This window comes from Pseudoliparis swirei, chromosome 21 (genome assembly GCF_029220125.1).
Source record: "Pseudoliparis swirei isolate HS2019 ecotype Mariana Trench chromosome 21, NWPU_hadal_v1, whole genome shotgun sequence".
Taxonomy (NCBI): domain Eukaryota; kingdom Metazoa; phylum Chordata; class Actinopteri; order Perciformes; family Liparidae; genus Pseudoliparis; species Pseudoliparis swirei.
The window spans coordinates 7,066,928-7,135,956 of NC_079408.1; the positions used below are offsets into that span (position 1 = coordinate 7,066,928).

General features: G+C 44.2%; 8 protein-coding genes across 12 annotated transcripts in view; 5 read left to right on the plus strand and 3 right to left on the minus strand.

Moving 5' to 3' along the window:
- Positions 1-984: 984 nt before the first annotated feature.
- On the plus strand, positions 985-13,778 carry per1b (period circadian clock 1b). Of its 2 annotated transcripts, XM_056442721.1 has the most exons (21): positions 985-1,086; positions 4,269-4,306; positions 4,678-5,101; positions 5,201-5,454; positions 5,680-5,801; positions 6,073-6,274; positions 6,411-6,605; positions 6,884-6,962; positions 7,084-7,190; positions 7,352-7,505; positions 7,663-7,939; positions 8,049-8,157; positions 8,303-8,462; positions 8,553-8,662; positions 8,971-9,117; positions 9,660-9,980; positions 10,094-10,794; positions 10,905-11,079; positions 11,337-11,538; positions 11,667-11,817; positions 12,530-13,778. In XM_056442721.1, exons 3-21 carry the CDS (start codon positions 4,704-4,706, stop codon positions 12,725-12,727), a joined length of 4,062 nt encoding a protein of 1,353 aa, XP_056298696.1. In that variant the 5' UTR covers positions 985-1,086; positions 4,269-4,306; positions 4,678-4,703; the 3' UTR covers positions 12,728-13,778. The 2 variants fall into 2 exon arrangements, with proteins under 2 accessions (XP_056298696.1, XP_056298697.1); XM_056442722.1 differs by lacking the exon at positions 8,971-9,117 and having other exon boundaries at positions 4,269-5,101.
- Positions 13,779-16,001: 2,223 nt separating this feature from the next.
- Positions 16,002-22,290, plus strand: pcolceb (procollagen C-endopeptidase enhancer b). The gene is made up of 9 exons (XM_056442802.1): positions 16,002-16,087; positions 17,133-17,241; positions 18,358-18,616; positions 19,005-19,129; positions 19,884-20,020; positions 20,164-20,807; positions 20,927-21,007; positions 21,121-21,291; positions 21,925-22,290. The coding sequence occupies exons 1-9, from the start codon at positions 16,002-16,004 to the stop codon at positions 22,053-22,055; spliced, it is 1,743 nt and encodes a 580-aa protein (XP_056298777.1). The 3' UTR covers positions 22,056-22,290.
- A 1,013-nt stretch (positions 22,291-23,303) lies between these two features.
- LOC130212007 (transmembrane protein 272-like) lies at positions 23,304-28,685 on the minus strand. The gene is made up of 5 exons (XM_056443090.1): positions 28,175-28,685; positions 26,035-26,122; positions 25,891-25,941; positions 25,564-25,770; positions 23,304-24,302 (listed from the first exon to the last, which is right to left on the minus strand). The coding sequence occupies exons 2-5, from the start codon at positions 26,096-26,098 to the stop codon at positions 24,094-24,096; spliced, it is 531 nt and encodes a 176-aa protein (XP_056299065.1). The 5' UTR covers positions 26,099-26,122; positions 28,175-28,685; the 3' UTR covers positions 23,304-24,093.
- Positions 28,686-28,737: 52 nt separating this feature from the next.
- LOC130212006 (calpain-5-like) lies at positions 28,738-37,773 on the minus strand. Of its 2 annotated transcripts, XM_056443089.1 has the most exons (14): positions 37,587-37,760; positions 36,828-37,131; positions 35,503-35,687; positions 33,174-33,305; positions 32,875-33,086; positions 32,447-32,639; positions 32,171-32,358; positions 31,727-31,804; positions 31,172-31,604; positions 30,980-31,102; positions 30,319-30,515; positions 29,640-29,758; positions 29,385-29,521; positions 28,738-29,310 (listed from the first exon to the last, which is right to left on the minus strand). In XM_056443089.1, exons 3-14 carry the CDS (start codon positions 35,665-35,667, stop codon positions 29,146-29,148), a joined length of 2,142 nt encoding a protein of 713 aa, XP_056299064.1. In that variant the 5' UTR covers positions 35,668-35,687; positions 36,828-37,131; positions 37,587-37,760; the 3' UTR covers positions 28,738-29,145. The 2 variants fall into 2 exon arrangements, 1 of the variants encoding a protein (XP_056299064.1); XR_008835219.1 differs by lacking the exon at positions 28,738-29,310 and having other exon boundaries at positions 29,435-29,521; positions 29,640-29,718; positions 37,587-37,773.
- Positions 37,774-38,743: 970 nt separating this feature from the next.
- On the plus strand, positions 38,744-41,294 carry cnpy4 (canopy FGF signaling regulator 4). The gene is made up of 6 exons (XM_056442717.1): positions 38,744-38,903; positions 39,011-39,137; positions 39,771-39,867; positions 40,128-40,250; positions 40,472-40,589; positions 40,739-41,294. The coding sequence occupies exons 1-6, from the start codon at positions 38,819-38,821 to the stop codon at positions 40,849-40,851; spliced, it is 663 nt and encodes a 220-aa protein (XP_056298692.1). The 5' UTR covers positions 38,744-38,818; the 3' UTR covers positions 40,852-41,294.
- An 80-nt stretch (positions 41,295-41,374) lies between these two features.
- LOC130211743 (zona pellucida sperm-binding protein 3-like) lies at positions 41,375-44,453 on the plus strand. Its single transcript, XM_056442716.1, has 8 exons — positions 41,375-41,900; positions 42,079-42,194; positions 42,654-42,757; positions 43,051-43,231; positions 43,427-43,544; positions 43,621-43,703; positions 43,803-43,930; positions 44,033-44,453. Exons 1-8 carry the CDS (start codon positions 41,457-41,459, stop codon positions 44,077-44,079), a joined length of 1,221 nt encoding a protein of 406 aa, XP_056298691.1. The 5' UTR covers positions 41,375-41,456; the 3' UTR covers positions 44,080-44,453.
- A 10,282-nt stretch (positions 44,454-54,735) lies between these two features.
- On the plus strand, positions 54,736-64,037 carry ntn5 (netrin 5; the record flags this gene model as incomplete). Its single annotated transcript, XM_056443279.1, has 6 exons — positions 54,736-56,146; positions 56,755-56,943; positions 59,289-59,438; positions 62,320-62,370; positions 62,766-62,846; positions 63,003-64,037. Coding segments are annotated over 6 exons (2,451 nt in total), but the record flags the coding sequence as incomplete, so codon positions are not given.
- A 4,395-nt stretch (positions 64,038-68,432) lies between these two features.
- Positions 68,433-69,029, minus strand: part of si:dkey-33c9.6 (active breakpoint cluster region-related protein) — a 16,226-nt gene continuing 15,629 nt past the window's right edge. For all 3 annotated transcript variants that reach the window (XM_056443098.1, XM_056443100.1, XM_056443099.1), the window contains one exon: positions 68,433-68,635. In XM_056443098.1, coding sequence (XP_056299073.1) covers positions 68,534-68,635 — 102 coding nt within the window. In that variant the 3' untranslated portion in view covers positions 68,433-68,533. The remainder of the gene's footprint in view (positions 68,636-69,029) is intronic.

Below are 69,029 nucleotides of genomic sequence, written 5' to 3' on the forward strand. Positions count from 1 at the left end.
AAAGAGTCCCCGTGTAGATTGCACGGGTAAAGACGAGATGAGTCAGCTGTATTTTCTACGAGGCTTTATCTCAGAATAATTTTACACCATGACATTTGACATCAAATACAGTCGGTTTGCCCATTTAAAAAAATAAACATCTCAACTCCAACTAGCTTTTTTTCTGAAGCTTTTTAAAACGGCATCTCACAGTTCAGATCAGAGTTAGAACTAGAGATCAATATCAAGGACAACGTATTGAATATAAATACTATTTTGAAAAAAACAACTTCCGGTCAACTCTGTGTAAGCTTCTTCTCCTTATCTTTGCATAGTTCACAAAGAAAAAAACTACTAATAGGACCTTGAGTTAAATTTATTTTATATTTTCATCAAATGCATGGTCAATAATGAACTTCCATGATAACAGTAAACAAAAACACTGCTATTATTATTTACAATGATTAGTATTAGTATCATTGTCAGCCGAAACAGCAGCACTCATGGTGTTCGTGTTGCTAATAATATTTTTTTTTAACATTATTAACACTAACACCATTAGTCATCAGGGCTGATTTGTTATCATAATACCTCAATATATGAGTAGTTATAGACAAAATAACACCACTGAAACTGTAGCATCTGCTTATGAGGACAACTTTGTTACCTCCCAACACAAAATCTAGTTGCGATGCCACTACCCTTATTACGGCTCATCAAGTAGGCCACATCAAGTGGGAGCGTGTGATACGCCCTCTCATGTGTGTTGAGAGGGAAACTGGACCAGACACACTGCAACGTGATTGCAAAGCCCCGTGCAGCCAGACCTGCCCCCTCAGCCAATCAGAACGCGCGGGGTGGGCTGGAGGCGAGGGCAAATCCTCCTGCTATCCAATCACGAAGGCGGATTCAACTTTACTTGCTAGACCAGGCACGAGCACGTGTGGTTCTGGGTGTAAACTAGGATTGGGGGGCGAGCAAAAAAAATCCTTGATCAAATACAGATCGCCTAGCAAAGGAAGGCGTCGCCACTCGGATTTGTACTTTCGAGAAGCTGACCGTGGAATATCAAAGCTGTTGCTGTTCGTGTTTTTCAGCGCAACGAAGGTAAAGCTGGCGGTGTCTTGACTTGTAACGTAACATGCTCGCTGTCACTTGGGGCTATTAGTGAACACAAACAACAGGCATCTCTGTATTTGAGTGCTTATTAATATGTCATTTTGCTACAATTAATCTATTAAGAATGATTACAATGCACAGTGAAACCAGTATATTTGTGTTCGTGTCTTCTCGTCTAAAGCCCTATAATGCTATCTTTTAACCCCTCGGGTGCCGCTTCATGTGAACAGCACCGTCACGATAAAAAGTCAACTTGTCAACACCTATGTTTCCTAATCTATCGTTAAGTGAATTTGTCGGTTTTAGTTTCTGCGGATAGTACATGCATGTCGACATCGCACAGTGCTGTGAAAAGGTTCGTGCTCATCATGACACGAGACAAATAACCTTAACACGTGTGCTTATAGACGGGGCACGAGAAATAGACCACCTGCACAGATTCCATCCTGCATGCTTTTTGCAGATATCGCACCATATGCGCACGAACACCCGAAACAGTTTACAAAAACATGGGTCGTAGAAAACAACAACAACCTTCCTAAACTTAATATTTAACTCTTCACATAGAGTTGTGGAAAATAGAGTTGTGGGTGGGCACCATGAAAACGACCCGTTGTGTACATATGCAATCCGCGTCTAGATGATCACACAGACACACACGTGTGTGCGCGTGGGGGCGGGGAGACTGACTTGTCACAAGTAAACTGCTTATATTTTCCCATGAGGATGGATCAGCAGCAGTACCTCGTGAAGCAGACGAGTAGCAACATGATTGTTTGTACCTTCACTGGACACAATGTGCCCTAAAATGGGGGAGAGAAAATATTTTAAGGCTGAAAAAGGACAGCGAGGGAAGGTGTACTTCTTGTTAATGAGCGTTGTCTTTTTATTAATCCCAGATCTGGTGGTGGCTGTTAAACTGTCTCATTTAAATTGCAAAGACTCATCTTCTGTCTGAGGCATACACCACTCCTCTCCTTCAACCAGAGTGTTGAGTAATTGCATTTAATGACAAAGTGAGGATTCATTTGAATTATTCTTGGTTAAAAGTTTCAGTTCTCGTGATAATGTAAACATCATGGTACAATGTATTGTAAATTAAACTAGAGCAAATAAAATTCAACATAAAACTATTTTTGCAATGTACGTATACAAGAAAGAGGCTTTTGCAATGTGGTTTTCAGTAAACATGTGGTCAATTACTTGTATTCGCCCAGCTAATGCAAAGCGCGTGTCTCAGTCTCATAAATGTGCATTGCCCAGTTCACTGATCGTGAATCAGCTCTCCCAATCCGCCCCGCCTCCTTGCATATGCAGGAGACAACTCGAGGCCGACCCGGTGTCAGCTGGCACAGCCGGTGCCGGGTGCGCTCTCTCATTGGTCGAGCGAGCCAACCAATCGGCAGCCGGCAGGGCGTGAGGAAAGCACGGCCGCGGACACGTGCCATGTGTTTACACGGAAAAGAAAAAGCAAAGCGGACTGAGCGCCTGCAGGATTGCAATTATGACACTGGCCATGATAAAAGTGAATTACACTTTAGTTTGTGTCTCTTGACGTGATCGAGTGGTAGCGGTATGTCACCACGTGGCACCGGCACTGGGCGGGTCCTCTGAAGGCAAGCACACATGTTCAAGCACGGATGCTACGCCACACCTCCTTTAAGCCTCTGTCTGTACATTGCAGCATGAAGCCAGTTCCCTTGGATTAATAATGAGAATACATTTGAGAACTTCTCTGTAGATATCACATATAAAAGGGGATACACGCAATTACAGTACAATATACAAGGCATGATATGTGAGTCAGTAACGTTGACTGCAATTAATCTGGTAATTAACGATTGCTTGGTTAATTTTGAAACATGCCATCATTTTCCACCGACATAGGTGACATCTTCATATTGTTCTATTTTGCAGAAGTCAAGAACCCCCGAATATTTTAATTCCTATCACTGAAGACCAAGACACTAACGAAACGTATCCCATAATATTTTCTCGTCTACTAAGTGATGAATTGACCAATCATTAACAGTGTCAGATTATAAAACTATCCTCCATATATTCTCCATTTATTGTATCATAACTGACTAAGACCATGTGGTAATTGTTAGTCATGTTATTATACACTTTTATCCTGAAGCAGTGGCGTTTCTTATTTCGATTAATGACTGAACTGGCATTTGTTTTCTAGATTAATCTGTTAATGGTTTAGTCTATAAAATGGCAGAAGTCTCATATCTTTTCATAAAACCAAAGATATTCAACTTCTGAATGTAAAAAATCCTCACCGTAGAGTAACTAAAAGTAGGGAATATTTTTACTTTATTGTAAATAAATGCCCAATGCAGCCACAGCACACAGTTTGTCATCTGCATCGCCCATCTGACTGAACGGCATGCTATTTACCATGTCATGGCTGAAGGCAGCTCTGTTGCATTGAGGTGGCATCACATGAGTTGGTTGAGCGTAATACCTGCGTCGGTTCACCACTTAGTATTCCAAGTAGTTAAGCCTATTTGTAATGAGTTCCGCTCATCATTAGCTGTGCTTACATGTGATCCTCTTGTCAGATCTGATAAACAATCTCCAGCTGTCACTCAGCCGTACTGGGCCGGTGTGTCAGGACAGGAAGCTGAAGTATGTCAGAGCTGTCGGTAGTGGCCCGATGTATACTTTTTAGGGAATGACGAGCAATCCCTAATTTGTAACAACCACCTTTGTTGAATCCTGTTGGTGGTCAATTTGTTTTGATTGTCCTCTGGGTAAAAGTGGACTAAACTGACGACTAACCAATGCGCCATGTCATTTCGGCTTTAGTGCATGTCCACCTGTTCTATATTAAGATGCATGCCTACGCACTTGCTGCGTGCAACGAGGAGAAGGAGATTATTGTCATTCCTTGCTCAAGATGGTGTGATTATTTAATCTGGGTACAACGACCGCAAACATTACTGACAAACATTCGGTCTGCACCACAAGGCCGGCAAGGCATTTCACGGCCATGTTTTGAGCTTACTTGGAGGCCGATGCGATTAACTGATAAATAAGCGTTCCTTATTTGTCTTTCCATAGCAAGTCAATAGGAGATGCTCACAAAACCATGACGCATGTTTTGTAATCCTGCAGCTAATATGTTTCCTTCTCTCCCCCCCCCCCCTCTCTCTTCTCAGGTGGCCTTCAGCACCTAGATCATCACATCTCTGAAGAGGCGAGAAGACCAGAAACACAGTGTTATAGATACAGAGAGAAACAGTGATTTATTTAAAAAAATTTGCTCTCGCCAAGAGCTGTTTTTCTCCCTCTCCCTCACAATCGCTCATCCCATCTGTTGTAGCACTTGTGCCAAGGCGCTTACATAAGCAGAAATTCATCTCGTCTGTGAGGCGCATTTTTTTGCACTTGAATTGCCGTCTCTTTCAAGAAATCTGCACCTTTTTGAAAACTCTCGAAGATCTTTTCGGTCTGACCGCTTGAGTCAAATGACTTTCTCTCCTTAGTTTTTTTTAACTACCAGCCAATATGTGTCTACATAGTAGTCCCACTTAAATACAAGCTTTTCCTCCTCACACCTTAATAAAGCGGTTCCAGCCTCATCCGACTCCAGTATGAGTTTTGAGGACTCTAAATCAATGCCCAGCACCAGCACTCGGGGGCGAGTGGCAAGGGCCGATGAGAAGAAATACAGTGACCAGGAAGCAGAGTCGGAAGAGTTAAACTCTCTGAAAACCAGCAGCGGTCCGCCCAGTGACAATGTTACTCAGGAGCAGGAAAGTGGAAACGGAGGCAGCTCCATCGGCGGCTCATCTCCCAGCGTGAGGTCGGGGTCCGGAGGCCGACGCGGGCACAACTCTGACGATATGGACGGGCTCTCCAGCGGGAACGACTCTGGGGAGAGGGAAAGAGACAACCGGTCACATGGGCGCCAGTCCATCCGCAGCTCCCACAACTCGTCAAATGGCAAGGACTCTGGCTTGATGCTGGAAACTACAGAGAGCAACAAGAGGTAAGAGAAAAGCATTCGCAGTAAAACGAGCGTAGCAACGGTCTTCATCCTCGGAGTGTAAAATGGTCGTTCACCGTTCGACTGTCCCTTCCTTCCTAGCTCCAACTCCCAGAGTCTCTCGCCGCCCAGCAGCTCCCTGGCCTACAGCCTGCTGTCGACCAGATCGGAGCGCGACCCCCCCTCCACCTCTGGCTGCAGCAGCAACCAGTCGGCAAGGGTCCAGACCCAGAAAGATCTGATGAAGGCCATCAAAGAGCTGAAGCTCCGCCTACCGACGGAGCGCAAGGCCAAGGGCCACACCAGCACCTTGAACGCGCTCAAATACGCACTGCAGTGCGTCAAACAAGTCCGAGGTGAGCCCGTGTTTCTGTTTGTATCTTCCGAAGCGTGGCAGTGACCGCCCAATCTGACTGTTTAGTCTTTTCTGTTTAGGCACTAATTTTAAGCCCCTGCATATAACCTAAATATCTCTCCAGGCTTTAGGGCTTAGATTTGTCTCAATACCGTAAGCTCACTGCAATGTAATTGACTCTTTAGCGATATCTACTCCTTGACTGATTAATGTTTACCGTTTCCAGCCAACAAGGAGTACTACCATCAGTGGAGCGTGGAGGACTGTCATGGCTGCAGCCTGGACTTGTCTGCCTTCACAATTGAGGAGCTTGATAACATCACTTCAGAATACACGCTCAAAAACACCGTAGGTTTATACAGTTATTATTGTTTCATTAAAACAATAAATGTTTTCGTTTTTGAGGAAACTGTTCAGTATTTTGCGATATACTAAACCCCTCGGGTAATATGTTTATCCGAAATGAACTGTGCTGTATTATTTTTGCTGCAAGCCATTTCGTAAACTGTGATTAACTATTAAATGCTGATCCATCAGAGCATTGGTGAAGTTTTTCAAATAAAACCCACTCTAGACTTGATCTTGGTGAATTAAAAAACATTTCCTTTTCTATTTTCAGGACACCTTCTCCATGGGTGTGTCGTTCTTGTCAGGAAAGGTCGTGTACGTGTCGCCCCAAGGCTCGGCCCAGCTCCGCTGCAAGCCGGAGCGTCTCCAAGGGACCATGTTCTCCGAGCTCCTGGCCCCGCAGGACGTCAGCACTTTCTACAGCGGCACGGCGCCCTGCCGCCTGCCAAACTGGGCCTCCTGCATCGGGTCTGGTGAGTCGAGGCCGAGTGACATCGGGAAAGGGTTAGAACGAGGGAGATGGTATCGAAGAAATATCTGGAGCATGCGATTTCTGACATAAAATCGTGTTCTACGTCTGACTCTTTGTCCAACTCTCCTTCCTCTCAGCTTCTCCTCCAGTCGACTTCACGCAGGAGAAATCCATGTTCTGTCGAATCGGTGCCGACCAGGCGCACGGCGGCGAGACGCGCTACTCCCCCTTTCGCCTCACGCCCTACCAGCTCACCATCCGAGACTCCGATGACGCCGAGCCACAGCCCTGCTGCTTGCTCATCGCAGAGAGGGTCCGCTCTGGATACGAAGGTACTGGTCATTTTACTACATCTCTTTTGACGCAAGTGAAGGGACACGTGACACAAAGCTTTCTGGGCCAAAACCCAACTGCCAGTTATGTTTATTATTAAAAAAATATCAGATTTGACACATTTGAGTTTCAAGATAAAAACACAAGATGGATATGCATTCAATCAAAGACGTCCAAATGATCAGACGGATTACAAGATTGCCCATTTGAAGTCGTCAGTCAGTCGGTCCTCAGAACGGGCTTTTCATCGGTTGTGTCTGTGCCCTCTGCCCCTCAGCTCCTCGTATCCCTGCAGACAAGAGGATCTTCACCACCAGTCACACCCCCAGCTGCCTCTTCCAGGAAGTTGACGAGAGGTCAGTTTGTGTTCAACTCTCTCTGGTTGACCAGTTTGCTGCTCTGCGCCAGTAAAAGAAGAAACACAAATAGCTATTCCTGTCTAACACATATGTGTAACTCTATATCTGTTGTTTGCAGGGCAGTGCCGTTGTTGGGCTACCTGCCTCAGGACTTGGTGGGAACGCCTACCCTCCTCTACATCCACCCTGAAGACCGGCCCCTCATGGTGGCTATACATGAGAAGAGTGAGTAGATCTAACACTGACATGTTAACTAACTGCTGCTCACATGTCATGTCCTGACAAATGGGCTTTTACTGTGTTGATTGCTACAGGAATCGTTCCTTTTTCCTCCCTTACTTGTTGTCTATTTCCATGTTCTCATATTTGTCTGCACTGTTCTTCAGTCTTTCAGTCTGCTGGGCAGCCGTTGGAATACACACCTTTGAGGATGTGTGCCCGCAATGGGGAATATCTGACCATCGACACCAGCTGGTCTTCCTTCGTCAATCCCTGGAGTCGGAAGGTGGCATTCATCGTCGGGCGCCACAAAGTCAGAACGTAAGATTACTTGTTTTATTTTCTCACAAAAAACAGAAACTGAGAGGGAAAATATAGTGACTGCGACATTTCCAGAGTTTTGGGATATTGTGATTGAAATGGAGAGTTTGTCGGAAGTTCTTCTAAGTGGTGCTCTAACGCTATTCCCCGTCTCCAGGAGCCCTCTAAATGAAGACGTGTTCACGACGCCGCTGGGCTGCGAGACCCGGACCACCACGCCCGACGTCGTCCAGCTGAGCGAGAGGATCCACCGGCTCCTGGTGCGGCCGGTGCACAGCGGCAGCTCTCAGGGCCGCAGCTCACTCGGGTCCAGGGGCTCGCGGGGCTCTCGCCGATCGCACCGACAGCGCCTCGGTGCCTCGGGCGCCTCGTCCAGCGACAGCAACGGCCTCGCCGTGGACAAAGTGGCTGCCGCCGTCACGTTACACAAACCTGTGAGTCCGAGCAACCAGTGCTTCAAGTCTACCGTATGTCATGTATTAACATATTGTTATTCACGGCCATGTCATCCCTTTAACCAGTTTGATGCTTTTATTCTTCCAGATGACCTTCCAGCAGATCTGTAAAGATGTCCACATGGTCAAGACTAATGGACAGCAGGTTTTCATCGAGTCCCGTAACCGCCCTACACCCAGAAAAATCACACGCACAGGTAAAATACACTATAGTTATAGTAATATTCATCTCTGGTAAGAAAGAGTTGTTTTCTTAACTGGTAATGTTAAAAGGACTTCACCGAGTGGGAGGAGAACTGGGCATCTAAATAATTTCCCGTTCCTTTTTTCTTCTTCATTCAGCCGCAACGAGCATCAGAGCCATCACCAGCGACCCAATCAGAAGTCTAATAGCCGTCATTGCAAAACCACCCAAAGCTTTCGTCCCTGCCCCGCTCCTACCGAAGGAGCCCCCTACTGGCTACTCCTACCAGCAGATCAACTGCCTGGACAGCATCATACGGTGTGTGTGTGTGTAACCCTGAAGCTATTCTATCGCCACATTTCGCGTGCTATTACTTCACTCATCCATCATTTGTCTGACTCTATGCAGGTACTTGGACAGCTGTAACATTCCTAACACTGTAAAAAGGAAGTGTGGCTCCTACAGTGCCTCCTCTACATCTGATGAGGACAAACAGCGAGAGGCCGGCAACCACACAGGTACTTATCTGATGATTAACCAGAGCTGGTTTGGTTCTTTTTGTACGTAATTAGTTTGGTGTTTCTCGGAAGTTTGCATTACCAATATCTCTGATCCAATTATTGAAGTTTAATTTTTTTGGCGTCGGTGTGCATTTACCAACCAAAATCGTATTCTTGAATATGAACACATATACAGTATATATATATATTTCTAATATCATGACCACTTAACTTGATTACCAATATGCATGCTTGTTCATTGTGTCTGTTTGTCTGGACGGTACGCAATCATTGACAGAAACTTTTTGGGCTTGTTTTCTCTGCAGGTGGTTCAGGTAACCTTGTAAGTGAACCACCTCCTCTGCCTCCCCTGACCACGGCCGCAAAGGCAGAGAGTGTAGCCTCAGTCACGTCGCAGTGTAGCTTCAGCAGCACCATCGTGCATGTGGGAGACAAGAAGCCTCCCGAGTCAGGTGGGAATCCTCAACACTCACACTCTCTGAACGCTCAGGTTGTTTCTTTGAAATGACGAGACACGAGGTCGTTGCATGTCTTCAAAGTGTTAAGAGTTATCTTGCAGAACCCTGTAGCCGCATGGTAAAACTGCAAATTGAAGGTAATCTGATTTGCGTCTTTTTGCTTCTCATCCTGGAAATCTTCTCTTCTGAATTTCTGCGTGTCGCCTCTTTTGCGTACTTCTTTTGTTGCTTTATCCTTACGTGTTCTCCTGTGTCCGGTGTCTTTTTATGTGTCCTTTTTTTAAAAGAGACAATGTAACTTCTGTGTTTTTTTTTAATGCAAAGATATAATGTGACAGTAGCAAAAGTAAAGCAAACTAGCGCAGCACTGTCTATTACCCACCATACGCGAATGGTCATAATAGACCAAGAAAAATCCATTGTTGTAAAGAGTGCATTTTTTGTAATTGACTTTTCATTTGTCAGAAGAAGAACGTGCCATTACTGCTTTCAACAGTCACTCTTTAACAGACCTCTGTGCTTGTTCCTCATCACAGACATTATCATGGAGGAGGCTCCTTCAACTTCAACTCCTGCGCCTCCTACAACGACACCAGCTCGTCCCGCCGCTTACCCAGCAATCACCTTCCCCCCTCCTCAGGCCGCTCTACCAATAAGGGACAGCCGGAGAAGGGGAAGTGTTGCAGGAGGAGGGGGCCGCATGGGTCTCACAAAGGAGGTGCTCTCCACCCACACCCATCAGGAGGAGCAGACATTCCTGGACCGCTTCAAGGACCTCAGCAAGCTGCGTGTTTTTGATCAGGCGGCACCTTCGACGCTGCACAGCCAGAACCCGGCTGCCAACCCCCTGTCACGAGGTAGAGGCACATGTCATGTGTATATTTACACGTTGCATATCGATACCTGTTATCAGTCGAGTGTCAACACGGCAGACGTTTTGCTTAATTCGGCGTCGCCTTCTCTTTTCCAGGAGTGCGTTGTTCTCGGGATTACCCCGCCGCAGGTAGCAGCACCGGTCACAGACGTGGCGGTAAGAGGCTCAAGCACCAGGAGTCATCTGACCGGCACAGCTCTCTGGAGCTGAGCGGGAGTCCGCTTGACCGCAGGACCAGCATAGCTCCCATGCCCCTCAACATCGCCATCGGAGCCCCGACAAACTCGGCCTCGTGGCCGTCTGTCACCTCTCAGGCCATCATTCTCGCCCAACCCATTGCCGTCCCAGATCCATCGCATTTCCCCCCGACCCAGCTGGTACCTCCCATGGTGGCCCTCGTTCTTCCCAACTACATGTTCCCCCAGATGGGTGCGCCGATGGCTCAGCCAGGCCCCGCCCCCTTCTTCAATCCTAACTTCACATACCCCGTCGCCACCCAAGCATCTCTCCCCGCTGTGGTTTCACGCCCCTTATCGATCCCGGCCTCCTGCTCCCCGTCTCGGAGCTGCACCCCACAGTCCTGCAGTCAGAGACACGCTGACCGCGAGGGCAAAGAGTCCCCCCTCTTCCAGTCCAGATGCTCCTCGCCGCTCAACCTTTTGCAGCTGGAGGAAACGCCAAGCAACCGTCTCGAGGTCGCCACGGCCTTTGTGCCAACGCAGCAGGCCGGGCCTTCTGTGCAGGGCGGTGCAGCCTGGGGGCCGAACTCTGACGATGCCTCCAAGGAGAACAAGAACGTACGTACACAGATGTTCAGGATAGGATGTTAACGTTTGAAAATCATTAGAACATAAAACCATTATCCATTTAAAATGTATCTAAACCCAAAACTTTTTCCCCCAATTAGGGTGATGCTAATGAGTCCAACAACGACGCCATGTCCACTTCCAGCGACCTGCTCGATGTATTGCTTCAGGAAGACGCCCGCTCGGGCACCGGCTCAGCTGCCTCCGGTTCAGGGTCGTCAGGCACCAGGTCTTTTGGCTCAAATGGCTGCAACTCCTCTGGCACCAGCGGCATGAGTAAGTCGTCACTTTTTACCGTCTGAGATTATAGATCGCATCCATATTTCAGTACAGACTCCTTTTGAGATAATTGATGTCAGAATTCAATTTTCCGGGAGAGATATCCTGTATACATTAAACATTGTATTTTTCAAAACATTTACTTTCCATAACATGGAAAATGAAACGTAATGCTGTAATTCTTCTTAGTTTTCTTTCCCCTGTTGCTGTAGCCCAAAATTAATTCTCAACTTTCCCCTCCGTGTCCGACTCAGGCAGCCACACCAGCAAGTACTTCGGTAGCATCGACTCATCGGAGAACGACCACTCGCGCAAACAGGCAGCAGGGGTCAGCAGCAGTGCCGGAGGAGACGGTGGCGAGGAGCAGTTCATCAAGTGTGTCCTGCAGGACCCCATCTGGCTGCTGATGGCCAACACCGACGACAAGGTCATGATGACCTATCAGCTGCCCGTCAGGTACGACACTGGGCAGAAACGTGACCACACGGCAGCCTTTTTAGTTTACTTTAGTTTCAGACTTGCTGGAACTTTACAGACTCAATGTCAGACTTCCAGTGACCCTCTTTCTCTCCCTCGCACAACAGAGACATGGAGAGTGTTCTCCGAGCGGACCGCGAGGCCTTGAGGAGCATGCAGAAACACCAGCCCCGCTTCACCGAGGACCAGAAGAGGGAGCTGAGCCAAGTGCACCCCTGGATCCGCACAGGATGCCTGCCCCGAGCCATCAACATCTCCGTAAGTACACTCTCCCCCGAGCCTTGAATGATGAAGAGTATGAATTATTATTTCGATACATCAAGTAAGGCTGAAAATGGAATGAGACAAAATTATAAAATAATGCAGACAATGTACAGAGCTAAAGCAAAGTCACTGCCAGACTGTGTATGATTTGAGAGATGTTTGTAAGTTCACGGTACAAAAGGCTAAAAAAGGGATTAAAAAAAGATGTATTTCTGTTGTAGGGGTCCAATTATAGAATAATGTTGAAATGGATGTAAGAATGGTGAACTCCTTTTTGGTTTTCAAGGGAATTATTTATAAAACAATTCTTGAGAGTTAAAAATGTATTAATATGGAAGATGTATGTGGTAGTATATATAAATATATTTTGTTTTTTATTTTGTTTATTGTTATTTTTTCTTCTTTATTTTATATTAATTTTCTGATTTATTTTGATTTCAATTTAGGATAGGAATTTATTAGCATTTTTTGCTTCTACCTATACCTTTTCAGTCTTTCTCTTTTGTATATTATATAGGATAATATTGTATTTGATTGACTGAATAAAATACACAAACAAACAAACAATCATGTAGTATTTAGTTTTATTTGTATCTTTTATTACTGCTCTAATGTGCACCCGCTGCTGTGATCCTGCAATATGTCCCCACTGTGGGTCTAATCAAGGAATATCTCCTCTAACGTGTTTGTTTCTGGTTTCTTTCAGGGCTGTACAGGCTGCAAGTCTCCGCCTCTTGCCGCTCCCGCAGCCGCGCTGTTAGATGTGGAGAACAACGAGATGGAGCAGTGCAGTGTGCAGAAAGCTCAGGAGGAGGGCGCCAGAGAGAGCAAGACAAATCAGTCCGAGACAGCCATAGATGAAGCACATGCAGAGGATGAAGACGAAGAAGAGAAAGGAACATAAGACGGCAACCAAGACGTGAAAGAAAACTCTGGCATGACTCACTAAGTAGATGGTCGAAGATAAAGCACACTATCAGGACGATTCTACGCCGATACGCAGGAAATGTGCACGTTCCAGCACTTCCTGTCCCCAAAACATTTTTACATGAGGTGTAAAGTGGTCGAAACGGGACTCGCTGTGAGCAAACGATGCATATCGGTCCAGACAACTTCACTTTGTTGTTTGACGGGTCAGGCCGGACACTTGGCCCGGTTCATTCTCCATGGAGTCTGACTTTGATGACCGCACACCGGGCACGTTGTATGACCGCATATTAAATGCCTTCGAAGCTCTTCACTCTCCGTGTTCTTGCAGTTCTTGGCATGTGTTGAAGTTGTACGATAATCTGCGAGGTCTAAAGGGAATGTGGTGGATAAAGGCGCATTTACGAGATGCTGCACCACAGCGCCGTCGTCTCGTTTGGCTCACGAGGGAAAGAAGAGAAGAGAGTTCATCTGTGACTTCTCGTTGTTGAATGTTTCCCAGGTCGTCTGCGATCTTTCTCCCAGTTGCATCCTGTTTCTATCAAAGACGACCTTTCCCCCCTTCTTCTTTTAATGGAGAAATGTTTCCCTCGTTCTAGTGGAAACCAGGTTATTTTGTAAACGATGTGTATATTTTTCTACTTTCCTCCCCTTCAAAGAGAGAAAGGAGATATGCCTGAAAAAAGTGTCGACTGTAGAAAATGTGAAAATCCAGGATCGAAATCATGTCTGCAATGAAAGGACAAACGACAAGAAGCCTTTGAAGCGGACATGTTGTTTCTCTCTCACACGTCACAGTGTTCCCCAAGCGGCCAGCACCCTAAGGAGCTCTTGTGTGGCCAGAAAGAGGAGGAAGTCTGGAGAGTGTTTGTTTACTGCTTTTCTTTCCCTCTGTCGCTCTCTCTTCCCCTCTGTGGCACTGTTCTGGTCATGTGATATCCTCTGCTTTATGGCGTCAGTGTTGTCTGCAACAATTTCTAACTATTTTTTGTGAAGTTCTTTGTCCAATAAAAATGATATGAAAATAATTTAAATGTGAATTCAGATTTATTTTTTCCCCTTTCTGCAGTTCTCTTTATGATTGCATCTCGTCGCAGTCTATTTGTGTCGTTGGGTGTTTTGTTGGCCTGGAGACTGAACTGTGTCCTGAATGAACTGGAAGCAGAGAGCCACCCACAGCCTCCTTCTATTCGCCTGTGGTTTCCTCCCAGTGGTCACCGCAGCCTGAAAAAGGCCAGAGGCAGGCCCTGGTTCAAACCCCAGGCTGCCCTCATTGTCCTGATAACAATGACGACAAAGGTCGTGATGTACGTGGGTCGTTTTGTGAGAGCTGATTTTATTTGAGGTTTTATTTAAAGCCACATGAGCGTTAAACGCAACTCTTTTCTACAAATCCTTTAGCTGTAGAGTTGCACATATTTCAAGTCTTGCATTTCTATTCGCAAATAGATGTTGCACTCTGTATTTAAGTATTACTTACTTTTAACCTACCAGCTAACATGCTCACAATGACAAATGGATGGCGTTTAGCAGCTTATTAGCACAAAACACGAAGCACAACATAAGGCCAAGTGGAGTATTTGGTCTCATTGCAGAATAAAAGTTAGATTTCTTGAATTACAGCTCAATGTATCCAATGTTCAGACGAAGAGAAAAACAAAAGCTGTTTTAAAGCGGAAGAAAAAGTAGACAAGTGCAGTATTCAAGCTGTAATACATGAGCATGATATTGCAAACCTTTCAAAATAAGTCATTTACACTCATGTCATCAACATCATCTTTTTTTTTATTTGCTCCGATAAAATAATCAATAATCAACACATTACATCGATAATTAGAGATGCTCATTCGTTCTAATTATGCTGAAGCATTCCAACTAATTAGAAAAAGATATACACATTTAAAAAAGATTTGTATATCATCACTACGGCCACAATTCTTACTCTTTAGGCATTCTTTTCTGGTAAACGGAAAACAGGCTCCTCCCCCGTCACGGAAAACAGACTCCTCCTCCATTACAAAAAACAGGCTCCTCCCCCGTCACGGAAAACAGGCTCCTCCCCGTCACAAAAACAGGCTCCTCCCCCGTCACGGAAAACAAGCCCCTCCCCCGTCACAAAAACAGGCTCCTCCCCGCAACGCATTTTCAGCAGGAAATGCTCTTTCTATTTTGTTCTCAATATCAATCTTTACATTTTGATAAAGTAGCAGGAGAATGCCAAAGTTATAATGTGGGTGTTCAATATCTAAAATTCCATGACACTATCCAATATTAATCAAAACATTTCACACAAAATAACAAGTGTCCCCTCCAGGTGGGTTCAGCTCACGTCTCTCACATAAATGTAACTGCTGGATCATTTGGACATTATTTCCCAGCTGTCCCTCTAATTTTTCATCTCATCCGTGTACCTTTATGAAGCAGAAATCATACAGCCCAGGGGATCACGTAACTATATTTTTTGCATATCAGTATTCATTATCTGGGGACCATGAATGTCGGCATATAATCCATCGAAAAAATGTTGAGATATGAGTGAAAATGTTGACCTGCTGCGGTTGCTCAAGAGGAAAAGTCGGGGGATTCCTAAAATCCTTAGAAATCATCCTCTGAGGGCCGCGAATGTTTGTGCACATTTTTTTGCGACAACAGATCCAGCGGTTGTTGAGATATTTCGGTCTGGATCAAAGTGGCTGACCAACCAAACAACTGCAGACCGACGTTGCCAAACACAGATCCCTGGCTGCTTTAGTGCATTCAATAGGTTATTACTAAAGTTCATTCTTTTAAAGACCAAACTTCACACAGAGCTGTGGATATTTAATATCGTGGATGATAAATTGTTTCTTCAGTTTCTTCATCAGATTAGTTGTTATACATCAAACATTCCAGAACAATCTCAGCTCTCTATTCAATGAGGCTCAGTTGCCTGGTGCCATGTTCTCCATCACGTGAGGTGGGAGGTCCTTTGTGATTTACTGAGTGTTCATTCTAAATGTTGACAGACAAACGGATTGACCAATCACGTTGAAGGTTTCGTGTGACGAGTTCTTTCCGAGTTATTACACACACACACACACATATACAGTGGTACTCTGTCCATAAGCACGTCCACTTCCCTCCTCGCCCCTCCCCATTTTGATACTTGCCTCCCTCCACGCCTCCACTCCAAATTCTCCCTCCCTCCCTCCCTCCCTCCCTCCTCTTCTTCTTCTCCTCTCCCGTCTTTTCCTAACAACAAGGACAGCAGGATGGGGGACCGGGTGTGGACTGTGTGCCTTCTTGTCATTCTGACGCTGGGATGGACCGAAGCTCAGAGTCAGAGCAACTTCTCCAGGTCAGTGAGACATTGTCGATATACCCAGGGTGTGTGTGTGTGTGTGTGTGTGTCAACTATATGGCTATCAATGTCCCTCTTGTGCATTTGTTTTCTTGCTTGTGCACATGTGGCATGCCGTTTTCAGGCATCTGTCGAGATTAAATACTGTGTGTGAGATGTTTTTCTTCTTCTCCCGGTTGCTGTACTGTGGTTAAAGAAAGTGCAGTTGAAATAGAAGGTTGCAGTGATGTGGTCGGCGTCCCGTAAACACGTCAAACGACAGATGTGGTGATTTAACTGGTTAAAATGTATACAATCTGACTTTTATCTTCTAAATCCAGCTTTTGGGCTCAGGAAATGCTCGTCGAACCTGTTATTTGCACCGCCGTCGCTACGCTTCCACACACATGCGGGTGGTCGACGGAACATGAGGACACAAACAAATGCCTGTGGGCTGTCCAGCTCCAGAGGGTCAGAAGGGAGGGACGCCACTGGTTGTTGGTTTTTGGTTAAATGTGGCCTTAAAGTACCCAAGACACACAACGTGGGCCTGAAGATTAGGACGGAAAAGAAAAATGGACTGTTAATCGGTAGCAATGTATAAAGATGATGAATTTGGGCCTCTTTTTCTTCAAGAAATAAGCATAAAAAACAATATAAATTGAGCCGCAGATTCAAGTTTGATGATTAAACGCAGGAGACGACGACGAGCTGACAAGAGCAAACCGACATCCAAATTAACGAGTCAGCTGCCAAATTAAAAGTTGAGGCATTCCCCACTTTTACCAAACTCCATCTGCTCAAAGTAAATACCTGTTTTTAGTGTTTTTCGTCCTTCTGGCTCGGTTTCACCAACTTTTTAAGAAGCAAAAAAAAACACAAATCAGGAGAGTTCATTGGGAACCTCCCCGGAGTCAGAGCACAGAGACAGACTGTGCCACTGTGGTTTTCAGCGCGTATGTAATAGTGTGTGTGTGCGCTCTGCCTCAATACTCTTAGTAAAGCCGTGTTTTCTCCCGGTGTTGAATGCAGTTGATGGCGGTTGTGTGATTCTCCTTTTTAGGCCCATCTTCCACTGCGGAGGCCACCTGGTCACAGACTCCGGCATCGTGGCCAGTGAAGGATTCCCCACGCCCTACAAACCCAACAGTAAATGCACCTGGTACATCACTGTGAGTCACTTTCAAAATCACCACACCATGAAGCCACGGCCTGTCATTATCGACCAGTCAGATTATGCATTAACAATTTTTTTTTTAAATTCATTCACAATGTGAGTGTAAAATCTACCACAACCACGAGCTAGACAGTTGATCATTACACTGTGAGTGGGGGAGCAGACAGTGTTAGCAACAAATCACACCTTTATCACTTAGTGTGTGGAGTTTGTGGTCACCTTCAATGAACCGAAATGAGTGAAAACAAATGTGTCGGTTTGCAATGACAGGATAATGGTAAGATATTGTGTAATAATCACAACCAACTGTAAATATGTTAGTTTTACAAGCAGCGGGTACGATTTGTGATATGTATATGTATGATATGTTATACCAGCACAAGTAATGCTGCAGAAATAAAACACTTGAATTAGAGGAACTGAGCAAGATTGCATGATAATTGTGCTATTTTTTCTTTTTTTCTTTCATAAATTATAGTGTTGCTTTAAGGTTCTCTTTTTTCCTTCATGCCTCCAGGGATTAAACTACTCTGGAGTCATTTGTGGTTTGTATTCAACTCCATTTTATATTCTTAGGGTTTCTTCCATTTATTCAAAATGTTGAAAATATAGGGTGTAAAAAAAGATTGGGTTCTATATGACTTTAAAACACTTTTTCAAAATGATGTAGTTATAAAGTCAGGCAGAAAAGCTTAACAAACAAACTAAAAATTAAGCAGACAGGCACCCAGAAACTTACCAAAACTCTCCACTATAGATCAGTGACTGGTCTTATGCTTTCTCAGTCTGACCTGGAACGTACCATCTGCTCAACAGGGGGAGCTAGACTAATACAAAGCCTCAAAAGTACCGAAAAACAAACAAAGCATCAAATAAATTAGATTCCTTTGTAACGGCTGACAATCAAAGAATTGTTGAACTCATGACTCCATGTATATTATGGCTGCACCGTATACAAAATTGCACATATTTTGTACATCACGTGGGTCTTCGGGACCTTTGATATTTTTACCAGAATTCAAAATGAAGTTCAAAAATGAAATTCTACATTCACCTGAGGCTAAAACTGCTGACACTTTTTCCTCAAAGCATCACTTGTCGCCCCCTCCAGGTCCCGGAGGGTCACGTGGTAATGCTGTCGTTCCGCCTCTTCGACATGGAGGCTGACCCCACCTGTCGCTACGACTACCTGGACATCTACAACGGTCACACCCGCTTGGTGCAGAAGCTGGGTCGGTTCTGTGGGACGTTCCGGCCCGGCGCCATCATCGCCACCTCCAACACCATGATGTTAGAGATGGTGTCAGACGACTCCACTGGAGGAAGAGGCTTTCTCGCTGCCTTCAGTGCAGGGAAGCCCCACATGGAAGGTGGGGGACGAGTAATCCCACAAACATCGAAAGATGCGGTCCACGAAGATGAAGCTACATTATATCCAATGATTTTCTGGTGTTTGACGGCAGCTCCGACGTCGTCTCGGCTGGTTTTCTTACAGATTTGTATTGTCTATAAAACTATATTCTTATTTACTTACCCTCAGAAAGAGTGACACAATAATCTCTGGAATAAACACATCTTAAAAATTCAGGATACCCCCCTAAAAAAAATCCCAAATTACATAATTGAGCTAAAAACTGTTTCCAGAAGCACCTGCCACACATATGCTTGAATATGGTGTCAAAGGACAATAAAAAACGGTTTCCTTATTTCAAAAAGGTGTCTGGTGAATGAGCATGTTTTCCTTGTTTTTCCCCACAGAGCACCAGTTCTGTGGCGGGCGTCTGACGAAAGCACAAGGCTCTGTGAAGACGCCCAACTGGCCCAACTCTAATTACCCAGCAGGCATCAGCTGCTCCTGGCACATCTCTGTAGAACCAAACAATGTAAGCCAATATTTAGTTAGTTAAAGACATTTACATGTTATAAACGGTCCTGCAGTAACAACCTGACATTAGTGTTCTTCAGATGGCGGGAAGTTTTGGTGAAGAGTAATGTTGGCCAGCTAGGCTTTCCACGTGTACTTTCCTCACAAACGCTGAATATTGTTCAGGAGCAAACGTCTTGAATCCCTAATTTGATACTTTGGTTGTTAATTTAGAGCACGATGGGTTCTCCCAAATGTTAAAGGTTTTAAAAGTAAAAATATATAGAAATAGTCGGCTATCATTATATTTTAGAGTGACTTACCCAGAAAGTGAGGAGCTATGTGTGTCATCTAAGGCTAGTTAGAAGGAGAAGGAGAAATGAAAATAGCAGTTATGGGGCCCGTCACAAGGAAACGTTATACCTCCGGTCCCCGATGGAGCGTACGTGTGTTTGTGAGTGCGTGACAGCTTCTCTGAGACGAAGTTCAAATGAAAGGCTCCATTGAGTTGCCTGAAGGTGTGCTCGTATGAGCCAAAAGATTGAAAGTAAGGAAACTGGGTAGGAAGCAGGAGCGAGGGAGAGAGTAAATGCCCTTCTGTATTTCAGAAGTCTGGCCCTTCTCCTCCACCAGCACCACAAGCTACTGTACTGTATGTCTGCACTGTGCTGGATTCAGGGAAGCTAGTTGGGAACATACCAGCTCACATCATTAATTCCCAGTCATAAACGTCATAGTTTATACTGGCATGTTGTGCGTGTTCTCTTCCTCAGGTGATCGAGGTGAAGTTTGTGAAGCTGGACTTGGAGCCTGACACCTACTGTCGCTACGACTATGTGGCGCTGTTTAACGGGGGGGAGAGGCAAAACTCACGGCGGATTGGGAAATTCTGTGGAGACAACTCACCGGGGTGAGATTGATTATCAGAAATGGGGGATAAAAGAGGCTTTTTTTTTTAAAGACATGGCTTGCAGCTGAGCTGTGCCAACGATTCCCCTTCGCTAATCCTCCACCTGTCCTTTTTCCTCTCTAATTCCGTCATCCCTTTCGTAGAATAATAGTGACACACGGGAACGAGCTCCTCGTCCAGTTCGTCTCCGACCTCAGCGTGACCTCAGATGGCTTCCTGGCCCACTATTCCAGTGTGCCCCGCGGGTCTCGGGCGCCCACGGCTGGGGGCGACTTCATCTACGGACCTCAGACCACCTCAATGCCAGAAAGAGCAGCCGTGAAGCCAAGCAAACCCGCCAATCCAACCCCCAAACCAAGGCCTGGCCCTAAACCCAGCCCAAAACCAGCCAAAAAACCACTCGTGAAGATACCACTGAAACCTCCACCACGCAAACCCATCAACAAACCCACGGCTAAACCCAAACCGGCTAAACCCAAACCAGCTAAACCCTCACCCAAAGCACCTGTTAAAAAACCCTCACGTAAACCTGGATTTAAACCTAAAGCTAAACCTACACCTAAACCTAAGATTATCAAGACAATGCTCAAACCGAGCATCAAGGCTAAACCCACACGTAAGCCTGCACTGAAGACCAAACCCACCTCAAAACCAGGTGTCAAACCAGTAAAGCCAACCTCTAGGAGCAGAGTTAGACCAACAGCCAAACCCAAGATTAAGCCTAAAGTAACACTTAAACCTGGAGTAAGCAAGACGGTCACAAAGAAGCCTTTCGTGAGCAAGAAACGTGAGTGGAAGAAACTGATTTTAACGATCTACACTTTGCTTTCATGTGTGCATACACCCGTGTCGAGCAGCAATGCAATGTCCTCATCTGGTGTTTCTTGTCGTGTGCGTTTTCTTTAGCGTTACCTCTGAACCCGCTGTGCACACGAGCCTGTAAGAGGACAGGAACTCTCCAGTCGAGCTTCTGCCCGAATGACTTTGGTGAGTCAACTTCTGTGTCCAGACACAATAATCACATATTAATTCATTAAATTCTTCACAGTAATCGGGGCATCATTTGTAAAACCCTGTTTTTATATATCTCTTTATTTCAGTGATTACGGGTAAGATTACATCTTTGACCACTGGTCCGAGGGGCTCGGCGACAGTTGAGGTGTCCCTGATCAAAGTCTACAAGGCGGGAAAACTCAACATTACCAAATTAGGGCCCATCATGACGGTCACACTGGCCTCCACCTGCAAGAGATGCCCCGGGCAAATCAAAGGTACAGCTATCTGAACTTAAAGCCTTTTCTTTCTCTGCATATTACACACACACACATACACACGTACACAAACAAACACGTGCACACAACATTTGTACTGACTGAAATGTGTCCAACAATGAAATACTGAAAATTGACATGAATACCTGTCTTCATAAATGCAATATCTTACTATCTTATTAATAACACTAAATGTTGATCAGAAATTAAACAATGACCAATTCTAGAAAATAAACACAAAAATATAATCTTTAGTATTTTAAAGATAAGAATAAAACATCAAATAGCAGCAGTACATATGATATTTAACCCTCGTTTATTCCCTCTGGCTATATTTTGGCTAATGAACAACAAAATAGCACAAACTCATTGTATGCAGACGATGTGATTCTTTATTTAACCAAATATCCCAGTGATTAAAAGCAGAAATATAATATAGTTAAGTGTTTCATTACAAATTAAATTTGAGATGCAATTGTGAATTTGTTTGATTCTTATTGGAAGTAATTAATGTAACACATAATGACGATGACATAAAGAGTATATTCGTTCAGTCAAACAATATGTGTCCATTAGTTTACTCACATGACCCCGGTATTTGACAATTTCTGACAATGTATTTTTCTTGTCCAGGCCGTAACTATGTTTTGATGGGAAAGATCGACTCACAGGGCAACGGCCTCCTCAGCCCCTCCAGCTTCAGTCTTCTCTACAGGCCCATCCACGCCAAAGCTCTGGCCAACCTCCTGCGCAAACCCTGCTGACATCTCAGCCCCGCCCACCAACGGATGACGGACAACACCGACTATCTCGCTGAAAACATGTAACTTAACAAAAAGAGTGAAAATATTAGAAGTAATATCCCAGCCTACATTTTTTTTTTTAACATAATGCAATGCTATTTTTAAAGAAAAGAGTAAACTCACATCATAAAGTATTTTATTTCGTATTTTGTATGTAAATTATAACATTTGTGATAAAAGATTCACATCAATTAAACATGTGATTCTGTCGCTGATATACACGTGAATGAGGAGCAGGTGGGCAGGTGGGTGTGGGGGTCATGTGGCAGCTACTGGACAGGTGCAGGGTGGAAGACAAAAATACAGCCTGGAACTTTGGGATGAATTCACAGCTTTTGTCGTCAGTAATTGCACAAATTAGACGAGCCTTGGTAAATACATCTACATAGAGAATTGAAGAACAATTTTCCAATGCAATGTTTCACAGTAGGGTTCATATTTACTAGGTAGAACAGTCTAGCTGATGTCTCTTGAGTAAGATCTGTATGTAGGACATTTCACAAAAAGTGCTCTTCACTCAAACTATCGTGGGGAAATATTGTAGTAGCCGATACTAGTCTAACAAACTCACTTCTTGAAAAATAAATGACAAGATGTATGATGCCGAACTCCTTTGAAGTGCAAGAAAACAGCAAGAATACAGTAGTTATCATATAATATAATGTAATATCAATGATAAAGCAAGCTCAAAATAGAAAAGTGAATTAAATTGTTGTTTTTTCCAACTGAATAACCATTAAACTAAAACCAAAACTAGTATTTGTTGAAAAAACAATAAGGAAGTGCAATCATGGAAACAGAGATATATTAATCAGATAAGTCATCTCAAACTTCTGTGAGTAAGAGTATCTCATCGGTGTCTCTCCCTGACGGCCAGAGGCAACACTTTATCTGGAGGTTAGAGACGCTTCATGTGTGGCTCAACTTCCTGTTTCGGCATCTTTATTTCTTCTTCTTCTTGATACTCACTTCTGTTAACGAGAAGCGAAAGTCATACAACTCCAATGCATCAGATTGTCACGGGTTATCACAGGTTTAGTGGGGCAAGAGTTCTGGTGAGGAGAATCTAGGCAGGACTCGAGGTTTAAGAGAAACAAAATGTTTACTGAGAAAAAGGACATAGACGCTCTGGTTGTAGGCGAATTGGCACAAGAGACAAGCCTCACGACGGGTACAGAGACACGAATAAAGACAACAGTTCGACTGAGCTTAACTTTTATCATGACTTTATTGTTTCATGCAATTCAAATTATTTCAGTCAGAGCCCCCACAGAGATAATATAATAATATAACGTTCTTCCTCTGTCTCCAGGAAAATGATACGAACATATAGTTTTTGTGTTCATCCAGACCCGATTGCTCAACTGACCCGACTCAAGAACCCAGAGCTGTGGGAGGTGAAAATCAGAGGAAAGTAAACGACACGAAAGAAACCGAACAGGCAAAACAAAGAGGGGCTCAGGTTTATGCTCCACAATTGGCGAATTATAATAATAATATTTTTAAATGTTCTCCTCTCCACTTTCTATTGCGAGAAAATACCTCTGCTCCAATGTAACATAAATATATAAATATATATATACACATATATATATATTTATTGTGTCTGTTATAGAATAGAATAAGCTCATCAGCAGCTTTGAGCATGTTGCATTTCTTTCATCATGGTTCCCATCATTTCAAGCTAATAGACAATAAATTAATACGACATAATGATTTCCCCATTTGATATCCCCAAAAATACAACTCAAGTTCCTTTTGGAATGGGAGTGAGGGGAGATTCCTCCCGACTGCATCGCAGCTTCTGCAGAGGGAAAAGGCTCGGCGTCGATAAAACACCTGCAGACTTATTTGAGATCAGCGGTAAACATCGGACGCGTGTCTCAGCGAGGCGATCGAAACAAAAAAGGCACGGACGCGGTCGGTGTGGAGCTGAAACATGTTAGTCCTGTTGTGTCGAACAGCCGCATGAGACGCTCCTCGTCGCCCTCGCCGGTCGCTAGACGTCGTCGTCCGGGTCGGCTCGGCCGCACAGGAAGGCGCAGAAGCAGGCGCAGCAGCCGCCGACCACGAACAGAGCCAGGAGGATGTAGACGAAGGTGGTGGTCCAGAAGGCAAACAGGTAGAGGTTCCGGTCGCAGTACGGGTCCACATTGGTCGTGTTCCTGTCGTAGTTGGGCTCGTAAATAGAGTATATCCACACATTACCTAGGCAGGAAAGAGGAGAGAATAAATAGGCTGTTGGTCTATTTAATCCCAATCACACATATACACATGCATACATATAGTTACACACACACACACACACACATATATATATATATATATATCTACACACACATACACACACACACATATATATGTATACATACACACAGACATATATATATATACACACATATAATATACAGTATTTATATATATACATACATACATGCATATAAATAAATAAATATATTTGTTGTAATCTAACTTTGGTGTGATCCAACTTTTAATCTTCTTCAAGACAATTGTTTTGAGCAGTGTCAATAGTTTTTTTTTTTTTTATATATATTTTTTTGAAGAGCTGATAGAAGAGAGATGACCTGGTATGAGGGAAAAATAAATAGTTACTGCCACCACCCAGGTGCCACAGCAGTGTCACATATTCATGAGGACATCCCATGAGATCTATCAAAAGATGTTTAATGAACGTCTTTGGACTGGTTTCTTAAGCTGTGATTTTTAGAGAACTGAAGGACTGTGTCTCCTTTCAACGTCCTCATTTACAATTTGTTTAATTTCCTTTACATTTTTTATTCTAAGAAGGCACGGTGACCTCTCGGAGACATAGATGGACATCTAAAGGCCAACACGTGTTACTACAACTGGTGCACTGAATTGAGGTAAATTGCAGCCTGGAGAGCCTCCCAATTGGAGGACAAAAAAAAAGAGTTATAATGGCTACTAAAACAAAGGTAATAACAAAATTGAGTCAAAGCAAAATTCACTTAAGTCCATTATGTTCTTACACCAGCACTCGTGGTGTTTAATCAAGCCAACGCCTCAGCCACTTATGAAATTAAAACTTAACATAAAACGACATGACCTGATATGAGGTTTTTTTAAAAGTTAGAAACACTCATTTTGTCGGAGCTAAATGCTAATGCAGTCAAATAAAACCGCTCTGCAATACCGTATACCTTCTTAAAGGCTATGTTCAGTAATGTAGAAACAGTTTGTCGTATTTTGAAAGCTGTTGTTTGTGCTGTTATCAAATTTTAATCTCGTAGGTTGTTTACTTGATCTCCCCTCATTGATATACATTTGGAATGGCTGTTCGAGGTATCCCACGACTACATTTAAACGGGCACCGACCAGAAACCATCAGGAAGGAGTACTTCCCCCGGCTCTGGTGTGACGTCAGATCGACGGGTCACGCTCTCCTCCCGTGAGCTCATTGGTCAGCCCGCAATCTGTTTAAACTCACCGGCTATAAACCAGCAGAAGAAGAAGAAAGACGTCAACGAGTTCCAGGCCGTGCAGATTCGAGTGAGCGGGTTGACGGTGCCGTCTTCGGGGGTTCGGGCGCAGGGCAGGCAGGAGAGCACCGACAGCACCAGTCCAAAGACTCCCGCCACGATCAGATAGATGGGGATGTAGCGCTGCCGCGGGCAGTCGTCCAGATACACCGCACCTGGTGGACGGGATGCAATGCCGATCAATTGTGACTTTTCCGACATAGGAAACATGAAATTTCAGTGAAACAAATAACAGAAATCAAATGTCCGTGCGCGTGACTCGCTCTCTCACTCACCCATGGCAATCTGAGCAAAGGGTATGATCGAAAAAAAAAACTTTGAACATGCTGCAGGAAGAAAGAAAACATTTAGATGAAAGCGTGGACACACAAAACGGAATTTAACTACGAGAGGAACGTGTGAGATTCAGTTGCTCTCACCTAGTATCGGGGTTGAGGGTGGAGGCTGGCTGCGGATGCGCCGGATGAGGGCGGTGTTTGACATTTTCGGGAGTGGGGACTCTCACACCTGCAGAGGGAGATCGAGAAATGAGACCGAGGTGCAGACTTCTGCACGCTGAAACCAAAACATTTTCATTCAAAGTGATCATTATCAGCCAGAAGACGAGAAGAAAACAAACGTTTTTAAGAATGTTAACATATATTTGTTTCCTATGTTACAGGAGTGCAATGAGAGCGTTTTACTCTTTCAAGGAATTAGTCCAAGTTGACTTCAACCCTTCGTAAGCAGTCAAAGACTCCTTTTTGGATTACACTCCATTTCCCATAATGCAACTGGAAAGCGTCTCTCACTAGAACCTCGATGCCAGTTGAAAACCCGCTTCTTTCAAAGGCCACACAGAAGATGCAAGTCTCAAGCCCCCCCCCCCCCCTCCCCCCGATAACTTTACTATGACATCATCAGGGGTATTTTTCTTCAATTCCCCAACTTCTCTCCTCCAGAGTCACGTGACTCGTTTAGTCGTAATACGTTTTCACAGGTATCGGTATTCGTGTTGAATTTATGTTGAAGACATTGTGAGTGTTTAAGGACCAGGAATGACGCACGGACAGCTCTCGCATTCCTGTGGCTGCTCATTAGTGATCGAATCATGGGTCACGTCTGTTCATTTAGCCCCAAATTTATCCCAGCCTCAATTAAATTTAGTTCTCCTAATTGTGAGTGTCCACCACTCTTCGATATATAGTGATGGGAATCCTTTAGGCTTTTAAAATACTTTCAACTTTGTGTCATCTCCCCTCAATCTCTCCGACTGGTCAGCGAAACATGTGAACTCTACTCCAGCCCCCTATAACAAGACTAGTAATAAGGTTTCAAGATTAGTAATCTTCTTACACCAGATTCCTACTTCTGTTTTCTTATCTTACAAATATGCGTTTCGGTTTCGGAATGATGAAGACAGCTGGGGAACAATTTGATCATAAGAAAAGAGAAGTTCCTGTTATTGGAAGTCCTGTGACTCCTTGTTAAGGAACTAAAAGCTTCCTTCAGCCCATTGTTGTCTGCACAGCGACGTGAACTCCTGTGAAGATTTGGCAATTCACTTTCATTTCGAATACATCTTGGAACAAGAAAAAACCCTCATCAGCGGCAGGCATCTGTGAAAAAGCCCATTTACTGAAAGTCCAGTTCTTCCCGATCAGGGTCTTTTTGGGCCTTAATGTGGCCTCATGGTCCCTCAGGGCGAGATGCAATAAGTTCCTATATCTCATGGGAAAGGTTCCCGCATTCTAAAAATAGAAGATAAAAAGAAAGGGGGGGCTGATCGTGATTCACCCAAATGATGAATAGATTTTTAGGGCAACATATAATCTGTAAATATGCGTTAGTAAATCTCTCTCGGGGAGCCCTGCATTTGTCTAACCTCTGTCTCCGCCCCTGGATGATGATGCTGCACACAGTGCTCGGTTCAGTTCACAGGGTGACTGATTTATAAGAGGTTTGACTACATTCCCCAAAAAGCCAGTCGGACCAAAAAGTCTTACAGGATGAGCGGCAACACGAAAACACCCGAGTGCAGTGCACAGTACCGCTGCTAACCATGTTGGTGCCCTAAGCATAACTCCTTCATGATGCCCCCCTAATATTTCTAGACTGAAATAATATCGGCATTATAATTATTATAACTATGAGGATTTTTTTAGTTGCCTATGTTGTGGTGCCCCGTCAGGACTTGGTGCCCTACGCGCAGCGCGTAGTGCGCGTTATGGGAGCGGCGGCGCTGGCAGTGCACTTTAAACCGAAAAGCAGACGACAGACATCAGAACTACGACTCGGAGCACTTTCTGAATCTGTTCGAAAAACACATGTATGACATTTTGCTTCACGCGGAACACAATGCTGTCAAAGCTGAACAACAACAAAAAAGATTTTAAACTTCCAGAGCTCTGCTCCCCGGTGACGCGCCCACCAGAAAGTCAACTTCTGGAGTCTGATAAACGGGTTAAAGCTGCGAATGTTAACCCGCAATAAAAATAGTTTAAATATTAATGTCACGCAGGAAAAATAAAGTCCCCGGGCCGTGTGTGTGTGTTTTTTTTAAAATTCTCCGGCACATACCTTTCTGTGATTGAGTCGGGAGTTCACCTGCCGTCTGCTGCTGCGACAAGCCGCGCCTCGTGAGACGCCGAACCTCCAGCTCTCGGGAGCGCGCACGCCCAGAGCGGCGGTCACGTGGTCAGCTGATGCGCTCTCACGTATAATAGGCCCAAACTATTTGATCGGTGTTTCGTCGACCGTAATAAATTAGATAAGGCAAATAAAAGAAAATGTGCTCATCCGGCAGCCGAAAGGCATGTTAATGGAATTAGTATGAGACTGTTATTCTTGTGGAGCAGGTTCAGCTTAACCACCCCACTATTGTGGGAGTTATTAAAACCAGAACAAAATATCATTTTAGCAACTCATCTGAGGTTTTATGTGTAAAATGTTAACTGAAAAGTAATTAAAAGCTGTCAGAAGTTGCTATAATATCTCCCTGTGAAATGTAGAGGACGTATAAAGTAGCTCAACATCGACGAACTCAAGTTACGTAAAGAAGTGCACACACATTGTTTAGAAATCCTGCAAATAATGGAAATAAACAGACATATTTAGCCATTTTTAAAATGAGAAAAATTGCCCGGTGTTGATTATTTAATCTTTAGAAATTGTTTGAATAACACAAATGCAAATGGGATTTTTGTACATTTACATTCAAGCATATGAAGAAGATACCACTTCTAATGACAGCGACAGCAGGAAAACACATGACAAAAACAATAATATTTAAAATGATAGCACTCAAACTTATTTTGGCAGCAGTTTCAAATGTCATTTTGATAGACTGCTGAAGCCATGAAGGATGCCCACCTTCACGTCTGACCAGCAGATCACCACCAAACACAGTAAATAGTGAAACACCCAAAACACCTATAAGAGCTCAGAGTGTCAATGCACTACAGACTTCAACCCTAAAGGTTTTTTTATAACTCCGTCCAACAGCTTCTTCCCGGTAGTACGTTACCGGGGCAACCAGACGTTGTTGTTAATCACAAGTCGGTGAGGCAGACGCTGGAGGACGTCTCCACGTAGACGCTCCCTCGGGATTGGCCGCCTCGCAGATCGATCACATGGCTCCGACTCCTCTCGGACTCGGCCGTCTGGAGGCGAGCCTCGCCGAGCATGCAGTCCCACAGCCGACCTCTGCTCCACAACTGCACACAAGACGGGGTTGACTGTGTGTGTGTGTGCGTGTGCGTCTGTGTGTGTGTGTGTGTGTGTTTCAAACCTCAATAGAGATGGATGTGCTGGGGTATCTCCTGTAGAAAACAGCTCTGAGGTTGAACTCGGGGTTTCCCTGCGCCTTGAAAACATGCGTCTTGATGGTGTCATCCTCACACCGCACTATGGCATAAACATCTGGAGCTGTGGATCATGACACACAGCGCGGTGTAAAGAAGAAACAAGAGCAGAAGTAGGCCTTCAACCACAAACATGGCACGCCCTCCTCTATCTGTAGAACTGGAGGTGTGATGTTGTGCACCTGTCTGTTTGGGAGAGCCGAGTCCTGAAGCCCTGCGGAGGTGGACTGTGGTCACCACGGTGGGTTGACGTAGAAAACACTGGAAGACGGAGGGAGACGGCAAATCCTCCCTCAATTCTCTACACACACAAGAAAAGATGAACCAAAAGGAGGACGGGCAGTGAGGGTAGAAGAGGAAGGGCAGTTCAATCTGAGAGCAAGAAACGTACTGTTCCTGTAAAAGCCAAGGGCAATAATCACAATATTTTCATATTTTGAGTTTTTTTGCGTGGTGATTATTTTGTATTATTATTATTTGTTCACACTTTATATGTTTTTCTCATTCCTTTTTTTTACACAGGATAGAAATGTTGTGAGAATACCAGCACATCAAATCCACATTAGGCACTCTTGCAAGAAGGTTTGCACATATTGAAATAAATGCACTGTATCTTTTCACACTTATTTAACACCATAATGATTTAATATTTGATATATATATTTTAATTGTTGTTTGGGATTAAATTCGTTGTAAAGCACGTGAAGCCATTTCCATTTCGCACAGTAGAAAAACAGAACATAAAAAATAAAAAAAATGTCACATAATGTTGACGTAGCATTTTTTAAATATATATATTTATTATAATAATTCCATGAGCATAATAACTTTTTTTGCCATCCTCAAACATCTGTGACCGACCTGAGTCTGACATGGGAATGGCAGAAGAGGCGTAGCAGGAAGCGTCCCGTGACGCCCGGCAGGAAGGTGGTGGGCAGCACGACGTAGCGCCCCGCCGCCAGAGTCCCCCTCAGAGTCACGCTGCGGGAGTCCATGTAGACCGAGCTGGCCGCCTGCTCCACCACACACTGCACCCGGCTGCAGCGGTTCACCTCCACCTGGGCCGCGACAAGGCAGCAGCGGGGGGAACCATGACGTCTGTGAGAGCTGAAGACTATGGAGGACTCAAAATGACTTAAGTATAAATAAATAAATAAATGCATGAATAAATATAGGAATAAATAAATAAATGCTTAAATAAATGTATAAATAAATAAATAAATACAGGAATAAATACAGAAATGCTTAAATAAATGTATAAATAAATGAAGAAATACAGAAATGTAGAAATATATTTATTTAATGATGTCCTGTTGATTTATAACTTATATTTATTCATTCCTGTATTTATTTATTTATACATTTATTTAAGCATTTATTTATTTATACATTTATTTAAGCATTTATTTATTTATTCCTATATTTATTCATGCATTTATTTATTTATTTATTTATACTTAAGTCATTTTGAGTCCTCCATAGAAGACCTCTTGGTTCCCTTCGTGGTCCGTGCACTGCTCACCTTCAGCACCTCAAAGCCGATAGGCAGGTTTTCTCCTCCTCCATCTTTCCTCCGTATCCTCCTGTCCTCCTGCTGCAGACAGATCAGCACCTCCTGCTCTTTGCCTCCCACCTCAAACACGAACTAGAAAAGAAAACACGTGAATAAATTCATGCAGTCGTCACGAACTAGACGTTTCCATTTCAGCTTTACCTGAGGATTGTGCAGGAAAGTGTCTCTGTGGTTGATGCATCCTCCACATCGACTCCTCTTATCCATCTGCGCCTCCCATCCTCCCACCTCTCCGCCGTCCTCTTCCTCGTTCACCCTTTTCACAGCCTTATCTCGCTCACACTTTGCTCCCTCCCCTCCCTTCTTCTGCTGACTCTCCCCGAGTCTGGCCTCCTTCCGGTGGCCTCGCTGCTCAGTCACTCCAGGTTTGGAGCTGTTCTTCCCCAGGCTCAGCGCGTGGTTGCTGCTGCGCAGGACGACGGGTGGAGGTTTTCCCGCGGTGGTGGGAGCTTGAGCCCACTCTCCATAGCGCCGCACTTCCCTCCAGTGAGAGCTCGGCCACAGCAGAGCCCTCTCCACCAGCCGGCACACCACCACGTCAGTGAAGTAGTGACAGAAGTCCTCGAAATCCATCCTGAGGAACAGGAGAAGGAATAAAACAGTCGGACATTCATGTCATTTAACATTCATTCCCCATTGTTCTTTCCTCGCTGAGGTTAAGAGGGTCAAAACAAATAATAAAGCATGAAGATCTACCAGAACTCGCCAACGTCTCGGACAATCAGGCCCGTCTTCTCCCTCTCTGCACGACTCATCTGCTGCCACTGCTGCGACCTGCAGGGGGCGTGCAAGGAACACAATGCCAGAGGCAGCAGGGGGAAAGAAATGCAGGCTGCAAGGTTCAACAAACTGGAAATGACATGTGAAAAGTACAAGTAGCTTTTCAATTTCTGGAGACCTTTATAGGTCCATTTTGGCCATTTTGAGACTTTCTCAGACTTTCTTGATGTAAACGGCAGATGTCTCTTGTAAAACAGTTCCAACACCATTGTAAAATGTCAGAAATCGTAATTATAAGATGTTGTAAAAACAGACTGATGCTGTAAAACTCTCCCACAGCTCCAACAAAAGGTATGATGCACTCAGCAGCAGTCAGACATGTGGCAGTTGAAGCCAGTGCAGAGTTCAGAGCTCCCTCACCCCTGACTCCAGGCACCCGTCCAGTGTGTGGTCCCCCACGGGTTCCTCATGCGCACCATGAGGAGGCGGGACATCCAACCCGGCTCCGGCTCCCCCAGCCTCACCTTCCTCACTGCCGTGATCCCGTAGGCGTGTCCTCGAACCAGGCCGCAGTCCAGCAGCGACTCCACTGCCTCCCCCTCTGCTGGCTGAGAGATAACACACACGTGAATACGTGACACATATCTGCGTTGTGCATCTCTTTTGTATGAAGAAACTCCGAAATATAAGCTCTACCCGTATGGAGCAGGTGATGAGGGCTTTATGTTCATGAGCCTTCGCTAATGTCTGGAAGAAGGCCCTCCTGTGATCGCTGTGCAGGATCAGGGCCTCGCGGTCCAGGCTGAGGGGCTCCGGAACCCCGCCAGTGAAGTCGATGAGGGCCTCTGTCGTGTTTCCTCCCTCCAGAGCCTCGTAGCAACCATTTAGCCTGGAGAGTAACCAGATAGATTGACTGAATGATTCATCACTGGCCGCTCTTCTCCCTTTCCCATGTCTCACTCCACAGGTGTTTGTTTGTAGCAGAACGAGAGCATTTGTGGGCGTTGCCAAAGGATGTGCTTCCATGGTTACGATGGCTCTTGGGGCTCGTAGGGTCTTTACAGGGGACTGAGACTACACCGAGTCCTGGAGAGGGGAGGAATCTACAATCCTAGAGTCCTTACTTGGCGTAGGCCTTTTCCAGCAGGGCGCTCCAAAACTCTCGCGGCGTGGCCGAGCGGCAGAAGAGCAGCACTCCGTCCGCGCTGACCGGCAGTCGGTCGTCCACGACGACGTCCGTCCAACGGCCGAATCTCCAGAACCGGAAGTGGAAGATGCCGGCGTACAGATCGGCGTGCTTTGGATTCCACTCCTGGTCCACGTGGTCTGGGATCACCTGGAGATGAGATGGATGCATTGAAGGAAGGAAAAGAGGAGAGGAAGAAGGAAGCAAGAGAGAGAAAGGACGACACAAATACTCAACCTTCTTCCACAGAGATGGCTCGGCTGACAAGCAGGAAATGGCAGCCACCATCCAGCAGTTACCCAGACTGCCTTGGTGCAAGTCACGAGTGCTGACGCCATCAACAAACAGACGGGGGTCCTTACATATCTCCTGTGGGGTGTTTAGAAGAAAGAGACTTCAACCTCATATGAAAGAAAGACACATTAAACCTACTTTTATTTCATTTGTTTGGCTTATTTATGAATAAAACAAACAAGGAGCAGTAATATGATTCATTTGAAGTCATTTTTCTGGTCACTTGACAAATATAATCTTTTTTTTTGCTTTTCAAAACCCTCATCTTGCTCCTAAATGCTACAGTATGTTCACAAAATTCGCTAGCGTCTGTTTTTTAGTGCCGTATAGTGTACAATGAGCTTTTGAATCCAGCTGCAGGAAACAATGCTGATGAGAGCGGAGAGACTGAACTAAAATGAGGTCAAGTTGCAGGTCAGAAAACCCCAAAACGAAGGACACTAACATGCTCCGTAGATCTGAGGGGAAGTGCAATCAGGTGGTCGTTCTATGTGTGTTTTATATGCCACATTTGATCCTTTGTTGACATAAATATTGAAGTTATCGCAGTTTTAAACTTATTGTGCATCGCAGCCGTTAGCGTTTGGGGCCTGTGGGTGTCAGAGCACTGCCGAGGAGACAGATCCTGCGTGTGAGGAACTGTTGACCTCAGTTAGGACACGGTCAGGTGACAAGAGAGGTGCTGCTGGACACACGCAAACAAACGCACACCCGGCGGTCCGGACCCCATTAAATGTAACACCAGACTAGAAATGAACCGTGTGTCCAGTTGTCACCCGATCAGCTGACTGCCTGTTAATACACGCTTAAAATACCCGAGTGTGGCATTAGGAACACAATACCATTAACTCTTCTGCCTTGAATTAACAAATGAATCATCAGCAGGGCTTCACATTCAGAGCACGGCTTGGCCTCAACGAACGTCTAAACAGAACACACAAGTATTTGGGAATTTGAAACTAAATTAGGACCAATTCAAAGCATCTGTCTTCCAAAGTCTTCCAAATAATTGCATTTCTAAAAAACAAACAAAAAAGGCCTTAGCAAGTTTCTTTTATGAACGTCTTGAGTAAATTTGCAAATGTTTTCCTACTTATAAAGACAATTGTAATTTATAATTATAACTTATTATTTGTCATCAGTTTTCAGACTATTATGGGTCCAGGTCACTTTATTGATTCATTTACTAGGAATTCTTCTTTTTTATAAACAACTGGGAAGAAAAATAAAAGTGCACATAATTGATTATTGTAGACTTTGGTGGTAGTTTTCAGTCGTTCTTTGACCAGTATGACAGTGAGAACGGTATTACACATCATGGTGTTTAGAGGGCTTACATTTATTTTGTTTACTGGCGGCTGTAGCTCAGTGGGGTAAGAGGGTCGTCCTGCAACCCTAAGGTTGTAGGTTCGATCCCCGCTCTCCCCATTAGTTGCAGTGTGTCCTTGAGCAAGGAACACTGAACCCCAGTTGCTTCAGGCCTGCATCACTGTGCATAACTGCTAAAACTAAGATGGGTTAAATGCAGAAGCAATTTCCCCTTGGGGGGGTGTAAAAAAATTATTAAGAAATGCAAAAACTAAGATTTCTTTCTGGGGGAATCTGACACAAATGATTATTTTACTCATTTTGTAGTCTCCATCACACTAAAACATGTGTATTCTTAGTCGTACAATGATACTTTGTGTTTATACATGCTTAAACTATTACCTAACAAGTTGCACTATTGCATTTTGTTTTTTGGCCATTGTCACGGGACATTAAATAAGGTAACCTTGACTTTAACCTCTAATTCCATTGCCCCCGTTAAAGGCCGCTTTGCTTGCTGGAGCAACAATAAGCACTGATACTTCTACACAGCTACACCCATCCCAACACCGGGCTAAAAACACCTGGGCTATTTAAATTGTCTGCTTCCTTTTATAAACTCAGCCACACACACACACACACACACACACACTCACACACTCACACGCCCCAGTAGAGCGTCCAATCGGCATCACGCGCCACTCAAGGTCTCACTGTCTGACGCCTCTCCCATAATAGAAAGTACTTTAATTAACCCTAATCTGATGGAAGCATGGCACGCTGATCCGGGCCACTCGATTTAGATGAGGGAGGAGAAGGGGTAGATTTGTAAAATAACTCCTTCCTGCGTGAACCGACTTGAACTCTGAACACGTGGCGATGCAGATGTGTCGACGCAATACCTCATCAGATATCTATTTGACACCATTTCCGGGAAGAGCTTGTCCCTTGGTGTCACACTCACCCTCGGCCTCTTCCAGGTCAGCCCGGGCGGGGGCTCCCTCTTGTAGAAGAGGGACTGTGCGGTGGCGGGGAACAGGGGGTCCTTGAAGAGCGCACCTCGACGCAGGCAAGACCGCCTCAGCTGGCGAAAGCTTTGACCCTGGAAGCTGTTCACTCGTTCGGGCATCGTGGCCCAGAGGGGAGAGGCTTCAGGACGGGGTGGAAAGATGACGAGAAATGGGGGGAGAGATGATGCTCACGAAGCAGCAGACGGTGACACTGTCCACTTATTTATAACATTCTTAAATTAATTTCAAATTACAACAGCGATGTCACAAAGTCGAAGACAGAAGAGATCCAGTTGTAAAAAAAGAGCAGGACAGTTATCAAACATCAGCGTTCGTCTTCGTGATGTCGTTTCTTTCTGAAGTGAAGAGTGGTTTGGTAACTATTATTATATTATTAGGTAACTTGTTATTTCTTTCACCGCTACTTAACTTTTTGTCAGACAAAAAGGCTTCTTTTGTAAACCTAATTCGAGTGCTGGCGGGCAAAATGTAAACACTGATTTTCTTTGTTTGCATATTTACAAGTCATACAGTCAGTGTGCTGATATGCTGGTGAGATATATGTGTGATGGCTCGACCATAACATCAAAATACATAGGTACTGTATATAGCCGGGGGAGCCGGAGGTCCTGTAGGGTCAGTGTGTGTGCGCGTGTGTGCGTGTGTGTGTGTGTGTGCGTGTGTGTGAGTGCGCGCGTGTGTGTGTTGATGGCGGGGTCAACTCAGAGTCTCGCTGTGCAGAGAAGAGAAACAGAGACGAAACCCTGCAGGAGCTTTGCTTTGCACATATCTGACAGGTCAGTGTCATCAATTATCAGCAATATTTTGCTCGTTAATGTTCCATGATTAATGAAAGCACAATAAATTCATTACAGTAAATCAAATATATGAATTAATATGTTATTTAAAAAGTTTTTTTTCATTTTCTGTGTGATATTTTAAATATCTAAAAAATATATACAAGTTTGATATCACACATTATTGATCTACACATACTCTGGCACCATCAGAAACATTAACAATATACTATTAATATATATATATAGAGAGAGAGAGAGAGAGACATATATATTATTGTCTGTGTATTAAAAAAGATTGCTTCATCTTTGAGTGATTGTTCCAGTCCTGTGGTTTGATTGCTGCCATTCAGCTTATATTTTGATTACTAGTGACCTTATTCTCATTCTCATTATTTATAAGATGGTCACACATCACTGTTTATACATTAGTGAGGTGCAAACCGTTGTTATAACATAAACTGCTGGTAAATATCTATTACCTTGAAGTCAGACTCAAAGTGTATCCACTTGCGTTCCTGAGATGAACCTTTAGGATCCTGGACCATGTCCTCCTTCGGTCACTGAGGGAATCCTTATTTGTCAGATGCAGTGAGACGAGCTCTGCTGGGACCGATCACCAGCACGTGTCCTCTCATTCTTCTTGTTCTTCTTTGTCCCAGAGTACCAGCTGTCCACAGCTGAGTGACACTGTCTTCTTCTGTCCTCTAAATCTGCCGGGAGTGTTTGATTCATCTCCTCCAGACACTTAACTGAGTGGCATCTTAGAGAAGTGTTGCACTGGACCTGGATAAAACACTCTTTTTTTTTTATCAGAAGAAAAAAGTGTGCTAATATAAATGCAAAGAAAATGATGATGCTGTGGGGTAAAAGTACAGCTTGATGTGAGTGCTGCAAGTTCCCTGACACCTTCCGTTATGAGTGTGTGTGCATAACATCCTCTGAGTGTGTGTATCCATGTGCATGCAGCCTTAACTTACAGTGCAGGGTGACACTGCTGTAACGTTATCCCCACCACACAGACAATAGACACCTCACTGAGATAACACACACTTATATCCATGGAAGCTTTCCACCAGTAAAATACTAAACTTACTGCATACTCTTGAGTTACAGACACTTAAGATGAACACTTTATCCTCTGACGCTTGTGTGCAAACTGTTTTGCAGCTGGAGAACATAGACAAGAATGTTTTGCAGGAGTGTGTGTGTGTGTGTGTGTGTGTGTGTGTGTCACTCACTTCTGGTTGTATGAGCTTTTTCTTTTCCCTTCCTCGTATCTCGCAGCTTTTCTTTTCTGTCCTCATATAAACACGGTCCACACGTCTCCTCTTTCCTCGTATTCCGTCTTATCTTTTTGGTCTCTTCTCTTCTCCTCTTGCCTCCTCTCCTCTCGTCTCCCTCACAGACTCCAGGGGTATCTGTTGCTGTCGAGTGTGTTTCCCCTGACACCTGAGAAACCAAGAGGCACACGTCTTCTATTTTAACTACCTCGCTGCCAAATATCAAGCTAATTATCCCCCATTTATATGTGGTGGACCAGAAGCAGCAACTCAGGACTGATAAACTAGAAATCATGTATTTGTTTGTTGTTGTTTTCATTTAGCCAGCTTGTTACATCTCAGGCGCTTCCTGCTGTGAAGTGTCTGTTATCCCAAAATACGGATATATTATACTTTTGCATACCCTAATTTATATTTAATTACTGCAGAAGCTTAATTTCTCCCTCAGTGTAATAGGAAACACATGTAAGATACCATATTTAAAACATGAATGTATTTACATAGGCCTGCTATCGACATTAGGTCATGTATATCCACAAGTTTATACTCATGAGGTAGAAACAATAAAATAAATATAATATTCTAATATAATTAAGCTAGTATCAGCTCCCAAGTATATTATATCCTATAATATAATATTAAAATCAAATGCATTTCTACAACAATACTAGATATGTACAAACAAGGACTTCTTCTATTGTTTTTATACTACACATTATTGATACCTTCGTTCATACATGGTTATAGATACATTTTTCGTACGAGTTGCTGACAACTATCCCAACCAATAACTATGAACCGAGTAATGTGTGTGAAATTACTCAAAACACAAACGCAGTCATTAAGTCACGCAAATGGGCCTGAAAGCAAACTGTTAAAGAAAATGTTTCGCAATTATTTGGTAAAAATTCCAAATGTGATTAAATATGTTTGAACTCAAAAGTTAATATCAGTTAAATAAGAGAAGGGTGGAGGTAAAAGTGTAACATAATGAAATAACTAGGCTTTCTCGTGAAGCGGCGATGGCGTCTTCTTCTATCGACAATCTTCCCTGAAATCCAAACACCAGGCATCTACTCGTCGTGTCTGTTACGCATGCGCAGTTTCAAGTTTTTTTTAAAAAGATGCCGATGTGGCTGCTGAGATATTAAAATCAGTTTCGCCTGAAAGCTCAAGAACAAACTGTTGCAATGGAACTTTCTATGCTGGTTTTACTTTGTGCCTTCTGGTCTGTTACAGCAGAAGAAGACGAGAGACTGCCGAATAAATGCGAAGGTGAGACGAAGAAGTGACACCACCGGCCAGCTGCTGTGACGCTTTGCGTGACTTTAGAACTGCGCCATGTAAAATAGTTGTAATGGGGTTTTCTACTGTCTCGTCAGTGTGCAAGTTTCTGACGGTGGAGCTGCAGGATGCGCTGGAGAAGACTGGCCGCTCCAAAGAGGTCCTGGAGGTCGGAGAGGTGCTGGGCACAGGCAAGAGAAGAAGAAAGATTCAATACTCCACCTCGTGAGTTAAATATATGCAATATCACTTTAACAGGAAGTAAATGCTTCTTTGCATGCGGCACCTGGATTGTTTAAAGTGCCACACGGCCTGCATATAAGACGATACAATGACTCAGCTATAACACTGTTACACTGTTGTTTGGTTACATCTTTGCGCTATTGTTTTGTTAGTTATATTAATAATAGTATATTGCATTTGCTGTATACATTGTGCATTCTTATATTTAATTTTGCTTTACTCGTATGTATAAATGCTGCTTTAACCCTTGTGTTGCCTTAGGGTCATTTTGACCCGAATCAATATTACACCCTCCCCCCGCTTTAGGATTAATTTGACCCCATTCAATGTTTAATGTCGGTGTTCTTTCGGTAGTCAACAAACAAACATAAAGTGCCTCACACTTAAACTTGGAAAACAATATTAATTCTAATAATTTTCTGGAGGTTTTAATTGCTGGCGTCAAATTGAACCCAAAGGGTAAAATATGTTAGTAAATATAAAGGTAACAGGAGGGTGAAACATTGAATCGGGTCAAAATGACCCAAAGGCGGGGGGAGGGTGTAATATTGATTCGGGTCAATTAATAAATTAATAAATTAATAAAACAATTATCTATCTCTATTCTGATCCCAGAGAAACCCGGCTGACTGAGGCGGTGGATAACATCTGTGAGCGCATCCTTCAGTACAATGTTCATGCAGAGAGGCCTGGCAGCCTCCGATATGCCAAGGTGACTTACATCCGTCTGCTTTGTAAAGGTCCCACCTGCATTACATTTGTTTGAATGTCTTTGGTTCCATCTTGGGAGTAAAACTTAGCGCTCAACGCTCACATGTGACATGTTTCACGTATGTTGAATTTCGTATGCTCCTCGCTACAAGGCAAATCTAGCTCCAATACCTTGCCAGTGTTTTGTGCTTGTGTCATTGGCAAACATTTGCATCTATTTGTGTATCAAACTGTCCTACTGCTGTTGTGTATGTCTTGCAGGGTACCAGTCAGACCATGTCGACTCTGAAGAACCTGGTCCACAAAGGAGTTAAAGTGGATTTGGGTCTGCCGTTTGAGCTGTGGGACGAACCCTCTGTCGAGGTGTCTGACATGAAAAAACAGGTGTGTGTGGCGGAAATGTTGAAACGCAATTAAACTTTTCATTGATTTTAATTAAAATAGATATTTTACAACATAAATTAATCATTTATTTCCATTAAAATGAGTAAAAATGAACAACAACTTTAACGAAAACTAGAAACACCCCTTGTTATATGAAACAAATAAAGATATTTGTATTAATGTACCTACTTTTGACCACTTAAACGTGTGTGTGTGTTCAGTGCGAGATGATGCTGGAGCAGTACGAGGACGTCGTGGAGGACTGGTACTTCCATCATCAGGACCAGAGGCTGGAGAACTTCCTCTGTCAGAACCACGTCCTCGAGACATCAGATCAAGGTAGGTTGAATAAAAGTGTTTCATCAATACATTTAAAACCCCTTTATGTGAGAGCAGTGACATGCAGACATGAAGTCATCCTCTGCAGAACATAAACTGTGGAGCTCAAACCTCCTCTGATTTGTTTTGTCTTTCCATCGCTCCCTCAGAATGTATGAAGGAGGCGTGGAAAGGAGACATGGGGACCAAAAGAAGGGACAAGGAGGCAGAAAGTGACGGCACAGGAGAGGAGGGGACGACGCATGACGCTGGGGAGCTATGAGGGAAATGTCTCCAAAAAGTGGAAATGCAGACGGCAACAGAATTACCTCAATTTTGGCTGCAAACTGCGAAGAAATTCTGTATTGTGACACTATTGTAGCATTTACAGTCAACCTACATTTGTATTATCATTCTGGTGCCAAATCTTGGTTCTCTGTTTTATGTTTTTAAACTACATTTCTTCTGTTATTTGTCTATGAATGGTGTCAGCCTTTTCAACAACTGTTGCACCTTTTTAAACACTCACTTTTTGGATCAAGGTTCAAGGGCTTTTCCATTCACAGTTGCGGCCCTTACAGTATTATACGTGTAAACGCTGTTACATCTCGCCTTATGCAAACGATATGGTACATTTCAATATGTTTACCGCAAATTACAGACTTTAAAATGCAATATGTACAGTTTTTCAGTGTGAATAAAATTTTGTTTTTCTTTTTTAGAACACTTGGATGAACATTTGATTTTCTTTTCCATAAAAATGTCCTAAAACAACATTAAAAATAGCATTTTTTTTCAGTGAACACGTGATTGTTAGTGACCTGCTGGTCACTAATCAAGGATGATGAGTTTCAGGTGTGTTCCTCTTCGCTCGTGTTGACGGGGCACATGAGGAAACTTCACCCGGAGAAGAGTGTTCAACGCACCGCCGCCACAATGCCTCTCACGTCCCTGGACTTCACACTTCTTCTCTATATTCTCTCCAGATTGGTGACGATTCAGTGCTACACTTACCAGACCAAACCTCTGTTTCTGTCTTTCTCTGAATTGGCCGCCCTTGAAGCGGACTCTTCGCACGAGGCGAACAAAGCTCACTTCGGGGACCCTGTCGTCGACCTCAAGGTCAAGACGTTTGCGGTTAAATGTCACGAGGAAGCCGTCGAGGTTGTGATGAAAGCGTATCTGTTTGATCCCGCCCGCCGGCCCGTGGAGCCCGCGCACCTGCGGCTTGGACCTTTCAGCGCCGTGCAAGATCACTGCACGGCCAAGATGTCTGCAACGGGGGAGTACGTCATCAGAGCGTCTCTGGCTGAGTGCGGGGGTGAAGTGACGGTTGGTGAGCCTCCTAATAATCCAAATGTAACGTTAGTTTTACTGTTCAGCAAATGTACAAGTAAAAGACCCCGAAAACCCCACTTTACTGTCGAGTCCTGAATGCAGCTCAGCTCGGCTGCGTCGTTGCTGAATGCTGCCATCTAGCGGTGTAATATGGATGGTGCTTTGTGTGTAGTTCACCGACAGTGCAGTGCTCTACAGCAACCTCCTGCTGTACTCGCCTCCTCCATCACCTGGAGGCTTGTTGCAAGCTGAAGGAGCTGCTATTCCAGTCCGGTGTGAATATGGAAGGTGCGTTCACACAAACCAAATGGTCTTGGTGTAAAGTGTGTAGAATAGAAAGCAAACTTTATTCAATCTAAAGGGATTCTTTATAAAACCTTCAAAATAAATGGTCTAAGAATCAATAAGTCAGAGAGACTTTTATCCCACCTTTTTTATTTTTCAGCCTAACAGGATAGATTCACATCACTTGTTTGATTTATTTATTGTAAATACTTGTATGTATGTTGAAATAGTTTACGGTTGCTGTCATTTATTCTCCTAATAATGTCCCTGAATGAGATTTTCTCATTTCTATTATGTTCATATCAAACTGAGTGTTACACGCCAAAGTTGGCCACACTTTCCCTTAAGCTTGCTGAGTTAGGCAATTTATGAGTGTAGTTTCTACTATAAATTATTAGTTTTCCTACTAGTTTCTGGGATAGATATGGAAGAGATTTCTATTGAAGTCCCTCCACCTTGCAGGAGGTACACAGTGAGAAGCCGGGCCCTGAAACCAACCTGGAGTCCTCAGATCGCCATCCAGTCTAAACATCTGGACCTGGACTTCCACCTCAGGCTCATGACAAGTGAGTTTGTTCCAGTCTGGTCGATAAACAATCTCCCAACACGACCTATTTGAAAAATGTGAAAGTAAAGGCCATGATGAGTTCATGTCCTGTACTGGATGTTTTTACAACCTGTTCCTCGTGTAACAAAAGCCAAATGCAAGACCTCTTTTAAAAAAATTAAAAAAAGTAGAGCCCTCATCAAATTATCAGAGTAAATCTGTTCTTTGATGTCGTCATTGGCAAATAAAGTTATACGTTTCACGTGTGAACTTTTAACCGCATGCAGATCTTTTGGGGTTTTCCTTTCTCAGATGACTGGAGCCGCGAGAGAACGTCATCGGTTTACTTCCTGGGTGAAGTCGTCAACATCGAGGCCTCTGTCGATGATCATCATCATCACCTTCCTCTGCGTCTGTATGCAGACCGCTGTGTGGCTACTCTGGGCTCCGATGGGAGTTCTTTCCCCAGTTACCCCTTCATAGATCACCACGGGTGAGTCCTCCACGTCTTTCAATGTCCCCAGTGGTTCCTGTAATAAATTTCCCAAATTTAAAATGACTTCCTTTGAATGGAATTGGGGTGGCCCGCATCGCATGCACAAATTTGTCCAGTTTCTGCATCCTATTGTTTATCAAATTAACCCAAATGACTGGTTTAATCTGATAAGGACGCGCCTGCTCTTTGCAGATGTTTTATAGACTCGCAGCTGAACGGCTCGAGATCCCGTTTCCTGCCCCGGGTCCAGGACCAACTCCTCCACATTCAACTTGAACCTTTCCTCTTCCACCAGGACCACAGGCACACGGTCAGAACCAGTTCCCCTTGTGTGTTAAATCGTCTCCAGTTCAAAGACAAAAAGTGTGTCATTGTGTCTCCTGTAGATTTATGTCACGTGTTACCTGGAAGCGGAGCCCAGTTCAAACAAGCAGGGAGGGAAGAAGGCCTGCTCGTTGAGGAGGGGGAGGTCCGGTCTTTCTGGCTTTTCTTAAAAATGAAAAGCTCAACTTTTTTTCCAAAAATAAGTGGCATAAAAAAAATCTAATCCAGTATGTTTGTGTGTCAGGTGGAGGTCAGTGGACGGGGATGACCGTGTGTGTAAGAGCTGCAGCAGAGTTGAGGTGAACCGCTCCAGTGGTGCCAAGTCCAACCGCAAGAGGGCGCTGCGGAGCAGAGCGAAGCCCAGACAAACTGGTATTGCATCTAATACTCAAGAGTACTCTGTATATAAAACATCTGTTGAGTTATAGAATGATCAAAACTGATTTAAATAACTCTGATGTTCTGTCCTTGCAGAGCTGCACCAAACCAACTTGGGTCCAATGATATTTCTGCCTTTTTAAAAATGAACTACAGTTGGAAAACACAAACCTCTGTATTGAAGTGATTGAGTTAAATAAACATGTTTAAGTAATTGAGAAATGTGAGGAAAAAAGTACATTTCTTAATCCTGGCGCAATTAATAATAATGCATTTCATTTTTATCGCACTCTTCCTTCAAAGAATCTCAGTGCCACACATATCGTGAAAACAAATAAAACCGATTAAAACATAGTTAAAGCAACCCATACAAAAATAAAATAATAATGTTTATAATTACATTATAGTGTGTAATAATAAAGTGTTGCTGGGGCATTTATCCTTTTTATGTCCATATTTCTCTTGGTGTAATGAAACTCGGATGGATGTTGGCATATTTGCACACTTATTATTTACTTTTAACAATGACCGAATATATAGTTTCCAGGTGTAAAGATAACAGATGATCAATAAAAACAATCCTGCTGTGTTCAGGAATTTACTTGGGTGATTTAATACTCTTTTTTTTCGGGGGGTTTTGTTTTATTTGTTGCCTCTTTTCCTCAGTTGGTGGTGCGCCTCCTCTTTGAAGCTTGTACCGGTAATCATGTGACATTAGTCACCCATAAACAATCTTCCTGGTCGGACACATGTTGGCTTATTAAAGTCTGCAGTCCGGTTGCTTTCATCTTTGCGTTGCAACCTTTCCTCGTGGTCAGACGGGCGAAGGCCTGAAATGTGAAACCATTAATTCAGTTTTTTTTTTTAATGCATTTGTGGTTTACACAACTTTAAATCTCAACATCTGTCAACACCACTTGTGCATTAGTTAAAACTCCTGCTTGACACGTTATATTTTTGTACTCTAAAGTGTTGACATTGGAAGTGATTTTTGATATTTTAGTTGGACAAGCGGCATTGCCTCATTTGTTTCCCATTTAACAGTAAAACAAAAGATGTGACTCGGGTGTATAAATATTTGGTAAAGATGGTTAATGGCCCAAAACGTACCCGTTCTGTACTGACGGGGGGCTGGTCTTGACCTTAAAAGGTCCATATTCTGCATCTTGGACCTCTCGGGATGCTCCCCAATGATAAGTGCCTGTTGGAATTTCTGAATTCCTCGCTTGCTTTTCCTCTGATCTTTTCTCTTGACAATTTGATCCCTAGACGCAGCAAATTAAATTAATTTTATTGGTAAGTTGCCGCAAAACAGCCGTCTGCTCCCCTTCTCCGTCCAACACCTGCCAGCTCACAATGAGGGGAGCGTGGAAAAACAAAAACATTGCATTCGGATTCATGGCAACAGAATAATTTCCACCTTATTTTGCCAACCGCGACTGAGCCAAAGCCTTCAGTCAGGATTGTTTTTTGCAGACATCTGTCTTGTTGCATTGAAACCAGATAATCATAGTTACCGTCAAGAAAGTGCTCTGCAGACGGGGCTCCATGCGCTGCAGGTTCGGGACGCTGTGTGTCAAAGGTCTGTCCATCGTTTCCTTCCTCAGACGGCTGTGTGCACTGGAGAAGGTCAGGGGGCGCGAACGTGATCTACTCGAAGGTCCTCTCCGATGGCGGAGGGCGACCCCTGAAGTGGAAAGGACATGCGAGAAGCATCTGCTCTTTAATAGAGGATTTTCTTTCAGCCTCTCGACCTCGAGAATTGTCCTAATTTTTTTACTCTAATTGTTAAAGGTTTTTCAGAAGAGGCTTCGGAGACTGATCAGATTTTTAAGATATCCATTGGAAATTCTTCTAAAAATTCCATCATTAAAAATAAAGCATGCATTTCAAATGTATATATTTGTTTTTTAAATCATAAAAAAAATTAAGCAAAATTGATCTTCACATAAAACATTAAGGAATGCATTATGAAACAAAGTTATGAAATAAAAAATCTAAGTCTACAAAATGTAGGTTTTTCTACCTCAATGGAAAATAAATGGATATGTACAAAAGCAAAATTACAATCCAATAACTGAAGATTATATTTCTGCAGTATTGAGCAGTGATATATTCTTGGCCTTTTACCCATAATTTTGGCTCATTTGTAGCTGCAGCCATTGTCTTCCATTAATATTTATTTTGCTCACTCCTTGAAAGATCATTTCTCAAATTCTCCTAGTATCATTAATAGAATATATCTATCTGCACCACAAGAGTTTTATTAGACCAGAATAAATCATGCTCTGTTTATTTTGTATCTTCATGATAAAACGTTCACTTACTGAGTTAATTCTACATCTAAATAAACAACCCTATTTCAGATCTTCAGATAGTACACCCTTCAATGTGTCCTTCCAAAACACACGTTTAAGGTTTAGTGTATCCATGGTGTGTCGTAATCACATCATCACATTCATATCTGATCATCAAACCAAACAATGCCTTATTGTTGCATTTTACACATTTAAGCAGCTCATCCATCAGACAAGACGTCCACAGTTGTGAAATCTGCTCCTATTCTGTCAAAGAGGCTTAAAGTTGACTTTCATAATTACACCTCCACGGTATCATGTGTGTTATGATATGAGCGCACTCTTCTGCTGCAGGGTGCAAACCTTGGCAGAATGAGGCACCTGTCAAAGACCACCTGAAGTGGTTTTTGTTTTATTTTGATTTTAACGACCAGTTAAACGTTTTCCTGTTTCATTTTTAGCAATCATTTCTGTTATCACATTGTGTTATTTACATCATTCTTTAAATGGTCCCAACTGAGTCCCACCTCTCTGAAATCTCTTGTGCTTTTGTGTGCATGCTGCCAAAGTGCCATATCGACGCATAAACGTGCTACTTCACCCCTCAATTTACTTTATTGCGCTTGTCTTGCGTCCAAGGATTGCATTTCGTAACTGCACTGTAACTATTAGACACACACACACACACACACAGCCACACACAGCACACCTGGGAAACATTCCTCGAGGGAAGTCATCAATCAGTTTTATGGCTTTCTCTGGGAAAGTTTCCTCCTCTCCAATCAAGCGTCTTCCCTCCCTTTGCCGAGCTCCTCCTCGATTCTCTTTCTTATATTTCCATCTGTATCAGTTTTGGTTCACATCTGAGAACGATCCACTGCAGCCAATTAACTTCCACCATTTTTCTTATTCCGCTGAGGAATAATTGGAGCACACAGGAGAGGGAGATCTTTGCCCGCCAATACAAGATAAGACTTTACAACTGGCTTCCCTCTGTGTACTTAATCTGCCCGCCTGTGGTAATTAACCTGAAGGGTGAAAGATCTCTACGAGGTAAAAAATAATGTCTTTAAATTATAGGGGGGGTTAAAGGGGGGAGAAACTGCCTTGAAAGTTGGGGGGGGGGGGAAAGCCACTTGTCTCTAAATAAGATCAACCTGTTTCAGTTTCTCCTCAAGTGTGTTGACATTTGTTTGACTTTCTACAGAGCTTCTAGAAAGACACGTTCAGTTCAATGTGTTCCTCTTCAGACACACGAGGATGTTGCCAGTGATGGACGAAGTATTCATTGATACTCAAAGGCCCTGGAAAAATCCTTCATACAAAATGTTATGCCAACGTTTTTAAGGTGCTCAGAGAAATTCTTTTTTTATATATTTCTATTTCTATTTGTCTTGACTGATTTGGGTTTTTGTTGGAACAAGCTGAAGTCACGTATGTTCATGCACCATCAGGTTTTAGTGACATGAAATATATGCCATGTGAAATTGATAACAGTTGTTGCGTTGCTCTCCACATTCCTGATTATGTAGTTGTTAAATGCTCAATAAATTATACAAGGTGATTTTTTTCCCCTCTAAACTTTTAACTCTGTTTCTTATTTGCTCAAATATGTTGATGTTGTATAGAAATACTTAATATCAGTTGGAATTACATTTCCAGGGTAAGAAGTAAAACAAAAGTACCCCGTTAAAAATCTCTACCGTGTGGTATTATCAAAATATATATATAAGTAAAAAGGTATTGTGCAAAGCAGTCCCTTTCAGAGGGAAATGATATTATTATAACTGATATATTAACATGAAAACCAAAGTTTAATGTCAGTTGAGGGGAATTTTAATTTGTTGGTTTGTTTAACTTATAATTTATAACTTATAACATTTAACAAGCTGACATGGTGGTAAAAGTAAAGCTAAAACACAACCATATAAAAATACTTTTACATTTTTTACAATAAACTGTCAATATTTATTTAATGCATTAGATTTGTGAAGAAATAGGCGTGTCGTTGAGATTCATGTACATTACTTATACCTCATAATAGATTTCAAGAAATGAAACGAATACAACTCAATATTTAACGATCTAAAGAAAACATTGAGAAAAATAATTGTGTGTGTGAAAAATGCACATGCCAATTACTTAAATAGAACAAAAGTGAGCTTGTTTGATAAATACACGTTTGCCTCGGCGCCTGGAGCAGGAGGTGAGTGACTCCTCTTCAGGTGGGAGTTCTTGGCTCACTGCAGTTATTATATGGGGAGAAGCGCCTCCCAGCTGATCCCGTTCATGTCTATTCCCTCCTCCTCCTCCTCCTCCCCCTCCTCCTCCTCCGGCAGTGCCCGGTGTGTTGCCCCCTCTCGGTCGGTGTGCCTCCTGTTCTGCGCCTGGATGTGCGGACACTTGCTGCTGCGCTTCTCTTAATGAGCCGGAGACGCGAGGAGGAGAAGGAGAACCAGTGGGACGCACATGGTGAGCTCGTTTACTCCTTCCCTCTCTCGAGGAGCTTCTTGGCTCCGGACTCTTGAGGCGTTTGTGAAGTTCTGTGTGAAGTTGAAGTTGCGCGTAAAGAGGAGAAATGGACACGGCTGTATTGGTTTGGTCACTGAGGTCAATAGTTTATTTATCCACGAAATGTACCTTAAAAGAGAATCATTTACACCACTGCGGTGTGTGTTATGTTTTAAATTATGTCATAATTCACCAAAGTGTGTTTTCTGGCATCGCGCACACGCCGTTAGAAATTCAGCCGATGCGCGTATTTTATTTTATATATTTGTTATTTGATATACTTTTTAAATTAGTAATTTTGTCTATTTACGTGTGTTCCTCTATATTTTATTTAGGCACATACACACGTGAGAACGCGGGTTAAAGGAATAACTTTGCTGAAGATGCATTCATGATTTATAAATGCTTTATTACTCATAAAGAATAAATCCAAGTCAACCTTTTTACCTTGACGACGAGGACATCTTGTCCGCATTAGACCTTCATTTTAATAATTTGTCCACAAATTATTCCAACATGTTGTCAGCGGGACAATCCCACAATGACTATGATATAATTGTGTGTCCTTTTGTTGCGGATGTGATGAAACATAACAAATGGCCGAAAACCCAAATAACAGGATTGTTTGATTAGTTGAACTGGAATTTTTTATTTTTATGTTAAATGTCCTGAATGCAAAACACATGAGACCAATTAATAATGTAAACATCTGAAATAAGTAGTTTGATCCAACTGTAATAACTTGAAGCTGTAACTATTATTGTTCCTGAGATCAAACTCATTGTCTGCAGCCACTTTGTGCTTAAGAAGAACAATTAGCTGCTCCGAATGGATCCGATTAGGCTCCGGGCTCCACTGCGAGCTCATGCCAAAGAAATCAACCTAAATATGATAAACATTAATGTTTAATGAACCGTGGGCGAGTGAATCATTATTCTCGGGGCCATTAAATACACAAAGCCTGCAAAGTGCGCGTGACTGCGGGCTGTTTTCCTTTTAACGGTCTGTGGTTGATTAGTTTTCCTAAAATCCCGAGAGAAAATATACCGTATTTGCTTTAATAGATATTTGTTTTGCATACATTTCTAACTCATGCACTTTTATAGTCGCGAGGCCTTGAGTGTGCCAATGAGATTTATTTTATAATTTCCTTTTTGCAAGAATTGAAATGATAAATAAGCCAACATAAATCGTCATTTTTTCATTAGTTATTTGTTGCAGCTCTGGAGGACTTTAGTGTTTTCTTTTCCTCTTCGTTAACCCCCTGTGGGACACTTTGTGGATTCAGTGGACACTCGCCACAGGCTTGACTTTTACTCCCATCATGCCCGGGGTTGTTGTTGGCTCCACTGCAACACCAAATCACAATGATTTCATTCCCATCTGTTTTTCAATATCAACATGTGAAGCTGGAGCTGCTGCAGAGCGTCTCGCCAACTTGTATGAGGCTGTAAAGGAGGGGGAGGGGGGACAGGAAATTCACTTTTAAATATCTAGTGGGTAACATGTGTTTTTTTAATTCAAGAATGAAGTAAGCAGAGTTTTGGGTCAATGCCGAGGCCGAGACACCGTCTGTGCGTGATGGAGGTGCAGTTGGCCCCTGGAGGCCCCCCACCACCACCACATGCACTTGATTGGCAGTTTTGGTTGGTGGGTGCAAACGTGAAGGACAGGGGCTTTTAGCTAAAGATACAAGCTGCGATAATCCATTGTGTGCCGTCTGTTGCTTTCACCTCGCGGGATGCCCCACTAAAATTAGATTATTACACCTAAAACAGAACCCGTGGAATCCGCTCCGTGTGGAATAACACACAGATGGGCTTCCACTGTACAGGCAGGAATGCAGTTTGAGAATACAGACCGCATACGTAGCCTTCCTCTTCTCCACCGAAGCCCAGTGTTGTATTTCTGACCGGCTGCAGGACAATTGCAAATTAACAAAGGTGTCAGCGCGGTAACATGCGGCAACAGGTGCCTCGGGTCGGCTTCAAACACGTCGGATATGAGAGAGAGAGAGAGCTCATATAATTGATCATATTTATTTTAAAGCTCTGCGTCTTGGAGCCGAGCTGCAATGTAGAACCCTGGGAAATCTTCAGCGTCCTATCTGATATACAACATGTGTTTATTTGTACAATCCACTTTTAAAACTCATCACCGAGTAGAAAGCAATTGAACACGTTTCCCTCCGTGTTGCTGGCCCGGGCTGCTCGGCCATGACGAGGAATGTTAAAACGTGTGAGACAGGCCAAATCCAGCTCATCTGCTCCGCAGAGCGGCTCCAGACCCGGACGGGCCTTTACCAAAGTGTGAACAGGCCGAAGGGAGTTAACAGGTAGCGAGGGAGAATGCCACACGCACCAGAGGCCTCTTCCCTTTAGCTTCAGAGCTCCGAGGCCTCGGACCACGCTAGATCCCATCAGTGAGTTTGTTGCAGCAGAACAACGCTCTAAATGTTCGAGCTTTGACCTGTAAATGAACATTATAAAGTCTAAAATGTTCATTTACGGGTCAAAACATATCAATCCCCATGTTGCTACTCCTCGATGATCATATTTGAGCCGTACTTTCTGATGTTTATTATCCTTTCCTCTGAGATTATCTCCCCTTTAAGCCATTAAAGAGACAGCAGATGATATGCAGTTCACAGGAACGGTTATAATAAATAAATAGAAAACCGAGAGGTACGGGACCGCGGGGCAACTAAAACGTTTAAAGATCTTCTTACGTCTTCTCTATGAGATCATTATTCCAGATGGAATCACATTTCCCTCTGATCAACGGGGTTTTAACCCTCCTGTTGCCTTAGGGTCAATTTGACCCCATTCAATGTTTAACCCTCCTGTTACCTTTATATTTACTGACATATTTTACCCTCGGGGTCAATTTGACCCCAGCAATTAAAACCTCCAGAAAATTATTAGAATAAATATTGTTTTCCAAGTTTAAGTGTGAGGTACTTTATGTTTGTTTGTTGACTACCTAAATAGCCCTTTAAATATATAAAAAAGTTGATATTTCTTATATGTTTGACACAAAAACAGCCTGGGGTCAAATTGACCCGAAAGAACACAATTAAACATTGAATGGGGTCAAATTGACCCTAAAGGTAACAGGAGGGTTAAGGGCCCCATGATGTCAATTCGTATTACTCACCGCAGTGTTGATTGAAGATTATTGTGGTCTTCATGTGCGTCATGTTGGTCTTTTGGAGAACCAACACTGTGAGGGAGGTGCTGATGGTCTGTTATACTTGTGCTTTACATTTTCAGTACCCCTAAATTTGAAAGTGGCGAGGTGAATATTTAATAAAGGCTAAAAAAGTCTTATTTCAACTTTTCCCACTCCATAAAAAAAGCATTTATTTCTCTTCCCGACATCCATCGGGCACTTCTCAGCGTAATGAAGACGAGAAGTAGAACGCCTTCAGGAAATGGCGTCCGCCGAGCAGGAACATGAGCGCCGCCCTCCTCTGATCGACTATGCTGTAAACATGCCCCCAGGTTGTCAGCAAGTATTTTTTCCAGCCCCTCGCCAGCCGAGCATAGCTGCTTCTAAAGATCACCCGCCGGAGATGTTGATCTCATCTTACCACTATTTGGCTGTATAAGCTTTTTTGAAAGACGGCGATTGCTGCCAAGTTACTTCAAAACTTCAATTTTTTCATTTTTTTCATTTCTCAACGAAGGCGTATTTGTTTTCTCTTCGGGCTATATTTTATGCGGTTCGACCTCTTAATGAGGTTTACAGGGGAGAAAGGAAAAGGGGCGGCGGCCTCGTTCAAACGCGTGTCGTTTGCAGTCGGGATGCATTCACGGGAAAAAAACTGTGGCGAAATACTCGTGAACGGTAATTTACAAGGAACGCCGCTCGTCTTCAACGTGCTCCTCCGGCACCCTGGCTGTGGGAATTTAATGGAAAAAAGCAGCCGTGAAAAAAAACCTAAATTGAAACCATATCCGGTGGGTTGCGGTGGCGGTGCCAGACAGATGATCTGGTTTCGGGGAGAAGAGAAGAGAGAGTCTGGATTTGGCCTTGAGGGGCGGATTAAAAACCTCCGGGGCCTCTCTCTCGGATGAACATCCATTTCTCAAAGTGCTTTGTAATGGGCCGATGTTTAATTCGCAATGTAATGTGACAAAGACAAGAGCAAGTGCATGTCATGGGAATGTTAAACAACCACCTCCTTTATCCTGTGCGTGTTGCACTCGTCCCGACTGAACTCCAAACCGCCTACGCTCACACAGGCCTCATCCAGAGCGGATTCTTCCGCCACTTCCCGGAATCCCCTCCTAACTTCTATCCTGCTCTTACTCCCTCTGACACCATCTTCCATTTTTATTCGACACCAAATGAGACCGATGACCTCATCATCCGATCGACTTCTTCTTCGGTCCTGCTTTTTTATCAGTGCGTTCAGGTTCCCGCTGGACTTGTCACGACCCGTCAGGAATGACCGGCCGAGGCATTCTGGGCTCCGGGAATGTGGCCCGGTGGCACCGGGGTCACGGTCCGACCAGACCGCTCATCGCTGCACTCTCAGCTCGAATAGGGTTTTCGGCTATCTCTGATCTTTGCTTTTCGTCCTCCACCAAGTTCGGTCGATCCATTTTCTCGCACGTCTTTTCTTTCTGGAGGTTCGGGAGCGGAGCAGCTTGTCCGAGGCGGCAGAGAGGAGCGCCGCGGGCCTCCTCGCAAAGGCCCCTCGGAGCTGTGCCGTCCCCTGAGGGGAGCCTCATATTTCGGCGGTTGGCTAATTGAGCGGGATGACGAGGCCGGAGAGGCGCTCGGCCCCCGTCCCCTCCGCCGGGTTTGGTTTATGCAGCCCTGCTGACTTCGCTGTCACTGTCAAGCGCTTGTTAGGACGCCATCAATCTCGCAGCAGTTAAGAATATTCCCAGAGCAGAATGAAGGGGGCAGCTGATAGATGGGGCAGGGGAGACGGAAATCGTTGGACGGGAGGTAGTCATCGAGGGAAAGAAGTCGCCCGGCCGCTCGAGAAGGAAAGAAACGAGAATGACGGACAAGGAAAAGTGGCAGGTGTTGAACTTTGTTCGCATGAAACAAATTAAGGAAGTGCTTGTTGGGAATGCGCTCCGAGGCTTCATGTGAGCGGCGGAACAATAAATCACCGCTTCCAGGGAAAGCCACATGCATTGTCCGTTTTGTCCACATGCCAAAATGAACGGGATCAAATCCCAACGGAGGGATAAATTACACTCATCGGCAGTTGTAAGAGACGGGAAGGGATTTGTACACAAGTCCGAGTTTGTCTTCAACCCCCGGAAGTGTCCGCGCAGAGGGGCTCAAGGCGAACACACATTTCGAGCTATAAATCATTTGCTGCCGTCCTGGAGATTAATCTCCAACAGCTTTCCTTTCCCCCCCTTCCCTCATTTCATTTTCTTCTCATCCCCCTCTTTTCTGCTCAATAACACCGCACACCGCTCAGGCCCCTCGCTCGCCTGCAGCGCTGACCGGCGGTAAAGTGATTTGAAAAGGAGAGCCATAAACGTGATGGATGTGGTCCAGCTCGGGGGTTTAAGCCCCAGCTGTCGGGCATGTTCTTCGTCATCTCGGACCGGGTGCACGCCCCTCTTCACCCCCCGCGCTCATCCGCTCATCTCGGGCCCGAGAGGAGTTTTTAATACAAACGCGTTCTTCAAGGCCGTCGAGGTCACGGGTTCAAACCGGTGGCCGACACCACTGTGAAGATCGGAGATTACATTTTTATGGGATGGGATCTTCACTGGCATCGAGTGGAAGCCAATAAGGTGCTGCTGGAGTGATGTGGCGAGCTGGTATTTTCAATAAAGGCACAGGTGGTCTATTTTATATTTCCTCATATAAATCAATCACTTCATGTTTTCTATTGTTTTATAATGCAGCTCCCATGGTTTTCCCTTTTCTTTTAATTTCATCTTTTTTCTTCTTCTTTTTTTTTACTTCCACAGGCTCGATAACATGACGTTCCGGTCCTCCCCCCCTCCCCCCTCCGCCTCTCTCTTCCCCGTTTTCCTCCTGCTCCTCCCTTTCCTTCCTCCGTCCCCGGTCTCGTCGTCCCTTTCTCACACCCCTCTGAGCTGGACTTCGCCTCACGACCCCTGCTACCACCTCGACGGACGCCCGCGACACTGCCTGTCGGAGTTCATCAACGGCGCTTATGGCGTCCCGGCCAACGCCAGCCACTCGCTGCAAGGGTCCGACTACGACAGCAACGTCACCGCCTTGACGGACCTCCACAACCCGCACAACCTCACCTGCTGGATGGCCCGCCGGGGTCCCGACGCCGGAGAATGGATCGTCTCGCTTCCTCTGGGTCGGCGCTTTGAGATCACCTACATAAGTTTGCAGTTCTGCCAACAGGGGGAGCCGTCAGACCCCATCTCCATCTCCATCCTCAAGTCCATGGACTACGGGCGCACCTGGAGGCCGATGCAGCACTACTCCAGCGACTGCCTCGGGGACTTCGGGCTGACCTCGCAGACGGCGGCCCGGACGAGGCACCAAGAGACGGAGCCCCTCTGCTCCGACCCCCGGCCCCTGCAGAAGCAGAGGGGCGGCCGGGTGCTGGCCTTCTCCACCCTCGACGGGCGGCCGTCCTCTCCCGACTTCGACCACAGCCACACCCTTCAGGACTGGGTGACGGCCACGGACGTCCGCGTGGTCTTCCACCAGGTGTCCAAAGGCAACGCGGATAAGAGGGAGGAAGCGCGGCGGCACGACGACGCGAGGACGGGGATTTCCAGGTGGAGGGCGGGCTCCAAGGGGCACGCTGGAGATCAGGTGGACAGGTTGAATACAGATAATACACTGGCGTTCTTTGAGAGGGAGACGAAAAACTCCGGCATCGGGGGGAGGAGCAAAGGGGAGAAAGTGGACAAACACGGAAGGAAGGGTCATTATAAAGGGTCGGGTCAAGACAAAGATGGACACAACGTGACGAGCAAAGAAGGGCGTGATAGTTTAAGCACGGACATGGTCGCTTCTTCAAAGAAAGGCGGGAAAGCCAGAGGGCAAGGAGGCGAGAAGGAAAACAACCATCAGCTGCCTTGCCCCAATGGTGGTTGCATTTGGACAGTTGAGGGGAGGAGCAGCAACAACAAGGGGCGGGAACTGAGGAAGAGGAGGAACAATCATCTCAAAACGAGACCAAGCTCCAGGAATCTGCAGGTGGCCCCGCCCCCTGCTGTCCGAGCCCCTCTGGCCCTCTCGGACCTGCAAGTTGGCGGCAGGTGTAAATGTAACGGACACGCCTCCAGGTGTCGCCGCGACAACACGGGCCGGGCAGCGTGCGCGTGCGAGCATCACACGGCGGGGCAAGACTGTGACGTGTGTGAGGATTTCTACTGCGACCGGCCCTGGCACCGGGCGACGCCCACGCACCCAAACCCCTGTGTCGGTGAGTCCTGCATCCTAGGAAGGAAATGAGAGAGTACACTCTGCAGGGGCTTATTTCACATTTTAGATGACATAAATATATAGTTTATTATGAATTATTCTGATCCATTTGAGGGGTGCTTCAGCAATTTAGTGGTGTACTTCCATAGTGCTGCAGAACAAAGTAACACAAAATAAAGGTTCGTTAAAATCATCTCAACAGATGCCAAGATATCCCTCGTGTTCCTATATTTACAAAATTAACCCACATGTCCCATAATGCAACTGGATTGTGTATTTCATTAGACCCTAAACACTCTTGCAAACTCCACACTAACATTTTGTGAAGCAGGCGTTCTGTTATAAATGTGTGCATGTGCATTTAAATTAAATTCTAAATTGTTTGTAAATTACTATTGTACGTTTTCGAACAAATTCAAAAAATTTTACTTCAGCATTTGGTTACTTTTCATAAATAACGTGAATATGAAGCGATAATATGGACGATAATATCTGGTGGTGTCACCACTCACTCCTCTGATCATTCCTCTTGTGTTTCCCGACCACTGAACCGACCCAAACCTTCTGCCGTCTGGTGACTCGTGTTCATCACTTCCCTCCCCCGTGCAGTCTGCGAATGTAACGACCACTCCACCAAGTGCCGCTTCAGCATGGAGGTGTTCCAGCAGTCGGGCCGGCGGAGCGGAGGAGTGTGCCAGAAGTGTCGCCACCACACGGCCGGACGCCACTGCCAGTACTGCCAGAACGGACACACCCGCGACCACGGCAAGCCGCAGAACCACCGCAAGGCCTGCCAACGTTAGTCACGGCTTCACTGTGTGTGTGTGTGTGTGTGTGTGTCGACTGCATGCATGTTCTGAGTCGATGGGACGAAGGAAGTGCATTCTGATTTGTGTATACACTACCGTTCAAAAGTTTGGGGTCATCCAGACAATTTCGTGTCTTCCATGAAAACTCGCTTTTATTTATCAAATGAATTGAAAATTGAATAGAAAATATAGTCAAGACATTGACAAGGTTAGAAATAATGATTAATATTTGAAGTATTAATTTTGTTCTTCAAACTTCAAGCTCAAAGGAAGGCCAGTTGTATAGCTTATATCACCAGCATAACTGTTTTCAGCTGTGCTAACATAATTGCACAAGGGTTTTCGAATCAGATATTAGTCTTCTAAGGCGATTAGCAAACACAATGTACCATTAGAACACTGGAGTGATAGTTGATGGAAATGGGCCTCTATACACCTATGGAGATATTTCATTAGAAACCAGACGTTTCTACCTAGAATAGTCATTTACCACATTAACAATGTAGAGTGTGTATTTTTGATTAATGTTATCTTCATTGAAAAAAAAGTGCTTTTCTTTGAAAAATAAAGACATTTCTAAGTGACCCCAAACTTTTGAACGGTAGTGTACGTGAATCATTATTTATTTTTAATCTGTGCATTCCCATAAGACGAAAAGCTAATCAAAGTGTGAGAGACAGTATGTATGAATGAATGCATTGTGTGTCTGTGTGTGTGTGTACAGAAGTGTTTATGGAGTGGTTACATTGTGAGAGCGGACCGCTATTCCTGTGAGCGATATGCACACAAAAACACCCACAGACCCCGCTGCTCGGCCACCTGTAGCTCCGTCGTTACCCCCGGCTGGTATCTGCCGTGACCCCTGACCTTTGATGGGTCACATGTCCTAAGTGCCTGTGACACTCTGGTATGCTCATGTGGAAGCTTGACCGCGGGCCTAATATATCCAAAGTTAACGGGCTCTCTTTGAGCTTGACACATGTGCAGGGATGAAAAGGAGCAAGAGCGATGATTGAACGTCCTCGTATTCGATCACTTTTTATGCACGAAGCAAAAGCAAAGTGAAAACTCATGACCTCCACCACACAGGCTGACATCTCAGCATTCATTTATTGATGCTATATATATATATATTTATATATATATGCTAGTCACTCTTCAGAGCCCAATTACTCATTCTCTCCAGTCAGGTTGTTTGGACTCGATGTAAGGATTTGTGTAAATATAACGAGAGTGCTACCAGAGCTGCTGAAGTGTGGCTCTCTCCCTCTATCCGCGTTCTCTCGTCGGGTCTTATCCTGTGATAGTTGTGGTCAATGAAAAGCTTTGCAAGATATGCCGTGGCAGATCTAGGCAGTAACCATTATCCAGCGTGAAAATAGGCAACAGTAAAGGACAACTAATTAATTAATTCATACACGGGATTGCTCTCTATCTGATGGGCTAAAAGTACCTTATTGTTCTATCTCTGTCAAATGTTATGTGTTACAAATGACCAAACAACCAGTAACCATCAGCGGCATCACGTGACATTCAGTTGATAGCTCTCCAGAGGAATTTATCTTTGTTTAGCCGTCAAAAAAGCTGCAAAATAGCTAAGTTAGTAGAGGTCTTTCCTCAAAGGACCTTCCCTCAGGACAGACGCTGTCAGGCAGGATTAAACCCGGGTCTCATCCCTGATGGATGCTCTTCTTAATCCTGTTTACTGTCCTCATTGCAGTAGTTTGACTTTGACAGTTTTTTTTATCTTTAACTTGCTGACTTGTTGTCGAAATTCTCTGCAGTCTAAATACGCCTGCATGCTATAAGCCGATAGCATATTCATGAATGTGAAACAGAATTGTTAGTGGAAGCTCACCAGTACAAACAATCACTCTTCTTTAATTGGCCACTGAACACCTTCACTGGGTATCTCAAGACGCCACAGGGAACCTCCTAACTCATGCTTATGGCCCTCATCAGTGTCCGTTCCAGCCGGCTGTTTTAAGCATAAACCACTGCACGCTATACAGGTGCAGTCCGCAATTAGCTGGCGAACACACTGTCGCTAAAACACCAGATGTCTCCGTCGGGAGCTGGTGGAGACCCAAACGGAGATACAAGGACGGCAAATACTGGATAACCAAGTGTCAGACAGAGAGAAACGACTTGTTAAATGTTGAGGTTTGCTGATGTGTTTTCTCACAAATCCACACTAACTTCCTATGATGATAATAAGTCTGTTGGATTTTTCTGCCCCCAACTTTCCAAAAACTAACTAACAACAGAGCAATTGTTTCTTTTTTAACCTCCGGGCTCCAAATAAATACGTCATATCTGTTCTTCTCTTTGAAGCATGTCAGTGCCACCCTCTGGGAGCGGTGGGCCGCTGGTGTAACCAGACGTCAGGTCAGTGTCTGTGTCGAGACGGGGTGACCGGCCTCAGGTGTAACCGCTGTGCCCCGGGATACACGCAGGGCAAGTCCCCTCTGCGGCCCTGCATACGTAAGTCAACCACCGGCATGAATGTGGAAACGATAGTTTGGATGAAAAATACTGTTTTGAAACAACCTACACTACCGTTCAAAAGTTTGGGGTCACCCACCCAGACAATTTCGTGTTGAACATGAAAACTCACACTTTTATTTATCAAGTGATTTGCAAAATGAATAGAAAATATAGTCAAGACATTGACAAGGTTCGAAATAATGATTTTTATTTGAAATATGAATTTTGTTCTTCAAACGTCAAGCTCAAAGGAAGGCTAGTTTGATAGCTTCTCTAACCAGCATAACTGTTTTCAGCTGTGCTAACTTAAAAAGGGTTTTCAGGGGTTTTCTAACCCTCCGTTAGTCTTCTAAGGCGATAACACAATGTACCATAAGAACACTGGAGACAGGCCTCCACACACCTATGTAGATATTTCATTAAAAACCAGACATTTCCACCTAGAATAGTCATTTACCACATTAACAATGTAGAGAGTGTATTTCTGATGAATTTAATGTTATCTTCATTGGATAAAATAGTGCTTTACTTTGACAAAGAAGGACATTTCTTCGTGACCCCAAACTTTTGAACGGTAGTGTATGTCTGATCAGCGTGAAATGAGGAGGTCCCCTCAACGCTGGCTCCTCCTGGCAATGACCCGTCGTTCTTGCTTGGACTTAACTTCTCCATGAAGGGGGCTGATCAGAACCGTATCATGTCATAAGTCCTCTGCATTTGATGCACGCCCCCCTCCTCAAATAAATCACCAACTTTTAATAGTTTGTTGTCACGACAAAGTGACCTCTTCATTTTCTCCTCGCGGCCTAAATGGATTAAACCTCCTATCAGGGCTCTGTAAGCCTTTATCGAGTCGTAGCTCGATATAAAAGGGGCCGCCGCTGTCGGGACTAATTTGGCCCGATCCCCCCGGCGCGTTCCCTTTTCATCATCCCTAGAGACGGTTTCCATAGCAGCGTTAACATGAGCCGACCCGACAGGGAAACCTCATCCCCAGCTGATGTGGGATCAGCGTCAGATCGAGTGGATCGCTGCTCCTCGTATCTCTGCGCCGAACCTCGGCTGCGAGCGCTAATCCACGTGCGCTTCCGCGGCTAATCGCAAGAGTGTCGACAACCACGCGGGCGCGGGCGCTACGTAAGCCCCAATCAGGTGACGCGGGGGAGCCGGCAGAGGCCAGCTTCACACCTGTTGTGCAACTCAAAGCCCCCCATCCCATCCCAGACTCATAACTCTCCCAGAGAGAAAGGAGTGTGAGAAAGAAAACCTTGTTTGTTTTTACTGCCAGACCATCTCGGGCTATGTTTAGCGTCTCTTCGCCCCCACCGCCACCTCTAACACGTCGCCGCCATCAGGCAGACCAAGAGGCACGCAGCGGCCAGGCTAAACTTAACGTTAGCTTACGCCGGACCTTTTCATCCACACCTTGAACCGCATAGGAAGATCAGAGAATTAAGGGCGTCTCTTCTGTCGTAGTCACTGCTCATGGGGTCTTGATTGAGAGAAACTACAACCAACTACAACCAACTACAACCATGTCGCTCAAGCACCAGAGCTGAATGAATACAAAGCTAGCTGGTGAGATAGCCATGGCTTAGCTTAGCTGAAGCTACAATTAAATTGACTGTTTACTTAGTAATCTGTAAAAAAAAAAGAGTGGTTCTGTAGCGGCTTTAATATAAATAACTACAGTATTTAATAGAACATCAAGAGAGAGGAAGGACAAGCCGACAACGGGTAAAGTAGTTATAATTCATTCCTTTAAACAATGTAATTAATGAAAATTAATTTTATTTAGTCTAACAAGCTCGTCACAATGGACAAGAAAGTTGATTTAACACATTTAGTTGGTGCAGCAGTATTTCCTCTGAGGATTATTCAAAGTCATAGTGCAGTCACTTTCAGTGTGATTCACGTTGTCATGTCTACACTTATTGTTTGATCGGATATTTCTTGGTTGAAGTCATAATTATTTTCCATTCTGTGCAGTATTTTCTTTCGGCTCAAATGTCTGTTCAACTGCTTGTGTCAAGACAACTATTAATATTTTTAAAAAGCTTTGTTGAAACAATCCTTAAAAAGTTTTATCTCACTAACAGTCAGACAACTCAATAATATCCAACTGCTCACATAGATGCAATCTTTACTTTGGGTAATTTAATAAGGTCAAACCATCACTTCTTGTATGGTTTTGTTTCCAACATTAAACGTGTGTGTGTGTGTGTGTGTGTGTGTGTGTGTGTGTGTGTGTGTGTGTGTGTGTGTGTGTGTGTGTGTGTGTGTGTGTGTGTGTGTGTGTGTGTGTGTGTGAGAGAGAACTGGCCTGTATATATATTACACTGCATATACTCTATGTACATACAAACACGTGTCTTTTAAAAGTAGCGGGTGTCGGGTGTCACTGGGCCAGGACATGGACCGGAGGACGGAGTGTGAACTTGGGAAGATATCACAGCGCTGTCACACACACACACTTTTACAAGAGGCCTGGATAATATATATACAGGCCGGTTCACACACACACACACACATGTTTAATGTTCGAGACAAAACCATACAAGAAGTGATGGGTTGACCTTATGAAATTACCCAAAGCAAAGATTGCATATATGTGTGTGTGTGTGTGTGTTCAAGTGAGGGCCAGAAAGTGTGTTTCTCGCCAATAAAAAGGACCACACACACACACACACAGACACACACGTTTTTTGACACTTGCTTATCTTCTGTGCAGACATGCCCCACGCACCGAGAGGCGTTCAAGCTCCGCGCACAGAACACACACTCGCTTTGCCACGACCTGAGGGCTCGTGTGGGTTTACCGAAGCTCCTCTGTGTATCTGTTTCTGTCACCTGCCTGAAACTGTGTTTATATCTGCAGGAATTCAAGAGGTCGCTCCGACCCCCGTGTACCAACCTCAGTACAGCATAGGTGAGCAGATTTACGGGGCATGCATCTGGTTGTATTTTGTGTTTTTATTCTGGCGGTCTGTTTTTCTTTTAGCCCAACCCCTTTCCAAACCGTCCCTTTGACCCCGTTGGAGTCACCTCATGTTCAACGAACACATTCATCACCAATCAAAACAAAGAATCTCTGACTCTCGGCTCCCTCCTAGTGGCGGCTTGAGGAATGTCCCACCTGCTGCGGTCGAGGTCATCTGTTAGTCACAGGATACTGTGATGACAAATAGAAGCAGCCATATTGTAATTAGGGGAAAAGACATGTGCTGATATGCCTGCTGTGAAACGATACCCTCTCATTTGATGCATACTCAACCGACCCCTCCCCTCTCTCTTTCTTTCTCTCTCTCTCTCTCTCTGTTACAGCGGAGGAGTGTGTCTCGTACTGCCAGCCTTCTCAGGGTAAAGTCAGGATGAACTTGGAGACATATTGTCTCAAGAACTTCGGTTGGTGCCAATTATAATGATCTATTATTACAACGTCAAAATATCAGAAAAAAATGATATCTAAAAAATTATATTTGCATTAATAAATAAAATTAATACAAATAATGATACAAAAATGATGTAAAAAATGTACATTGCATCTCTGTCTTCTTTTAGTGCTGAAGGTGCAGGTGAGAGGGATGGAGCGCTCGGGTCCCTGGTGGCAGTTCTCCATCTCAGTCCAAACGGTTTTCCGCACGGGGTCCACCGCTCACATTCGCAGGGGCCTCCGGTCTCTCTGGGTCCCAGACCGCGACCTCGGCTGCGGCTGTCCCGCCCTTCACGTGGGCCGGACCTTCCTCTTGATCGGTGCGGAGGAGGGGGAGCGGGGCTGGAGCCCCGAGGAGAGTCGGCTGGTGGCGGACCGCTCCACTCTGGCCCTCCAGTGGCGGGAACACTGGAGCCCCAAGCTCAGGGGCTTCCGGGGGCAGGACAAGAGGGGCCGCTGCCCGCCTAAGCACCAGCACCACCATCACAGGGAGCCAACAAAGCCCCAGTCCGGGTACATCCCCCCTCACCTGCTGACTGAGAAAGAGCCTCTCAGTGTGGACACACACTCTGTGGAAGTGGAGGACACTCAACCCTCAGTGGTGCCGCACACACACTCTCACACAGTTAAACCCACAGAGGCGCCCCCCTCGCCGCACACACCCGCTCTGGTGTGCTCTACTCAAGGTCCTGGCTGAGAAACAGAAACCACAAAAAGACATTCTACAGTTTTTTTCCAGAAAGTTTCAGGAGAAACGACCTTGACTTTTCTTCCTCAGCGTGGAGAAACTCCAAACCCACACACACACACACACGAAAACACACACACACACACCTGTTGATTGACATTGAAATGCGTATATTAAAATGTGAAGACGACAAAAGTTTCCTCATGTAAAAGTCCACCAACACAAACGTGAAATATTAACATTTTAATATTTTCTACCAAAGAACATTTTGAAAATTAGAGTCTGACTGAAATGCCATGAAGTATTTTAGTCCTATAAAGATTTTGTTGTATTATATTGAATCATATTTATACTTGAACAAGTGGAAACTAAATAAGATATATATATATAAATAAATAACAAAACATACAGAATGTGCATTAAAACTTATTCAGAAATGTGATGTTTCCTTTTTTTAATAAAACAAAAGAAATGAGATTGGTACATCATTTGGGGAAACTGACACAATCTGCTGACAGCTGACACAGAAACTAACCTCAGCCTCATTTTCTAACCATATAGGACTCCTCAAATAGACTGTAAGGAGCCCAGATATGGATCTAAAAAGCATCGGTCCGACCTGTCGTCATGACTCCTGTTTGAATTTGAGTAGATATGGCGTCATCTTGCCCAGGGGGACTGGTGCTGTTGGTAGGGAGGGTATATTAAGACCCATGGAAGAGCTCCGATTTGTTGAGCAGCCGTGTTGTTCTGTGTCAGCGATTGGCTGTGCCATCGTGTTGAAGCCTGTGATTGAAAATAAAAAGAGAAAAATAGATTCGCTGGCTGATGAACGCTCGGTGGGACTGAAGGTCTGTGGGGCCCTCAGGGGTCCCCATAGAAACTATACTCAACATATTGTGTGTTATCATTGTTAATATGAATCTGTGTTTCCTTGCTCTCAAATCGGCTTTAGTTGGAAATTAAAGAAAATCATCAGGGAAATCCTACAATATGGAGACATTTTATGAAGCTTCTTTAGCATTTAGGTTTACTCAAAACACTCATAACAGTCCATTAGTTTCAATGGAATACATATTTAATATCTATACATTACAGATAGCCAAGCAGAGAAAGGGCACAATGTAAACATCTAAATAAAGGGTGTTCAAGAGAGCATGTCGCCCTCTCATAAGCATTCTTCATAAGGCGGCGGGTGCTTTAAAAGAAAATGTTGTAATCTTTAATGGAGGACAAGTCTTAAAGTTCAGTGGTTGAAACCAAATCAGTTGTTTATTAGTTATCCACACAGTATATGTAGGGCAGAGGCTCTATTCTCCTCACATCTCCAGCAAGAGGCTGTTGCTACCAGTTTCCACTTCTTGAGGTGTCATCTGTGTCTTATTTTCAGTTGGATGAACTTTTTGGTGAGTTCTTTCTAGCCTACATTGTATTGATGCTTCTCAAACATGATGTCCAATCCTAAGGAGACATATCCATATGTCCTTTGTCCATTATCTGACTTAAATCAAAGGTCACCAAGTGTTCCTGCAGTCAGTAACAGATGTTTGAAGTAGAGCTCTTACACAGTGGGGACTCTGAGGGACAGGTAAGAGGGGCCCCCACCCACTGAGACAAGCTACTTTGCAGTTGGAGCTGACCTCTGAGTCAAAGAAATATAACATGCACAAGAACAACAAAATAATTTGACAACCGCAGCAACACATGCAGCTATAACAGTGTAGAGCGCAGGGCTGCGGCTCACGCCCGCATGTATAACTAGAATGGGCACTCGGTAGAGCGCATACCTTCGCATATCACAAGATTGGGCATTGAATTATGAACATTTTGGCATTAGTTGCCAATTGGACAAAAATGTATCGTGCTATGGTAAAAAAAAAAAAATGTTGACCTTTCCATGACCTTGACCTTTGACCCGATTGATCCCAAAATCTAATCAAATGGTCCCCGGATAATAACCAATCGTCCCACCAAATTTCATGCGATTCAAGAAGATTTTGACCTGTTCATGACCTTTGACCTTGAACTTTGACCCCTCGATCCCAAAAAAATATAATCAACTGGTCCGATAATCATCCCACCGAATTTCATGCGATTCGGTTCAATACTTTTTGAGTTTTGCGAATAACACGCATACAAATAAATAAATAAATACACGGCGATCAAAACATAACCTTCCGCATTTTCAATGCGAAGGTAATAATAATACACACTCGTATGTCACAGTACATAGGGGGGGGCAGAGAAAGTGTGTTGGTGCATGCAAAATCTTGTCTTGGAGGCCTCCGTGTGTGTGAGTGTGTGTGTGTGTGTGTGTGTGTGTGTGTGTGTGTGTGTGTGTGTGTGTGTGTGTGTGTGTGTGTGTGTGTGGGGAAGCACCTGCTGCGTTGCTGCAGGAAGCACCTGTCAGCGGGCGTCTCCTCGTGCAGCCTGTCGACATGAGGGTTTGATCCCGAAACTCCCCGAACGCACACACTTACACAGACACTAACAGACAACTTAAGCCCGCGGCTCGTTCTGCGGGAGAGCACATCACCTTGAAACACACAACACACACTTCTCCGGGGCGCCGAGGACGAGGCCCGTCGGTTGGGTCGGCACATGGAAACGTCTTCGTCTCCGGCATGGGAGGCGGCCGTGTGTGTTTGTGAGTGTGTGGTATTATGTTTACAACCTGCTGGGGGTGTGTTTTACGAGAGGTGACTCCTCCCGCACTGCCGCCAGAGCCAAAGTTCAACTAGACCACTTGCAAACACACACTCTTATTTTTATCCTCTCACTTCCTTTTTCTCTCTCACACACACACACTTCTAATTTCACTTTATACTCTAAAGGTTTGTGCATCTCCTCCTCACCAAGTTTCTCACCAGAGAGCTACAGTCCAACATCGGCAGGTTTCAGTCACACGGTTTTGAGGACACACACACACACACACACACACACACACACACACACACACGGCTTCTGTTAACCTGAGAGGCAGAGGGTCAATCCCTGTGATCCGCAGCCTGCATGCCTTCCATACAGACACGCCGCCGACACAGTAACCGGACTCCCAGCTGGATTAGGACTAATCAAGCATGGCACAGCTCTGGGCAGCAACACCATGACACACACACACACACACACACATATATATATATATATATATATACTGCAGTATTTCCTGTTTTACATTTCCTACAAATTATTTCCCAATGTCATCAATGGGAAATGCTGTTTTCGGGAGAAAAACATGTGTGTCCCCTCGTGTTTCTGTGTGTCTTTATTCACGCACACACAAAAAAAACTTAGTCAGAGATTTTTTTTAAACACATGAAATCCTATGTGATTAAAAAAAGGGAAATAATGTGAACAGTTCCAAACAATTTGCATGTGGACCATAAAGAAGGTCATGGTAAAAAAAAAAACTCAAGTGCTGCAAAAGTCTGTAGAAGCTGTAAATAAAATAGATGCTTGACAACGTCATGATTCACAGGATAATACCATTTTGATCAACGCGTAAAGAAGCTTGTGTGAGAAGGTCACGCTGGCTTTCCGTGTGTGTCGGTTACCCAAGTGCTTCACGTGACCTTGAGATCATCCTCTCTAAAACACTAACGTCAAGGTCAGTACATTAAGAGTTTAACGTTGGTTTGTGTTTATTTTGCATATAGATTTATCAAATCACTCCCCCACATTATGTCGCAACGGCTTTCCACACAAATAACTTGACCGTATAATTGGAGACGAGACAGTAAGTGTGAACATGTGCCGTCACATGTCCAGAAACCGACTTCTCCCGTAAAAATGTTCCCACCACCTCCAGGTGTCCGCCAGTCGTCTGGCCGTCGGTCCCAAATGTCTGGGACGCCTCGGACCCTCCCCGGCTTTGTAGTCTGCAGCCTGAACCTCACTCCGTCTTTGTAGTCGCCAAGCGGAACTTTATTTTGGCAGCCATCGTGTTAGAGGGAACAGGTGATTTATGGCTCAGAGGGCAGCAGGGCGAGCCACCATTTTCTTTCAGTTGGTTCTGGATGTTGTTATGGCGTCCACTCAGAGTCTATTAGTGCGGGAGGGTTGGAGTCGGGGGTCCGGGATTAGCGATCAAAAAGAGTGGAGGGGGGTAAAAGTTGGGGGGTAACACTAGCCCGGCCTGCCCAGGTGGTGGGGATGAAAAGAGACTCCCCATCTGGGGTGTGGATGGGTCGAACATGGGCCGCATGTGTGTGTTGGCTCCCAACATGGTGTGTGTATGTGTGTGTGTGTGTGTGTGAATAACTTTTATGAGGCGTATACTTCGTGGTGAACTCCGTCTAGTTGGATTTGAACCGTAACCGATTGGTTTTCAGGCTCGGGGAGGCGACCCCCTGACCCGTTTTTACAACATCTGCAACCCGGACTTTTTCTCAACCACATTTTAACTTCACATTGTGCCACCACGTTCATAAATGACAGAGCCCCCCCCCCCCCCCTCTGTTATTCGATAGATAAATAGATATCAGTACATAAATATTGCCGTCTAGAGCGCCCCTGGTACACACATTATATATTACACACATACATTAGATTTCAGTTTCAAACTTATATTGTGAATAATAGTGCATTAAATGTACATTGTGGGACTTTAAACTTCAACTTTTAGCGGTCACGGACAATAAGTCAACACAAAAATATATTATTTCATGACAAAGTGACACTTGTGATTGAAAGCTGAAATAATAGCAGGTCTGTGATAAATAATGTTGCATATGGATGATGTGTGGAATTAAATGAGTTGGTTGTATCTGACAACTATTGCTGCTGCACTAAATAGAAACAGCTTATTTTGAATGTCACATTTTAATTAATTACAATTTCATCTTACCAAAAAAATGACGACATTTTACAGTCACAGTATATTTTTTTAATCAATAAATATTTCTATTGTCTTGTCTCCATATCTTTCTTTACACGACAGAGTCGTTGCCTGCCGTGACACTGATGGTGGTCTCACTTGTGGGTGGTCTCATCTTCAGCGTCTGAGTCATGTGGCCGAGACGTCTGGGCTTCAGGGAGGTTGTTGCACTGCAGGTAGCAGAAAACCACTTGGACCTAAAAACACACACGGGGAGTTTATTAAGTCTCCTCGAACCTCGACGCTGTGGGCGAGCTTCTCTGGAAAGACTTCTAAACTTGACCAGCTTCATTTCAAATAGGTTATTATCTGTAAATAGTAATCCTAGCTCGAGCTACCTTCGATGGCCGTGGACATGACCTTTATTTATGGTAATTTTGGGAGGGGTTTAGCAACCTGAAGGAGTTTATAATTAGAGACTAATTGTTCGATATTTAATAAAGAAACTAGTATATATTTTGTTGTTGTATATATCTAATTTAGAATACTTTTTTTATCAATAAAAACAGTTTCTTTTTTTCCTTCCGGTGAGAAAAAGGCTTAAAAATTGCCTTAAAATGTTGGTAAAAAAATAATAATAATGATTGAAAA

Coding starts and splice junctions, on each gene's coding strand:
- LOC130211743 (XM_056442716.1), top strand. CDS start 41,457: ATGAGGAAACTTCACCCGGAGAAGAGTGTTCAACGCACCGCCGCCACA. Junction 43,232..43,426: donor CCCTTCATAGATCACCACGG/GTGAGTCCTCCA, acceptor TGCTCTTTGCAG/ATGTTTTATAGACTCGCAGC. Junction 43,704..43,802: donor TGCTCGTTGAGGAGGGGGAG/GTCCGGTCTTTC, acceptor TTTGTGTGTCAG/GTGGAGGTCAGTGGACGGGG.
- pcolceb (XM_056442802.1), top strand. CDS start 16,002: ATGGGGGACCGGGTGTGGACTGTGTGCCTTCTTGTCATTCTGACGCTG. Junction 18,617..19,004: donor AGGGAAGCCCCACATGGAAG/GTGGGGGACGAG, acceptor TTTTCCCCACAG/AGCACCAGTTCTGTGGCGGG. Junction 20,021..20,163: donor TGTGGAGACAACTCACCGGG/GTGAGATTGATT, acceptor TCCCTTTCGTAG/AATAATAGTGACACACGGGA.
- LOC130212007 (XM_056443090.1), bottom strand. CDS start 26,098: ATGTCAAACACCGCCCTCATCCGGCGCATCCGCAGCCAGCCTCCACCC. Junction 25,942..26,034: donor ACCCTCAACCCCGATACTAG/GTGAGAGCAACT, acceptor TTCTTCCTGCAG/CATGTTCAAAGTTTTTTTTT. Junction 24,303..25,563: donor CTTCTGCTGGTTTATAGCCG/GTGAGTTTAAAC, acceptor TTTCCTGCCTAG/GTAATGTGTGGATATACTCT.
- LOC130212006 (XM_056443089.1), bottom strand. CDS start 35,667: ATGCCCGAACGAGTGAACAGCTTCCAGGGTCAAAGCTTTCGCCAGCTG. Junction 31,605..31,726: donor CGAGACGTTGGCGAGTTCTG/GTAGATCTTCAT, acceptor CCTGTTCCTCAG/GATGGATTTCGAGGACTTCT. Junction 30,516..30,979: donor TCGGCTTTGAGGTGCTGAAG/GTGAGCAGTGCA, acceptor GTCGCGGCCCAG/GTGGAGGTGAACCGCTGCAG.
- per1b (XM_056442721.1), top strand. CDS start 4,704: ATGAGTTTTGAGGACTCTAAATCAATGCCCAGCACCAGCACTCGGGGG. Junction 5,802..6,072: donor AATACACGCTCAAAAACACC/GTAGGTTTATAC, acceptor TTCTATTTTCAG/GACACCTTCTCCATGGGTGT. Junction 8,463..8,552: donor TGCCTGGACAGCATCATACG/GTGTGTGTGTGT, acceptor GACTCTATGCAG/GTACTTGGACAGCTGTAACA.
- cnpy4 (XM_056442717.1), top strand. CDS start 38,819: ATGGAACTTTCTATGCTGGTTTTACTTTGTGCCTTCTGGTCTGTTACA. Junction 39,868..40,127: donor GCAGCCTCCGATATGCCAAG/GTGACTTACATC, acceptor TATGTCTTGCAG/GGTACCAGTCAGACCATGTC. Junction 40,590..40,738: donor CCTCGAGACATCAGATCAAG/GTAGGTTGAATA, acceptor TCGCTCCCTCAG/AATGTATGAAGGAGGCGTGG.